We start from the raw sequence: 72,089 nt of genomic DNA on the forward strand, positions 1-72,089 counted from the left end.
GCCATGAAGACACCCCATTGCATACCTGTCCAAGAAGTTGGACCCAGTAGCCTCAGGATGGCCCCCTTGCTTAAAGATGATAGCTGTCATTGTGGTCCTGATCAAGGATGCTACTAAACTGACTCTGGGGCAGCCACTGACCATCCTGGCACCCCACGCCATTGAATCCCTAATTCGTCACCCTCCCCCCACCCCTGGCTATCAAATGCCCATCTAACCCACTATCAGTCCCTGCTTTTGGAGGCTGACCGAATCCAGTTTGGGCCTACAGTCGCCCTCAACCCCGCAACACTACTGCCCCTACCTGAGGGGCCCACATCCCATGACTGCCAACAAATCCTTGCGGAAATGCACGGGACTCAACCTGATCTAAGCAATCAGCCCCTAAAGGATGCGGACTTCACCTGGTACACGGACCTCAACGGCCATCTGCTAAATGGAGAATGATGGGCAGGGGCCACAATGACAAATAACAACCAGGTAATCTGGGCCAATATGCTCCCTGAGGGTACTTCTGCCTAGCATGCGGAACTCATTGCTTTGACCCAAGCACTCCAGCTGACTGCAGGTAAGAAGCTTAATGTTTATACTGATAGCCGGTTTGCTTTTGCCACGGCCCATATTCATGGAGAATTATACAAAAGGAGAGGACTTTTGACTTCAAAAGAAAAGAAAATTAAAAAATAAGACTGAGATTTCGGCCTTACTAACAGTCACCATCCTGTTAGAGACTGAGAAAACTACCCAGATCCCCGATTGGGATTATAATTAAAAAACAAAACAAAAAAAAACAACAACAACAAAGAAAAAGGATTTGGACATTATTCAAAAACTGGGAGCAGATTATGATCCGAACCATGGCTGTTGAAATACCAAGAAAAGACTATGATGCCTGTTAAAATAATTAAGGAATTAATTGATTACCTTTATAAATTGACTTATTTAAATGCCAGAGAAATAAAAGCTTTTGGAAGAAATCTTCCCCAGATATGGGATGCCTCAGGTACTGGGGTCAGATAACGGGCCTGCCTTTGTCTCCCAGGTAAGTCAGTTGGTGGCCAAGCTCCTGGGGATTAATTGGAAATTACATTATGCATACAGACCCCAAGTACAAGACAGATAATAAGAATAAAATAGAACAATTAAGGAGGTTTCATCCAAATTTTCGCTTGAAACTGGCTCTGGAGACTGGGTACAGCTCCTACCCTTGGCCCTATATCGGGCTAGAAAATCACCAGGCCCACACAGCCTGACCCCTTTGAAATTCTGTATGGAAGCCCACCTCCAGCCATTGCTTTCTGTGATGCTGATATCTCTGATTTTGCCACCTCCCCTTCCATGCAAGCATTGTAGTTGGTGCAAGAAGAGGTCTGGAAACCATTGGCAGCGGCCTACCAGGAGGAACGAGAAACCCCCCTGAGGCCACACCCCTTCCAGATCGGTGACTCCGTTTGGGTCCACAGACATCAGACTAAGAACCTTGAACCCCACTGGAAAGGAACATACACTGAGCTCCTGACCACCCCCATGGCGCTGAAGGTTGATGGAATTGCTGCATGGATCCACGCATCACACGTCAAAGCAGCCCAGCCAGGACATTTCACCGATAAACAGGTCCCAGGGCCATCCTAAAAACTCCTACACTCTTAAAGCTAAAACTTAAGATTTGTTTACAATTGATTTTATTTTTATATTTTTTATTTGTCGTATGTCTAGGGACGGTTCCCCAATTCAAAAGAAATTATGTAATCAAACAATCTTTGTCCACACAGGGAACTATTATCTGATTGTCCCTAATGGGATTTACTGGGCTTGTAACACAGAATTAATACCATGCATACCTGCGGCAGTTCTTAACATGACTGCTGACTACTGAGTTCTAGTCCAACTCTGGCCCCATTTCACATACAACTCAGGGATTGTCCTAGAATTTTATGAGGAACACCACAGAATAGAAGGAGGTTTGCACGCGGCTCTTAAAGGAAAATGTTGTTTCTATGTAGATGAGACAGGAACAATGACTAAAATCCTTTATTAATATTAACCTTTGGGCCTTATATCCTAAACTGGTTGATCCAATTCATAAAGGATTGTCTGTTAGTTATACAGGCCCTTGTGCTCACCCAACAATATCAAGCACTAAAATAGAGCGACCCTCAAGCACGAGGCCAATGAGTATAAGATTAAACTCATGAAAAAGAAAAAGGGGAGAATGAAAGACCCCTGTTCCAGCCTGTAGCAAGGTTCAAATTAAGTCGCCTACATAAGCTTAGAAAAACAAATTTTAGAGAAACAGATAGGGCCCCGCTGAGCAGGATATCTGCAGTCAGCTAGCTCTGTAGAAACTGGGCCGACAGGAAGACAGCTAAACACTGCGACAGTCTGTCAAAATACCCAGAGAGCTGAACTTAGCTATATCTAGATTTTATGATTTTCCATAGAACTGCAAATGGATAAACAACCCTGTCCCATTCTCGACCCTAGCCCACCCAATATATAGGAACCATTGAAATGCTTGTTGCTACGCCATCTTTTATGTAACCTCTGAACCCCCTATAAATGCATGATGTATTCTCAGCCCGGCGCGCTCATTCAGCGGGCTGACCATTCTCAGCTGTGCTGACTGACGTGCCCATAGGCGCCTGTGTATTTAATAAACTTCCTCTTGCTTTTACATCCAGTGGCCTGGTTTCTGTCTTGGGTGAAGGATAATCCCTCAGACAAGACGCCCATTTGGGGGGTCTTTCATAGGGAACCTGCAATAAACTGGAATAGGAGAAATTCCCAGGAATCCACAAGGATGATCCCAGTGAAGATCCTAACCAATAATGGATTGGGTGCTTGAGCAATGCTTGCCTTGTAATCAGATATATACCTATCCTTTTTTTTTTTACATTTTAATTGATTTTCATTGATCTCTACATTTTTATCTGCTCCCCTCCCTGCCTCTTCCTTTCCTTATTCAACCGTCTCCCAAAATCCTCATGCTTCCAATTTACACAGGAGATCTAGATATCTTAAATTTCAATAGAGCCAAAATTCAGCAACTGATGGAAGCAGATGCAGAGATCCACAGACAATCACAGGGCTGAGCTCCCAATGTCCAGATGAAGACTGGGATGAGTGAGAATATATCCAAAGAGATCAAGGCTGTACTGTGAGTATACACTGAAACAGCTTATATGAGCTAATGGGAGTCTAACAACTCTGGCCTGACAGTGAGAGAACCAGCAAAGTATCAAAATAGGCACTCAGAATGGATGACAGTTGTATGGCTTAGGCAGACAGTGGGGTCACTGGCAGTGTGAGCAGAATATATCCCTTATGCTTCTTCTGGCTTTAGGGACCCATTTTATGAAAGGCTACCTAGTTCAACCTAGATATAGTGAGAAAAAATAAAAATAAAATTAAATAGTGGAACTGCCAAAATATGAAAAGATAGATAAGTAAGATGGTTTTAAAATTTTTCCTTCCTCTGAAAATGGTCTGTCAGTTACTCTAAGCTTTAGCCAAATTGGTTGCTCCAAAGTTGCAAATGAGACTGGGTGATTAGCCAGGTAACCACACGTCTCTGTCATTTATTACACATTTTGGAAGATGCTTGATCACCTTTTCTATTTTTTCAAGTAATATTATTTCCCGTCTCAGGTCTTCCATGGAATTGAAGACTAGATAGTCATGGTTACTTCCCTTTCATGACTAGGCCAAGCCATTTTTAATATAAGACTTAGACATCATAGGATAGGATAATTATTGAAACATTTAGCATATATTTCTTGCTTGACATTGTTTATGCTGTTTGTTACTCTAAATTTTATATGTGGTATCTGCTATGATTGTATATAATTTTACTTTGTGTTTAAAATTCTCTTGTTTAGATAAAAGGGAGAGGTGCTCTGGGAACTGATGAAGACAATGATTTTGAGATCTTGGGCCACTTTGGTGTGGTCTTGGGGTACTATAAAAATAGATGGAGAAATGTGCTCTTTCTCCCTCTTGGATCCTGGATTATTTTCCTGTTTCCTGCTCATGCAGAAGACTGATAATCTGAGAGTATACCCCTAATTAAAGAACTCTTTATTATACTCAATTCTGAGTAATGTGGGAGTACTTTATGGCTGTGCTCTACAAAATATTTCTATTCCTCTACTGCAGTATTCATTTAATCCAATAAGAACTTTGCTTCTTTGCAAAATCACAATTGTTGTGAAACTATATTATTTACAATACTGTTTGGCCAATAACTTAAAAGTATTGAAGTTAGTTCTTATATCCTAAACTAATCTATCTCCACTATTCTGTGCATCCCCATGAGGTCTTGACCTACTAGCAAGTATTGGTAGGTTCCGGTGAAGGCATCTGTCTCTGACTGGAGTTACATGACTTCTCCATGACTCCACCTGTATTTTCATATATCTCTTTCAGCCTGGCTTTACTCTGTTAAACCATTAGTTGAAAGCAGCTTCCTTATTAAAGCATGGCAATAAAATATATTCACAGCGTACATCACCTCCCACAGCACCTCCCCATTTCTTTCTAAATAAAAAGGAACAGTATAACTTTTTATCATAATTAAGGAAAACTATAATTATTACTTTATTCTTCAACTACATCAAAGTATCCAGAAATATAATATTGCCTAGTTTTAAAAAAAAGTACATTGTAAGCAACTTCAAAAACTCTAGATTTGAGAGAGACATCTCACTGCGTGGACAGTCACACAAAGATCTTCTGTAACTTTGTGGGTACTCATTTCAGCTTACTGAACCACAGTTTCTGGCAAACTTTTCCAGGAAATTTCAAAGACAGTTCCACCTGTACTGGCAGATTTTCAGTTACTTTCTTCTGTATCCTACAGAATGCCTTGCAGACTGTTTCATGAATTAGGAACACTGAAGAACTGTCTCACCTTCTTTAGGCAGCTACAGCTGTCATTTTTCTGTGGGTCCTATATGTCTAGTTCATACAGCATATCATCAAGCAGTCCAGGCAAGAGCAGTTTCTTGCCCAAATGGCTAGCAAACTCCATAAGGAGCCTCCTCGATGCCCATCTTCTTTTGAAGTAATTGGTGCTGCCAGGAGCAGATGGGTATGTGTCTCATTGTCACAAACAGTCCTACATTTTAAAAACATTTTGAATATCATATTCTATTAGTTTTTGAGAGGTCTGAAGAATAACTATCCATCAGAAATATATCTCTGTACATCAAGAAAACCTAAATAACATGACTACAAATGTGACTATTATAGATGACTCCCATTAACCTATGTTTCTTAATCATACATTCTATTTTAAACTAGCTGAACAACACAATACCTTAATCAATAGCATATATTCCTATCACACAAGAGCATATATTAATCAAGAGCATATATTCTTGTCACACAATTAATCTTAAATTTGTATCTTATATGTACGCAGATGAAAAATCCAGGTCCGTCAGTTTTTTCCTTCCCCTTGCTCCCTTTCCGTCAGCTGCTCTTTTGAATCATGTGATTCAGCCAGTCAGGCGGAGGATTCTGATTTGTGAGTTTACCCCTAAATAAATAACTATCTATTCCTCAATTCTGAGCTAGTGTGAGATTTCTCTTAAGCGTCTGTTCACCATTTCAATTAAGGACCCACTATTCTGAAAATGTTATTAGCTCACCTTTCCGCTGACTGAAGGAGTGTGTGCATTCAAACTGTTCCCTGAATATAAACCTCCTAGGAGAATGATACCAATTCCTCCAATAGAAACAAATCCTGTGGTAACCATGGAGATTTCTATCAGAGCCACTGACACATTTCTCCCTCCCATCTAAATGTGTGGTCCGGCAGAAAAAAAAAATGAAAGTGAAAATGGATGACAGAAAAAAAAATCAGTTTGACTCGGAACTGAATGCAATTATCAAAAGAGGAAAGCATTGCGAGATAAATAAGAGGTGATCATATATCCCATGTCTTGGGTCTGTATCCTGCTGCCTACCTGAAATTTTCCATTTGTGCCTGCTGATGGCTGATTGTAATAGAGTGCTGCCGATTACAGCTTACTGGTATCATATTCAGAAATGCCGTGTCAAAGTCCCTAAACACACTGATTAGGGAATCAGACACTTGAAAAATTTCAGATTCCCAGGTGCTTGAGGCATAGCAATTATCTCACTGGGGCCTCAAATGGCGCATAAGATCAGTACATCGCAGTTGTTGTCAGTTATTGATTCTCTAAATAAATTTTCATTTCAGAAAATGCAGAATCCAATTCTAACCAAGGAATCACAGACATTAACACTGAAGTCGTGGCTTCAGAGACTCAAGCACATATTCTGCACTGAAAACAGGAACAGGGGACTCTTAGCAGGAACATGGAGATTTTCAACAAACCTTGCTTTCCTATGTTTGTATTGCTTCTGTCTCCTGCAGATCCCTTGGACAGATTTTATTCTCTGGGGTTGTTTACAGTGAGGCTTTGACTAAAGTCCAGCTTTTAGCAGGACTTTAGTCAAAGCCTCACTGGCAAAACCCCCTCACTGCAGATCTTTTTATGCCATCTAGGAACCAATAAGGAGAGAGCTCGCAAAACAAGGACCAGAAAGCACAGGACTGCAATTAACGTGGTGATCTCATCCAGAGCTGATGAGTCATCCATCCGTGACTCCCTCTGCCCTGCATGTTGTGAAAAGAAGCAGGGCAACTGACAGAACATGGGATAAAATGCAATTTACCCTGTTTTTTGCCTACAGTTAACAGCAGACAAAACTGGCTATGTATGACATGCTGTCTGAGCGCGCTTGCAGCTGTTTTGTCTCCAATCTTACCTGTATACATGGAAGCCTCCATTCCTGTCTGGAGATTTCTGAATGTGATTCTGTGCAGTCAAGTGTATCTGCCTTCTGATTTTTTGTAATCTGTTTTTGTCTATTTTTTAATTATGTTTTTTATGCAGTAAAATTATAATTAAATATGTTACATATAATACAATAGTATGTGTTATATACAAATGTAATATACAATTACAATTTTCAATGTAGCTGAATTTTAATACATAATATATAAATAAGTTGATTAGAGTGTTGTACAAGGGAATGGGTCAATTTAAGAAAGAAATATAGACTTGAAATCCAATTCCAAATAGACTTGACTGTAATATAGTATCCCACATTGTCTTAATGAAAAAGAAATGAATCTAGTTTAATTGATTTCAGGAAAAAATATATTTATATTGTTAACATTGGTTTTTGCTTGTTTTAAGGCCTTATAGGTGTTTGCACACTTAACTTTGTAAGAAGTAGCCTTCATATTTTTGTTTCTTACAAGCAATCAATATATATAAAATAGCCTCTAAATAATAATTTATAAGAATTTATTTTAAAAATCTACTAGATTCTAAATAGTAGCATGTCTCTCCCAATTACATAATCACTATTAAATCTGAAGTCATTTTTTTCTATATTTAATAAAAACACAATTTATTTAAGGAAATTGCTTGTCCACCAATTTAAATCGTTTCATGGCAAGATACCCTGAAAATAATTGTAAGTTTCCTTCTCAATTAATTCAATACAACAAATAGTCACTTTAATAAGGGTTTGGTTTTGTTTGTCCTGCCACTATGCATAGCGGAATTTTTGAGCACTATAAGGATTATGTATTTAGTTACAATTTTTGAAAATTCATTCACTCAAATGTGTTTACATATTATTCAAATACTGATTTAACGCAGATATTTATTAAAACTATCAGATTTGAGACAGGTCATCTCCTTGAACTGAAACATACCATTCTATCATAAATACTCAGAAAACTTCCTTTTACCACACTTCTTGAATGTCCTGGAATTTTATAATACCAGCATGCCTTCTTTAGATTAGAAAATGTGCCTTCTAAAAATGTCTTCTAGGTTTGCAAATTTACAAATACACAAGTTGCTGAGAGAGACTCTTACCTGACTGTCTCAGGTTACAATGTAATCATAAAAACAAAAACGTATGATAATGACTATAACTGATAGACTGCACAGTAAACCGTTCTAAAGATCATTGTAATCTACTTATTCACCAAATATGATATGGTCCTCCATAAAGTCCACTGCTACATTATCTTTTCTGAATAGTAGGTGATAATGTGAACAAAATGGGCAAATGTCTGGGTTTTTCCTCTATCATCCGCATGCATATGTAATAAGAACAGTATGGAAGAAAATCTATCCCCCTCGACCAAAAAATGGATAAAAAATGAAGAATCAATTATACAATGGAGTACATTTCAGCTTTAAAAAGCAATGACATCTTGAAATTTGCTGGCAGATGAGTGAAATTAGAAAAATCCATCCTGGGTGAGGTAGACACAAAAAACAAAACAAACAAACAAAAAATAGCAAAGGAAAAAGACAGGATCTCTGGAGAAATTGGGAAAGTATGGTTGCAGGGAGAAAGTAATGCAGAAGGGGAGGAGGGGGAGTGACAAGGAGATGGGAGGAGAGCTTGAAGGAACAGGATTGTCAAGTGGAATATGGACAGAGACAACGAGCAAGGAAATAGGAATCTTGATGGAGGGAATAATTATGGGACCAGTAAAAATCTGGAATTGGAGAAATTCACAGGAATTCACAAGGATGACCCCGGCTACAGCCTAAGCAATGGTGGAAAGGGTGCTTGAAGAGCCCTTGCCTTGTAGTCAGATTGGTGGTTTTTTAAAATGTCATCATAGAACCTACATCCAGCAACTGATGGTAGCAGATGCAGAGATCCACAGTTGATCACAGGGCTGAGCTCCCAAACTCCAGATGAAGAATGGGAGAACTGAGAATACAGTCAAAGAGTTTAAGGCCATGATGGGAATACCCACTGAAACAGCTTACCTGAGCTAATGGTAACCTAAGACCACTGACCCGACAGTGAGGGGCACTAGCATACTGACAAACTAGGGCCTCTGATTTTGGGGGACAGTTGCACGGCTGGGACTGAGTGTGGGGATAGAAGCAGTGGGACCAGGATTAATCCATCCTGATTTTTCTGACTTTAGGGAGCCCATTCACTGGAAGGCTACCTAGCTCAGCTAAGATATAGTGGAAACAAAATAAAAATAAAATTAAAAAATGGAACGATGATAGACTTATATGAAATAAAATAAATACCTAAAGAAATTATCTGTGTAATTTATGTGTCTTTTTTGTTTTGTTTTTTCAAAGCAGGGTTTCTCTGCAGCTTTTGGAGCCTCTCCTGGAACTAGCTCTTGTAGACAAGGCTGGCCTCAAACTCATAGAGATCCTCCTGCCTCTGCCTCCTGGGTGCTGGAATTAAGGTGTGTGCCACCACCACCCAGCATTATGTCACTTTTTAAGGTACCAGGTAAACCTACATAAAGCAAAAGAGAACTTTTACATATAATATATAGTGTTATTTATCTCTGACTTTGCTTTTGAGTCATATACAGAAAGAAAAGAATACTGGAATTTTCCCTTTACTATATTTTCTTTATCCCTATAGGAGCCAGCCACGATGATCTGAATATGAATAGATCACCCAAAGGAAGTTCTTTACTTCCAACCATTATCACTTGACAGTGTAGGACTCAGCTATCAATAAATTTAATAGAGGCCTAACTCTCAGTAGTTTACCCTGAAGCAACACCTGGTTGCAGGAAGGACCATAAACTAAGATTACCTGAGCACAACCAAAGAACTTATCATCCAAAGGAAATGCCTAAGATGCCAACTGCTATAGATATGATCACCTACCAGCACACAGTCACCAGGAAACCCCTAAACAAATGTCATGCAATCAGGGGTCTGAAACCTCAGAAACCCCTTACCCATAACTTTACTACAATAAAAACCCAACTCTAACTGAGCTCTGGGCTCTCCGTTTACTCCAATACATTGGTCATGCGGAGAGACTAAGTTTGCAAACTTACAAAAAATAAAGCTCTTGGCTTTTAAATTTGGGACTCGCTCTCCTTGTTGGCTTTTGGGGGACATTGCAGATTTGGGCATAACAATCTCATAGGATATAATTAGAGTCACAGTACTTTTACTGTTTGATATTGTGTTATGTGCTTACTTCTTGTCACAGAATGGGAGGTGCAGCCTGACCAAGAAAATGGGCCTGTTCATTAATTCCACATTTTAATTTAGTTGTAGACCACAGCCCAATCTGTGGTAAGATATTAAGCATCAGCTGGGCAGGTTCAACTTCCATGTTCATGTAATTCTTTTTCCTTTTCTAGACATGAACATTGAGGATGAAATCACTACTGAGTAAGTGAAATATGTAAGGAATAAACATAGATATTTTAGAGTAAATATACATATAAAATAATATATACCAACATTTTTATGAGTAGATTTTAATCACAAAACCTGTTAAGAAGATAGTAAGGATGAATATTTATGTTTCCAACTCCATATAAATAAAATGTGATAATAAGGGTGTATGTATAAAACATCAAGAACAGGGCATGGAATATTCTTTTATGCTGTATGTATATATGTCATTTTGATTGATTTAGTAAAGATCCTTATTGGATTATATCTAGACAGTAGAAGGTTAGGCTGAATAACCCCACAAAAAAGTAGTTGGGAAAAATAAATGAAGGAGTCTCAGTATCGTGAGAAGCAGTGAGAAGGAGAGATTTTTGCTATACTAAGAAAACATACCAGTCCACATGAAAGAGAAGACATAAGAAATAAAATTAATATAATATTTACAAGTTAGCCAGTAATAAGCTGTGCTTTTACTGAAAGTTTATAATAAATGTTTAAATAAATAAATAAATATTTTGTGTGTGACTTTTTCAAGAACTGTCATGTGAGACACAAACTCTGCCTACTACTGGCATTCTGACATGGATTACTAATTACTACATAACAACTAAAATATATATTTAAAAGGTTCTAAGCAATCAAAAAGTTGAATCAAACGTGTCTTTTGAATAAATTCCTTTTTTCATCTAAGATCAATGCTAGTGGGAAACAGAGGAATGACAATTTACGAGATGGCTCATGGGCTGCTTGGTGGTGACAAATAGGCATATGGCAAGTTTATAATATCCATTAAAGGACAATGTCTTGTTTAGCAGTATAAATGAAGTAAGTTTGTTTGAATTATATGGTCAGCTTCAGCAGAGTCCTGTCCTTGCAGGGTTCATTCTTGCCCCAGAGAAAGTACAAAGACAGCCACCTTTCAAATATTTGGGATACACGCTGTATCGTAAAGAAATTATTCCTCAGAAATTGGAAGTTACGAGAGAAAAATGGCAAACTTTGAATGAATTTCAGAATTCCTGGGGGATACACCAACCACCACTGTGGCTCCATGGGACCCACCTAGTTCCTCTGCTTATTTGTAACAGTTGTGAGGCTTGATCTGTTTGTGGGACACCTCGCAGTGGTAGAATGATTTGTCCCTGTGGTTTTTGCTGATACTTTAAAAACTTTTCCTCATAGTGGATTGCATTTCCCTGCCTAAATAAAGGGAGAGGTGTGTGGTGTTATAACAACTTGTTATGCCAAATTGGCCGGAATTCATGAGAAAATTGCTTCATATCGTGAGAATACTGTGTAGGAGCAGTGTGAGAGCAAGTCCTAAGTGAGAGACTGGGAGGGGAGATGAAATGGATGCTGCAGTCATGTTAGAAAATTAAAAGGAAATTAATTAAATTGAAATTAAAAATTAGTGAAATCCATACATGGAAGAGACACTATTCAGAAACATTATTCTATTTAAAAAGATAGTAAAAATAGAAAAATAAGAAAAAATAGTCTTTCAGGCTAATAATTAGCCTTAGATTGCTTCTTTATTACCCAGTATTTATAATTATTAGCTTGTGATAAAATTCTGAAGAAAACTTGTAAAATATCCTAAAATTTCTATTTATCAACCTTTGTGTTTTATCTCTGTGTTCGTAACTGTGAAAATGTTTCTTCTTGTTGTCATTCATTCATACCCTGGAATCAGTACCTGCTCAGAAATTGTACTTGGCACTCTCAAAGTATTCTGACAGAATTTGGTGCAATCTTTCTAATGTCATAATTTCATTGTAACTTAGTTAATGTTGCATTAACTCGACTATGTTAAAGTTTCTTTTTTATAGGCAAAAATCAGTCTTCCACTGAGGGTGAAACTCTGTAACTGAAATTTCTCTTTTCCATTCCTGGTTCATAAAAAGCTCAAAATCTAGTTTCTTCGTAACATGGTAAAGGTTTTATAAGCTTAACAGTCTTGGAGATACTTTTTTCAGTAGAAAAGTATTTTTTGCCAAAATTATCCAAACTATTTCGGAAAGGGCTACATCTTCCTCAGTCTGCACAGAATGCAATAATTTCTGATTTCTCCCCATGCATTGCAATTTACAAAAGTGTTGTCTTCCTTCTAGATACCTACTCTTTGTTACACTAGACTTCCCAGTAAGGTGTTCGGTATCCTGGTTGCAGTCATCTGACTTTGTGAGTATATGCTCACTGTCTACCAGAAATGCATAGGAAATATGTTACATCCTATACGCTTATACAGATAGGGGTTTAGCATATAGCTGTATACAGTTGGTGCTCAGGTTTCAGAAGTGATCTTGCTGCTTTTGTTTGGGATTTTTACTTTTAAAACATCAAACAGGTTTTACGCAAAAGGAGGAATATAAAGTAGGAAAGCAAAAACCAACTACTAAGGAAAAAGACAAGAAATAAAATATGGCCGGGCGGTGGTGGCGCACGCCTTTAATCCCAGCACTTGGGAGGCAGAGGCAGGCGGATCTCTGTGAGTTCGAGACCAGCCTGGTCTACAAGAGCTAGTTCCAGGACAGGCTCCAAAACCACAGAGAAATGTTGTAATATGAGCAGCAGGGCTGCGTCCCCAGCATCCGGCCGCCCACATGGCTAGCTTATGCCCCGAAATAATTACATGGAAACTGTATTTTTTTAAACATTGCCTGGCCCATTAGTTTTAGCCTCTTATTGGCTAGCTCTTACATATTGATCTAACCCATTTTTAATATTTTGTGTAGTATCACGAGCTGGCTTACCAGGAAAGATCTTAACCTGTGTCTGTCTGGAGAGGGAGAATAATGGCGACTTAGTGACTCGGCTTTTTTTTTTTTTAACATTTTGTTTTGTTTACTCCGTCTATCTAATTTTTTGTCCTATCAGGGCCAAACAGTTTCTTTATTACTTAACCAATAAAACAACAGATAAAAAGATGACCCACCTCCATCAGAGAAACACTGTCTCAAAAAACCAAAAAAAAAAAAAAAAGAAATAAAATATGACCAAAACAAAACCAATTTTAAAAATAAGATGGTATATGTTTACATGGTTTAAATCCTCTAGTAAATATTGAATTTAAATACCTGACTTTGCTAAATTCCAAGAGTTCTGTCACATACAGATGTCAGGAACAATCCTCCTTGCCTGAAAAATGAACATTCGGGTTTGGATTATAATTGTGAGCAGTTGAGAACTGGATTATAACCAAAGCCTGACTGGTAGGAAGATGCTCTGCTGAAAACTGTATTAGCTTTCCTTGTACCTGACTGACAGAGTGTGTGCATTCAGGTTGTACTTGGAATATGAACCAATGAAGAGACTGATCTCAATTCCACCAATGGAAAAAAGTTCCGGTGATAACTTTGGTGATCTCCTTCAGAGTTGCTAACTCGTGTTCTCATGTGGGAATCCCTCTGTGCAGAGTGAATTTGTTTTAAAACGAGTGGTTAATAAATAACCTGTTTTGGCTTATGGTGGTACAGATTGTAGCCAGTCTGGAAATCCAAAAAGAGAAATAGAGAAAGAGTAAGCATAGTCAAGGTGACACCAGGTAGCTACTGAACGAGAAATATGCCAGTAATCCATAATCATGTGGCTATACACAGGTTATCAGATATGGGTTAATTAAAATGCAAGAGCTAGCTAAAAATATACCTGAACCATTAACTGAACAGTCTTGTAATGATTATAGATTCTGTGTGATTATTTGGATTGGGTGCGTGGGAAACAAAAAGAGTCTCTCCTTATCTTAGGGTGACCAACATTTGGCAATGTGCATCAACATAATTCCTAAGAAAACTTTACAAAGCACTGATAGGCCCACATAAAGGGGAGTCAATTGCAGCTTCTTGGTAGTCACATTTTTTTCAGAAAGGCTTTATTTGTTTAGCAGTGAGTAGAGGTATGTCTTAAAGAGACAGCTTTCTGGTTCATACTGGAAGCCAAAACTGCTCTGGATCTTTTGGATGGTCTTCTTGCAATGCATGTAAATGGTGTTTGTGAGGAGCAGGTTGCAAATTGCTTTATGGAGATATAGGCCAACAATGTCCCTAGTTCTGGGGCAATATCATTGTTTTTTTTTTTGTTTTTTTTTCTTTTTATTAATTTTTTATTTTTTTTTAATTAAAATTTCCACCTGCTCCCCGTTTCCCATTTCCCTCCCCTCCTCCCAAATATTGCCCCCTCCCCCCACTCCCCTCCCCCTATTCCCACTCCTCTTCTCCTCCCCCCACACCATTCCCGCTCCCTCTCGATACTGAAGAGCAGTCCAAATTCTCTGCCCTGCGGGAAGACGAAGGTCTTCTATCTACGTCCAGGAAGGTGAGCGTCTAAACAGGCTAAGCTCCCACAAAGCCAGTTCATGTATTAGGATCGAAACCTAGTGCCATTGTCCTTGGCTTCTCTTCTGCCTTCATTGTCCGCCATGCTCAGAGAGTCCAGAATCAACCCATGCTTATTCAGTCCCAGACCAGCTGGCCTTGGTGGGCTCCCAATAAATCAGTATCCTGAGTGAGGTATCCCAGACCCAAAAAGAGGAACATGGGATGTACTCACTCATAATCGGTTTCTAGCCATAAATAAAAGACATTAAGCATATAATTTGTGATCCTAGAGAAGTTAAATAAGAAAGTGAACCCAAAGAAAATCATATAGTCATCCGCATGGAGAGGGGAAGTAGACAAGATTGCAGGGCAAAAACTGGGAACTTGCGGGTGAGGTGGCATGGGGCAAAGGGGAAATGGGATGAGAAATATGAGAAGGGGAGGATGGGAGGAGCTCGGGGGATTGGGATGGTTGGGATATAGGAAGGGAGGATACGGGAGCAGCGAAGTATATATCCTATCTAAGGGAGCCATCTTAGGGTTGGCAAGAGACTTGACTCTTGAGGGGTTCGCAGGTGTCCAGGAATATGTTCCCAGCTGGTACCTTGGGCAACTAAGGAGAGGGAACCTGAAATGACCCTATCCTATACTGATGAATATCTTGCATATCACCTTAGAACCTTCATCTGGCGATGGATCGAGGTAGAGACAGAGTCTCAATTTGGAGCAACGGTCTGAGCTCTTAAGGTCCAAATGAGGAGCAGAAGGAGGGAGAACATGAGCAAAAAATCAGGACCACGAGGGATGCACCCACCCACTGTGACAGTGGAACTGATTTATTGGGCAATATCATTGTTTAAAGTGGTGATGAACATACCTCTCCAGTGTTGGATGGGGTTAATTCAACAGGCAAAGGCACAGCGATAATCTCTGTCATACCTGATAAACATTAAGAATAAAAAACTGTACTGTCAAAAATGATTAAACATATGCAATAAAGATAGATTCATTCAAAAATAAACCTCTGAACAAGTCATGGCTGTTTAAAAAAATGTTCTTGTCTTAAGAATAAAATGGTTATAGGCAGTAATAGAATGAAATAGTTTTACAAAATAAAACAAAGTCTTTAAAATTAAAGTAAAAATAACATAAAATACAGACACTCATAAATTGAAGGAGTAAAGATAATATATTAATGATAAAGTAATACAGCAAAAAATTATAAGCCATGTAAAGATGGAACATATACAGAGTATCTGGATTATGTATATTATTGTGATTTCTTTGAAGTTTTTGATGGCAGAGAGAAATTTGATTTTGATGACTGCTTAGTTAAACAAAAACATATATGTTAAAGGTTTCAAAATTAAAGTCTAAGGACATTTCTATTTTTTTCTTTTTTCTTTTTGTTTTTTGTTTTTCAACACAGGGTTTCTCTGTAGCTTTGCAGCCTTTCCTGGAACTAGCTCTAGTAGAAATCTGTCTTTCTCTGCCTTCTGAGAGCTAGGATTAAATATGTGTACCACCATCACACGATGGATATGTTACTTTGCAAAAGAAATCCTGCTTTTGTTTCCACAGAAGATGAGAACTATTGGATTATTTCCAGGATATTGTGGGTTAATGGAGCAAGATACCCCTAAAGGTCTCTATGAACCTTAAAAAATTGATCAACAAACTGCAGGAAGAAGTTTAGAGAAAACTACACCCAATTTTTAAAATTACTTTTTGTTTGTTTGTTTTCATTTAAAGTGGGGTATGTCCTTCTTTGAAAATTTATAGAATTCTGAATTGAAACCATCTGCTCCTGGCTTTTTTTTTTTTTTTTTTGGTTGGGAGATTTTGATGATAGTCTCTATTTCTTCAGCAGTTATAGTTCTGTTTAATTTGCTTATCTAATATTGATTTAATTTTGGTAAGTGATATTTATCAGAAAATTGTCCATTTCCTTTTAGTTTTCCATTTTTGTGGGGTCCAGGTTTTTGAAATATGACCTGATGATTCTCCATGTCTGTTGTTATGTACCCCTTTTCATTTCTTATTTCGTTAATTTGGATATTCTTTCTCTGCCTTTTGGTTATTTTGGATATTGATTCCTTGAAGAACTAACTCTTTGTCTCATTGATTCTTTATATTGTTTTCTTTGTTTCTATTTTGTTGATTTTAAGGATCAATTTGATTATTTCCTGCCATCTAGTTCTCTTGTGTGAGTTTGCTTCTTTTCCTTCTAAACTTCTCAAATGTTCTGTTAATTCACAAGTGTGGGATTATTCCAGCTTCTTTATGTAGGCATGTAGTGCTATAACTTTCCTCTTAACACTTTGCATTGGATAGGACCAAAGTCTACTTATACAAATTTAAGTTTAATTTTATTACACTGTATATGGGTACGTCTGTTGTTGTTTAAATATTGTGTATTAGGAGCTAATTTAAATGTAATATAAAGTTAAGGAATATAGATTAAAAGATATCATCTGTAATGATCAAAATTGTAGTCATGTTATGTAGGTTCTCTAGATTAGCAGAGATATAGTTCACTTAGATAAATAATCTTCAATACTTCAAAGACATACAAGATATAGCATTTAAAAGATTTTGAGAAGTTAGACTTTAATCAACAGTGGGACATGTCTGCTTCTGGAAGCACCAATTACTACAAGAAGATGATATGCATTGAAGAAACTCATGGAATTTCCTACAATGTAACAAGGCTAGCCATAATGCAAGAAACTGATCTTCTATTGAGTGCTTAATGGTATGCTGTATAAATTATACATGTACAATCCACAGAGAAATGATTGCTCAACTTGCCAAATGAAGGAGAAACAATACTTCAGGGTTCCTGCTTCATGAGGCCTCCAGATATTCTGCAGGACACAGAAGAAAGTGACTGGCAAACTGCCAGTGTAAGTGAAAAAGTCTTTCAAATTTTCTGCTTCATGGAAGTCTATCATATACTATGGGCCTGTAGATTGGGAGGAGGTAGCAGCTGGGCACCCCTTGTCAAAATTGACTAATTGTGTAGGTCCTATAAGAAAGTTGGCAGCTTCTTTTGAATAGAATCTATTTATCTATTATAAATCCTCCATTTATATCAGGACATTTATCATTTATGATTGTGACTCTGGTCTGCAAAGTAAATCTTGAGGCTAAATCTTTGGCATCAGTTTATATCAGTTGATTCTTGTAGCTTTTAAATGAAACTAAATTAATATTATGTTATATAAAATACTAATTTATATTTTATAAATTTGTAACATTTAATCATAAACATTCATATAGTTGAAATATAAAATATAATAAACTTATATCCATTATATTCTGCTACCAAAGTGCTATTTGAATTGAAGAAAGGAATGTGGGATTCAAGCCCTCTTCCAAATTGATCCAAAGGAAATATAAAATCTCAGAGTGTGTTATTTATAAAGAAATGAATTAAGGTCAATTGATCTCAAGAAAAAATGTTAAATATATGTATAATGTTAGAAATTAATATTGACATTTTTATGGAATTATTTCTCATTGCACAGATAACTTTGAATGTGGTCATTACACTTTTGGTTTCTCACATGGAATTAATATCCATAGTATATCTTCTTTATATTAATATAAACATACATTGTTTTGAAAAATTCCACTATATTCTCAACACTAAATTTTACTCCAGTTTCAAATACCACTCTAGAATCTGAAATAAATATTTTTTCACCCTCTAATAACGCTGAGTTCATTTAAGGTATTTTTTGTCCATGAGTATGGAGCCATTTGCTGGAACAAAAATAATTTCTCATGACAGAAATTCCTAAAAGAATAGCCTAGTTTTCCTTCTGAATTAGCTCATTAAATCAAATAGTGACTCTCGTGAGTGTAGGGATTCATTAGTTCTCCCACTAGGAATACTGGGATTTTTTAGCACTAGATATACTGCAAGAATTATGCATTAGTTCTAATTGTTGGAAGTTCAAGAGTACAAATATGCTACATATCAATCAAATACTGGTGTAGATGTTTATTAAAATTAGCTGATTTGAGATAGGTTTTCTCTTTGGATATGAAACTTGCCAGGCTAGCCTAGGTGTCCAAATTTATTCAGATGCCATCCTTTTCCAACACTTCTCAAATATTCTGGAAATATATAATATCATTACATGAGCAACTGAATATGAATATTCTAAAAATATATTCTGGGTTTACACCTTCTCCCTATCAGTTCACAGAATAGCCATCAAACAACAACAAAATAAATCAGCAAAGTGAATATAACTCAAAGGACACACTTCTGACCACTATATAGGTCAACATGTTCTACTTGATTCCTAGTCATCATTTAGTGCCCTGGTTTCTTTCATGTTTGAACTCTATTTTCTGAATAGTGAATATTAATGTCAGGAAATCAGCAAGTCCCTGGCCCATATCCTTATTATCTCCACACATACAATAAATAAAGAACAGCATAGAAGATATTCTTGAACATTCCATGAAAAAGTGAGAAAGAATTACAGATTAAAACAATATGCCTACTCTGCACATGTCTGAAATAAAATTAATGTATGATAAAATTACATGTGTCAATCTTCCCACCCTTTTATGGTAAAAGGCAACAATACATCAAACAAAAGAGAACATTTAAATATAACTAAGTGTTTTAAATGTGATTTTACTTTTGAGTAATTGCAAGTAGTAAGACAGAAGAAAATGTGTCCTAGAATAGTTCCCTTCGTGAGGTTTTCTTTTTTTTTTAATTATTAGGTTTTTAAAAATACCAATCCAAGTTCCAACTCCCTGCCCTCCTCCCATTCTCTCCACCTATGCTCCCACCCCACCCACATCCAATCCTCAGAGAGGGTAAGGCACATTGCTTTATGGAAGGTCCAAGGCCCTCCATAACTGTATCTAGGCTGAGCAAGGTATACATCCAAACAGAATAGGATTCTTAAAAGCCAGTGTGTGCAGTAGGGATGATTCCTGCTGCCACTATCAGTGGCCCCTCAGTGTGGCCATCCAGAAAACTGTCAACCACATTCAGATGTACTAGTTTGGTCCTATTCTTGTTCCTTCCCATTCTGGCTAAAGTTGTTAAGTTCCCATTAGCACAGGTAGACTGTTTCAGTGGGTGAACACACCATGGTCTTGACCTCTTTGTTCATATTCTCATTCTTCCCAATCTTCACCTAAACTTTGCAGCTCAGTACAGTGCTCCAATGTGAGTCTCCGCCTTTGTTTTCATCAGTTGCTGGAAGAAGGTTCTATAGTAGTATTTAAGATATGCATCTGTTTGACTACAGCACAAGTGAAAATCAGGGACCCCTCTCCTGTATTGCTTAGGGTCTTAGATGGGGTCATCCTTATAGATTCCTGAGAGTTTTCTTAGAGCCTGATTTCTGCTAGCCCTATAATTGCTCCCTCAATCAAGATATCTCTTTCATTGCTCTCATCTCTGTCCTTTTTCCATCTAGTCTATCCCATTCCCTCAAGTTCTCTTTATGCCTCTCTTTCTCCTCTCCTCTTCCCCTTTCAACCTACTTTCCCTCATCCTCATGCTCCCAATTTTATCAGTTGTTCTTGTCTGGTTCCAATATGCAGGTGGATATATGTTTTTCTTTGGGTTCACCTTATTACCTAGCTTCTCTAGGATTATGAACTATTGGTTCAATGTCCTTTGTTTATAGATAGTATCCACTTATGAGTTAGTAATACCATATTCATTTTTTGGGTCTGGGTTACCTCACTCAGATTAGTGTTTACTAATTCCATCCATTTGCAAGCAAAATTCAAGATGTCATTGTTTTTTTTTTTGTTGTTGTTGTTTTTGTTTTTTAAACACTGAATAGTACTCTAATGTGTAAATGTGCTACTTTTCTATATCCATTCTTCAGTTGAGGAGCATCTAGGTTGTTTCCAGGTTTTTGCTATGACAAATAATGCTGCTATTGTCGCGCACCGCACCCCCATGTCTGTGCTCTGTGTGCTGGCACCCAGTTTGCGAGCTTCCGGCAAGGAGGCTGGAGGTTATAGCCCCGTGGCACATTCATTCTTGTCAGCTGAGTGCAGGGAAGACACCTTCTCGCTCATGCACCTCTTTGGCATCCCTAGCAGCCCAGCTGATCCTGCTTCTGCTAAGGAACCCTTTGGCTAAAACAGTTACAATCCAGTGTGCTAATTGTAACATTTCAAAGGTTATTCAAGTAACCATTGAGTTGTTTCACCACATAAGAGGCAATATTAACAGATGTCATACAAATGGAATAATGAACAAGACATTTGTTGTACTAGGCATAAGTCCACCTGTTTCTACAATAGGGCAGTGTCTTGATTTAAATTCGCTCTGCTGCAGACTCTTCAGCATGCAGAGCCTGGAATTGCCACTACCTTTTCCTTGCACCGCTGCTGCATTCTCGGGCAGCCCAGTGGGGCCTGTGCTCCAGCTTGTCTCAGCTCCAGCATTTGTTGCATCCTCCTGGCACTGCTGTGGCATCCGCCAGGCTAGGCACCCATCACAGCCACCTAGCAAAGCTCTGCTCCCAGCTGCCTTCTAGCCCCAGCTGCATTCGTTCTGGGTCCAAACTGGTGCATGAAGTGGAGGGGAACTCAGGAAAGTAGGCTTGCTGCTCTGCAACCATTGAAGGGGCCCCACTTAAACTTTCTTTTAGGGAATTTGGGCATTGTCAATCTGTCTGGCTACTTCCTGCTGAGTGGGGACGCTGCATTCTTAGGGGTATTTACTACAATTTACTGCCATTTTCCAGTCATGCTCAGTCGTGGGTCCTGGCGGTGGGGGAGAGGCTGAGCGGGAGAGCGCGGCCCCGGCCAGCCCTGCATTGTTTACTCCCCTACCACTGGTGGCTCTTGGCAGTGGTCAAGTCGAATGGCTGCCCCTTGGCCTGACACCACTACCACCGCCGCCCAGCAGGGAGCACGTCGCAGCTTAATGCTGTCATCCGCCTTCACGCCGCCTCGCTGGCCGCCACTCTCCACTGCAACATTTCAGGAGGTCTTGGTAATTCATACCACATGAATCTCGAATAAATTCTTAGGCTCTCATCGGCTGTGGAGACAAAAACAGGACCTTCTTTCCAAAACATCAAATTCTTAAGCCCATATTTTAAAGTCAAAACACCTTTCTTAGCAGTTCCTAGAATCAAATGTCTTTCTCTAGTCCAGAACACAAAAGACAACACAATCAATATATCATACATCTGTATACATTTATCTTTTTAGCCATATACATTCTATCTTTTCCCAATACATACATCCCCTCCGGACAGGGACAACCCTGTTTGTTTACCCCTCTTTCTCGGTTGGACTTTCATTTGCTGCCAAACCGAGCGAAGGACGTCAGGATTAACCATATACCCCAATCCACCCTCACCTTCTGAGGGGGACCTCTCAGCGTTCCCTAGTTCCAGATATCTCGGCTGGGACCTTCAATTGCCGCACACTGCGCCCCCGGTTCTGCGCTCTGTGCACTTGAACCCTGTTCGCGAGCTTTGGGCAAGGGACTGGAGGTTAAAATACACAGACACACACAGACAGAGAGACAACGACACGGGTCATCCTTGAATTCCCCAAGAATGCCCCCTTTATTGTGTTCAGGGGCAGATTATATAGAGATAGCCACACCCCAGCCAAACCCACCAGAAACCACTCTGCTGCCATCAGGAACTCCTGAAGGTCTCCTGCTCAGAGCAGCTGTAGGCACTCAGATCAGGGGATTACAAGAAATTTAGGATCTGGGGTCTCACTGCTCCCAACAGCTATGAACATAGTTCAACAATTTTTTTTAGTATTGTTGAGGATCTTTTGGGTATACGTCCAAGAGTGGTATTGCTGGATCCTGATGTAGTTTGATTCCAAATTTTCTGAGAAACAACCATACTGATTTCCAAACTGGTTGTATAAGTTTACATTCCTACCAGCAATAGATGAGTGTTCCCCTTACCCCATATCCTGTCCAGCATATATAACAAATATATTTACCAAAAAAAGCTAAAAAACTAACAAAAATAGTGCCATTTCTGTAGTACACTAACATCGAAAGACTACTCAATTTCAAAAATGTCATTGCTAAAAGTGATTATATAATCATCACATTCTGTACATAGCTTGAGTTGTTTATTTATACATTTGTTCATGTAGAATAAAATAAAATAAAATAATTTTAGTATTTACTTGTATTTATTTTGACTTTGTAGTGCCAATATTTTATTTAAGGAGTAAACAAAAACTGTGAAATCATACAAATATACTGTTCATGTATGAAATTCTATCCTATGTCAAGAAAGTGAACACCTGCATTTTATGTATGTTTCTATATGTGTATGTATATGGAAACTCATACAGATATACATAATCTTATATAAATATTTGAAAGCATGTGAAATGTATCATGGTATCTTTGAAGAGATATTGTGTAAACTGATAAAGTGTTATCAGAACTTTCTCGCTCAGGTACTACTAGTAATGTACTATTTGACTGGCTTCTTGGTCAAAGGCATGCTTATAGTGCCACAGTGGAGCTTCACAGACTATGTTAAAATATTCTTACACCTCCCAATTTGATAGAAAGAACATGTTTTTAAGGTAATTATGAATTTCTTACATAATTATGTCATCATAGACTAGAAATCAATTTGTTCCTATTTAGAAACCTTACTGGGATTGATGACAAGTGGTATAACATAATGGTAATCTAATAAAAATAATGATCTTGTTGATGGAGTAAAATTTGCAGTAAAAATAATTCCCCACTCTCATGAGCTACATGACCTAAAAGAAAAAATAGTGAGCAGTCTTCTGATATATTTTTGTAATAGCATCCAAAAAAATATCAATGGAAAAAATCAACTAATTTTAAGAAATATGATTAAGACCATTACTGGGAAGGAAATTTCCAAATTTACTCTAATGGCCAGGAACATGATACTAATATGTGAATAGACTTATACAAAAGCAATTTCTTTCAACTTTCTCTAGTCAAATACAAAAAACTGAGTCCTAATTACATGCTGTTATATGCATATACAGTGCATCATTTGACCCTTATCAGAGATACATCTTCAGGCAATAATTAGCACGTAACACAAGGATATGCAGGAAAGGTGTTGTTTTGGGGGACTATTTTCTGATATTGCAATCTTCATCAAAACCCTACCCCAAAGAGGTGCATTTTAGTACTGAAAAGATGCAGAAAGATCACATCAGATTAAAAGGTGGCAGATGATTCCAAAGTACCAATATTTTCCAGTATCAAATTTATTATCAGACATATGAATACAGAATCTGAGAAAATAAGCAGGGGATAATATGTAATATAATTAAATATGCATTGAACTCTTTAATTCTTTCCATCTCCTTATTGCCTAAGAGTCCCTGATATATGGAGGGAGGGGCATAAATGCCTGATTCATCCGCCTCAAGCATGTTAATGAACTCTGAGGCTATTGTTCATATTCTATTGCTGGAACACCTTATACCCACAGGCATCATTAACTACAAATGCCATTGTGTTCCACTAAGCAGGACAAGTGAGGAAAGGGATGAAAATTAACAATGGAAAACTTTATTAGTGTACCTTGAATGGAGCAATAACCTATGGTAGTGAACTGGACATTTTTATGTCAACTTGGAAAAAGCTGAAGTTATCTGAGATCAGGAGAACATATTAAGAAAATATCTTCATGTTATCAGAAGACTCTGGAGAAAAGTTTTAGTATTTTCTTAGTCAGTGTATGATATTTGAAGTAACTGAAATGTGTCATGGTACATTTGGGGAGAGATTATGAAAACTGAAGCCCTTGTATTATGAAAGGATATGAGAATATTATAACAAGGGGGCCAATACACTGTAATCTAATTTCCTTCTTGGACAAGGGCATTCCTATATTGCTACACTGAAGCAAAAAGACCATTTCAAAAATATGTCTGCATCTCCAGTATGAAGCAAAACATCTGTCTTTAAAGTTCCTACAAATTATTTTCCCATAGAATAGAAATACCTCCATTGCTATTAGAAGCTTCACAGGAATGGACTACTTGAGAAATGACTAAAATTGACTCTACATGACAGTGACTTAAATTAGCAGAAAAAATTCCTCACTCTCATGAGATACATGGCATAAAAGTGAAAATCATAAAAAATCTTCAGATATCTTTTGGTCAATCTGGTCCTAAAACCATTGGAGAAATTAAGTAATTATGAGGATTATGACTAAGAGCAGTATTTTTAAAGGATAACACACACTTCTTTCTTTCTTTCTTTCTTTCTTTCTTTCTTTCTTTCTTTCTTTCCTTCCTTCCTCCCTTCTTTCCTTTTTTCCTTCTTCCTTCCTTCCTTCCTTCCTTCCTTCCTTCCTTCCTTCCTTCCTCCCTCCCTCCCTCCCTCCCTCCCTCCCTCCCTCCCTCCCTCCTTCTTTCTTTCTTTCTTTCTTTCTTTCTTTCTTTCTTTCTTTTTGGTTTTTTTGAAACAGGGTATCTCTGTGGTTTTTGGAGCCTGTCCTGGAACTAGCTCTTATAGGCCAGCCTGGCCTTGAACTCACAGAGATCCACCTGCCTCCCAAGTGCTGGGATTAAATGTGTGAGCCACCACCACCAGGCAGGATAACCCCACACTTCTTTAATGCACTGAAGACAGAGACTAAAATGATGACAATTATACCGAAAGTTTTCTTATTTCTGAAAAATCATATAGAAATAAACTGACTCCTAATGATATATTCATATACATATATTTCTCTCCATATCCTGACACACATCATAAATGTTAATTCTGGCACAAGTTTGGAAATAACTCAATGAGGTGAAGGGAAGGTCACCCATGGTAAAAAAAAAAAACAATGCACATAAAATTTTATAAAACTTTAAAAATAAGTCTGCAGTGATACAAAAGAAGGTGAATATTTGTGAATTTCATTGTCACCTGTTCCGAGACAGTGTCAGAATATTCAAAATTAATGATAAACTAAGTAATATATTGGCATGGTCTTCTGGAGTATGTTAGTTCATATGTATTAGTACCATTTATTATTTAAGACATATAACCTTTATATACAAATGAAAAATATGATGAAATAAATTTTTTGGAAGTGCAAAATTCATATTAATTTTCCCTGAGTCTAGCAACTTCCATCACCTAGATCTCACCATTGTAACTTTTGTTTTCCTCACCAATGCATGAGTTGAGAGATTTGGATCCTGCTACTCTTCTCTTGCTTTAACTACATTTGCACATCAGGCTTAGATTCCTCAACTTACCTCTCGTCTGTTTTATCTATTTTGAATTCTGTAAATCTTAAACATAATATTTATTCTATTAGAGGGTAACCTTGAGAATGCCGATAGCTCTGCTATAAACCTGTCTACTTGAATGACCCATAAAAGTACAACTATTCTCTCTTGCTTTAAAATACTCAATCCACACTAGGGGTGACTTTAGGTCTCACATTATTAAAATCTACCACTTTTTTACATTAGTCCTACTTGTTTAAAACGTTAGTTCATTGTCTCTTGGTTTTTCACATAAAGGAATAAAAATTGCTAGGCTGTTCATGATAAAATGGGCAGCATAATGAAAAGATACAAAGGCTATTTGCCCACCCAAAGCATAAACTTGTCTTCTCATAGAATGCTTTATAAAGTTTTCCTTATATTTCCTGGAAGTCTTCAAATCCTGTTACAATAGCATTAACAGTAAAGCTGTCTTTCTCTCAAAAATTTACCTGGAATGACTGAGGCTTCACTCCAACCTACCAGCATTGCTTTCTAGTAACTCGTTTTCACCACTTTCTTTTCTTATACTCTCTCTTATCTCCAAAACATAGCATGTTCCAGTATAGACTAATTATAATTAGTAAATTATGTCTTCCAAAAGATTCCCAACTGTATAAACATACTGTTCAAAGAAATCTCAGCAAAACTATGTATTCTCCAAGGCATTCTAAAGATCCAGAAAGTATTAGGGTCTTTCGTAAATCTCTGCTTATTGTATACTATAATCCCAAGTGACCCAGGCATTGCAAATATTTCTTCTCACACTTCCTTCGCTTACACAAACCAGTTCGCATATCAGTGACTCCTCCCACACATGTCTAATGGTTGATGTGTAATATTTGAACATTGACTGATTCTTATTCTTGTACCCAAGGAAATTCAATATTTCTAACACAGTGACTACTGTGGATTGATTGCTCAGTTTCTCTGTTTCAACAGCATTCATGCTGGAGTTAATGATATAGGAATGAGAGCATAAAGGGTTAGAATATTTAGTCTTAACATAAACTATGAAGAGATACTCATCAGAAATATTTTACATTGCTATAAATTGTGGTTTATTGATAAAGATTCAATGTTATTTTTGCAACATACCATACATAGATTTCTATTCTTGTTTGGGTTATTTTTTCCATGCACTCATTGTAAAATGCAACACAAAATGCTACACCATGAGAGCTATTATGAACTGTTTAGAAAAACTAACAGTTATAGGTAGTAGTTAATCACTGCTAACAATAAAAAAATGCCATAACCTCAGGTATGTTTTCTAAGAAAATCAGTGATGAATTTTCATAGATAGGTAATCTTCAAACACATCAGAGATCAAAGAATATAGAATGTTAGATATGTTAATAGTACAAGAATTTTTATGACAGCTATGCACGTCTGCTCCTGTAAGCATCAATCTACTAAAGAGAAGCTAATGGCCTTCAATTAATCTCCATATGGAGTATGATTTCAAAGTAGCAAAGTTAGACACCAGACAAGAAACTGCCTTAGTCTCAACTACAGACAGTATGGTGTCCATATTTGCGAAGAAAAACACAAAAGATATGGGCTGCTGAAATTTGTCAAGATGAAATAGGTCTGTCATGCAATATAATGCCTTTTAGCAACATCTGAGATATATTTTAGGCCAGTAATCTAAAGACAGATTCCTCAGTGTTGCAGAAGAAACTAGTGTGTCTGTTTTTGCAACCCACAATCTTTAAAAAACCATATGATCATTTCATTAGATGCTGAAAAAGCATTCGACAAAATTCAACACCCCTTTATGATGAAGGTCTTGGAGAGATTAGGGATAAAAGGATCATACCTAAATATAATAAAAGCTATTTACAGCAAGCCGACAGCCAACATTAAATTAAACGGAGAAAAACTCAAAGCCATCCCACTAAAATCAGGAACACGACAAGGATGTCCACTCTCTCCATACCTCTTCAATATAGTGCTTGAAGTTTTTTTTTTTTTTTTTTTTTTTTTTTGGTTTTTTCGAGACAGGGTTTCTCTGTGGCTTTGGAGCCTGTCCTGGAACTAGCTCTTGTAGACCAGGCTGGTCTCGAACTCACAGAGATCCACCTGCCTCTGCCTCCCGAGTGCTGGGATTAAAGGCGTGCGCCACCACCGCCCGGCAGTGCTTGAAGTTTTAGCAATAGCAATAAGAAAACATAAGGGGATCATGGGGATTCGTATTGGAAAGGAAGAAGTTAAGCTTTCGTTATTTGCAGATGATATGATGGTATACACAAGCGACCCAAAAAACTCTACCAAAGAACTCCTACAGCTGATAAACACCTTTGGGAATGTGGCAGGACACAACATCAACTCCAAAAAATCAGTTGCCTTCCTATACACAAAGGATAAGGAAGCAGAGAGGGAAATCAGAGAAGCATCACCTTTCACGATAGCCACAAATAGCATAAAATATCTTGGGGTAACTCTAACCAAGGAAGTGAAAGATCTATTTGACAAGAACTTTAAGTCTTTGAAGAAAGAAATCGATGAGGACACCAGAAAATGGAAGGATCTCCCTTGCTCTTGGATTGGGAGGATCAACATAGTAAAAATGGCAATTCTACCAAAAGTAATCTATAGATTCAACGTAATCCCCATCAAAATCCCATCAAAATTCTTCACAGATCTGGAAAAGACAATAATCAACTTTATATGGAAAAACAAAAAAAACAGGATAGCCAAAACAATCTTATAAAATAAAGGATTGTCTGGGGGCATTACCATCCCTGACTTCAAACTCTATTACAGAGCTACAGTAATGATATCAGCTTGGTATTGGTATAGAAACAGAGAAGTCGACCAATGGAATCGAATAGAAGACCCTCGCTTTAACCCACAAACCTATGAACACCTGATTTTTGATAAAGGAGCTAAAAGTATTCAATGGAAGAAAGAAAGCATCTTTAACAAATGGTGCTGGCAAAATTATTTGTTTTGCACTTGCTGTTTACTCAGGTAATATATTCTTCTGTTCAGTACTTTAACATGTTTGAAGACTAGATAGTTATGATTTTACAGATTAGATGCTAACAAAAAATTTTCATAAGAGAGATGTAATGCTTAAAAAGCTTGAGAGATATGGAACACTACTATGTTAAACTGAGAAAATAAATTCATGACAGAGATAATACTTTTAGATTTGCAATACAAGTTAACATAGAGGGTGATTTTGGCACAAAACTTTGTAAGCACCGAGATAGGGTAGATAATAGAATTCATACTCCAAAATTTTCAAAACAGTTGGAATAGTACTGTGAAAGTACTTTCTGATTTTGCTAATTTCTATGAACTCTGACTCCTGTACAAGCCAGGAGAAGCCTGCATTGTCTAAATAAATAAACAGTAGGGGTTTGGTTATACACAGGTCCAAATGAGACCTGGCATATAGGCAGAGCCTCACTTGTAAGAACCAGCACAGCTAGCAGTTTTATAAGTATTCCTGTTTTCTGATTGAAGGAGTGTGTGCATTCAAACTGAGCATGAAATAACACCCAAAATGGAAGGCAATCACAACTCCAACAGTGGAGGTAAATCTTGTGTTTATCTGAGAGAGTTCAATCATAGCTGATAATTTACTTCTCACACATTCTTAAATATGTTTTGCAGTACTATCAAACAAATTAAAGGTGGACTAGAGGATAAAATATTTACTACTGACACTGTGACCACTTAGTGAAAGAAAAAAAAAAGCACATGATAATTACTAGTGACGAAATCTTTACTATTTGGATATCTGGGATATCAACATGAAAGCCTCAATTCTGGCTTCAGATAAATGATGTAATACTGGGCTGCTCACTGAACCTTGTTGCTGGAATTTTCTAATAGATCATGTCAAATTTGATAAATACAACGAACAAGTACATGAATTATAGAATGTATTTCTAACATATGTGTTTTTACAGAAAATAATTCTGGAATGTTACTTTTAAATCTATTTCTGAGCATATTCAAATTGCTTCTGGTATCTAACAACGTCATGATAATTTAATAATAGTTGGAGGGTTTCATTTCAAAAAAATATTATAGAGACGCACATCAGAGCACTGGACTGAGCTCCAAATGTCCAGTTGAAGAGTAGAAGGAGGGAGAAAATGAGCAAAGGGGTCAAGATCATGAACGGTTCATGAAACAGTTTACCTGAGCTAATGGGAGCTCAGCAACACTAGCTGGACTGGGAAAGAACAAGCATAGGACCAAACTAGATCCTCTGAATGTGGGTGACAGTTGGGACACACCGAGGGGCCACTGGCAGTGGCACTGGAATTTATCTCTAGTGCATGTACTGGCTTTTTGGCATACTTTTCTGTTTGGATGTATACCTTGTTCAGCCTAGATGTAGTAGGGAGGACCTTGAACATTCCATAAAGCAAATTGCCTTGCCATATTTTAGAATTAGATGGGGGTGGGGTTGGAGGATGTGTGGAAGGAATGGGAGGATGAGAGGGAGTGGAAATTTGGAATATTTTTTTTTTTAAAAATATCTAATTAAAAAAGAAGTATGTTTCCTCTTCTATACCTTATTCTACCTTCAGGGTCTTTGGTGACAGATAGGGTAGTGACTTCATTATGTTACTGCATGAATTTAATGAGTCTAATTTTTCTTTTTTCTTTTTTTGGTTTTTCGAGACAGGGTTTCTCTGTGGTTTTGGAGCCTGTCCTGGAACTAACTCTTATAGACCAGGCTGGTCTCAAACTCACAGAGATCCGCCTGCCTCTGCCTCCCGAGTGCTGGGATTAAAGGCGTGCGCCACCATCGCCCGGCTATGAGTCTAATTATTCATGAAAATAAAACTACAATGTCATATTTATATGCACAAAAGAATTCAGTGCACAGAGGAAAGGGCACAAGTCCCCTTGGCTTTGTCAGATGCTAAAACCCGAAATGAAATATTTTCTTTTAGTGCTGAAGATGAGACAGTGGTGCCACAAGTTTAGAGAGAAGCAGAGTTTTCAGAAGCAAGAATCAACTTGCTGCACAGGAGACCATGGCAGGTGACTCAGAAGTGTAATACTGAAAATAAACCAGTACCTTATTTTGCTAATTTCCCTGGGCTTAGTCTCATTTAGAAGAAGGCAATAGCAGTCTGCCTTGTCTGTGTCTATGTAAATTAGGGTTTTTGTTATAAACATGTGCAGCTGAGAGATTGCATATACCCAAAGCTTGACTAGTAAGCACCCGCTATTCTGAAAACGTAACTAGCTCTTACTGTCGCTTACTGAAGGAGTGTGTGCATTCAAATGTTCCCGCAACAATGAGAAGAATGATCTCAATTCCACCAATAGGAACAAATCCTGTGGTTACCTTGGAGACCTCGATCGGAACTGCTGACTCATTTCTCCCTCCTATCTAACTGTGTGGTCCAGCAAGGAAAAAAAAAAATGAAAGTGAAAGTGGATGACAGGAAAAAATGTAGTTTACCTAGGACCAGAATCCAATTTTCAAAAAAGGAAAACATTGCAGATAACTAAGAGATGATCATACATCCCTCTCTTTTGGTCTGTATCCCTGCCTATCTACCTGAAATGTCGCATTTCTGCCTGCTGGCGGCTGATTGTGATTCTGTACTGCAGATTGCAGCTTCCTGGTATCACATTCAGAAATGCTATGTCAGAGTCCCTAAAACACTGATTGGGGAATCCGGAACTAAAAAATTTCAGGTTCCCGGGTGTCTGGGGACACTTTCCAGCATCGCAATTATTTTACAGGTTCGTCCGGTGGCGCATATAATCAGTACATCTATGGGTGCTGTCAGGTATTGACTTCCAAATTAAGCCTTCATTATATGAGCTTCAGAATTCTAGACTAATCGTAGAATCACAGATATTAAGGCTGAAGCGTTTGCTTCAGAGACTCAAGCACATTTCCTGCACTATAAACAGAAACAGGTGACTCTTGGCAGGAGCATGGGAATCACGCTGCATCCTTGTTTTCCTAGGTTAGGATTGCCTCTGTCTCCTGTAGTTCTCTGAGACAGATTTTCTTCTTTGGTTGTTCACCATCAGGAGCCTGACTAAAGTCCAGCTGGACTTTAGTCAGGAACCTGACTGGTAAAATCCCTCAGTGCAGACATTTTTATGCAATCTATCAACCAATAAGGAGAGAGATCTCATATAAGGATTGAAAGGCAAGGACTGCATTAATTTGATGATGTCATCAAGAGCTGATGATTCATCTGTGTCTCTCTCTTCCCTGTGTGGTAAAAGAAGCAGAGCAATTCAAATGGGAACTCAGGATAAAATTTATTTTTTCCTGTGTTTTGCCTCTAGTTAATAGCAGACAAAACTGACTAAGTATGACAGGTTGTCTGAGCGAGCGACATTGCTTTTGCTTTTTCCTCCAATCTACCAGTATACACAGAAGTCTCCATTTCTGTCTGGAGTTTCCTGATTTTGACTCTGCAGCAAAGTGCATCTGTCTTCTGATTCTATCTATGTGATCTATTTTTGTCTGTTTGTATGTGTGTGTGTGTGTTTTATGCAGTCAAATCATAAATATTACACACAATACATATATATGTATTATATATAAATATAATACATGATTAAAATATCCATTTTGTTGAATTATTATACATAATTTACTTAAGTCCATTGGAGTGTTGTACACGGAGATGGGTGTATTATAGGAAGAAATGTTGATTTTTAAGCCCTGTTACAAATAGACCCAAGTATAACACAGTATCCCACAGTGTCTTAATGATAAAGAAGTGCATTCAGATTAATTTTTTCAGAAAAGGTTTAAATATTTATATTCCAATCATTTCTGTTTTCTATTTAAGGCCTTATAGGTGTTTGTACAATTACATGCGAGAAACAAAAATATGAATGTCATTTCTTGCAAAGGTAATTGTACAAACACCTATAAGGCCTTAAATATACATAAAGTACCACGTAAATATTAAAGTATTTACTTTAAAAATCCACTAGATTCCAAATACAGAAATTTCTCTTCAAATTCCGTAATCACTATTAACTCTGAAATACATTTTTTCTATCTTTAGTAAAATCAGAATTCAGTTAAGTAAGTTGCAATCTCATCAATTTGAAACCATCTGCTGGTAGAGTGCACTTTATGTCAAGCTACTCTGAAAATAATTCTACATTTCCTTCTCAATTAGTTCAATACAACAAACTGCATTCTAATAAGAGGTTAGGGTTGGCAAGAGACTTGACTCTAGAGGAGTTCCCAGGTGTCCAGGGAGATGTCCCCAGCTAGTTCCTTGGGCAGGTAAGGAGAGGGAGCCTGAAATGGCCCCATCCTATAGCCATACTGATGAATATCTTGCATATCACCATCGAACCTTCATCTGGCAATGGATGGAGATAGAGACAGAGACCCACATTGGAGCACTGGACTGAGCTCCCAGGATCCAAATGAGGAGTAGAAGGAGGGAGAATATGAGCAAGGAAGTCAGGACTTTGAGGGGTGCACCCACTCACTGAGACAGTGGGGCTGATCTATTGGGAGCTCACCAAGGCCAGCTGAACTGGGACTGAAAAAGCATGGGATAAAACCGGACTCTCTGAACATGGCAGACAATGAGGACTGATGAGAAGCCAAGGACAATGGCACTGGGGTTTGATCCTACTGCATGTACTGGCTTTGTGGGAGCCTAGCCAGCTTGGATGCTCACCTTTCTAGACCTGGATGGAGTGGGGAGGACTTTGGACTTCCCACAGGGCAGGGAACCCTGACTGCTCCTTGGACTGGAGAGGGATGGGGAGAGGAGTAGGGGAACGGGGAGGGAAATGGGAGGCAGGGAGGAGCGGAAATTTTTAATTAAATAAATAAATAAATATATAAAAAATAGAGTTCCGATTCATTTGTTCTGACATTAGGCATACTGTGATTTTTGAGCTGTTGGTCCTGAATGTCCAGGTCATACAGCATATTATCAAGCAGTCCAGGAAAGAGCAGTTTCTTGCCCAAATGACTAGCAAACTCCTTAAGGGGCATCTTCAATGTGCATCTTCTTTTGAAGTAATTTGGCTCTCAGAAGAAGATGTGTACTTGTCTCATTGTCACAAGAAATATAAAATCCATCTGAAATATCTCTGTATATCAAGAAAACCTAAATAACATGAGTACCAAGTTGACTATTATATATGACTCACTATTAACCTATGTTTCTTAATTATCTCTTATATTTTAAACTAGATGTACAAATATAATACCTTAATCAAGAGCAGAAATATAAAATTATGATATATATATATAATTCAAAATAATTTTAAATTTGTATTAATAAATAAAAATCCATACCAATTCAAATCTCTACAGCATTTCCCCCATTAAATGTAAACAAACATTTATAAACAATATTTGGGAATTTGGCTGTAGTTCTCTCCAAACTGCTTCCTACTGTTTCTTGGGCAAAGTAATTTTGAAAATCCTTTATTGAGAACATTCAGGGCATCTTTTTCCATTGAACCACGTTAGACTGGAAGGAATCCACAGGTTCTCATCCTTTGTTGAAACAAAAGTATAATCTCTTTTCCAAAGCGACATATCCTTAGACCCAAATTTTGTAGTTAAGATAACTTTAAACATATATGATGGTTTAGATTGGCAGCACATACTATGAAATATCTCTCTATATTTTGATCATTCACTAAAAATTAAAAGAAAACATAATAATATGCATATGATATAGAGATTTATATTGGTATGGATCTTGGTTTATTGATACTAATTTAAGGTGAATTTTGTCATTCTTTGTGTAATAATTTCTGCTCATGATTCAGACATTATATTTGTGGAGCTCATTTATAAATATAATGTATAATAAATAAATATAGGTAAATAGTCATCTATAATAATCAAGATTATAGACAGGTGAGTTAGATTTTCTAGATGGACAGAGAGGTATATTAGATGGATAGGCATTCTTCAATTTGAAATGTTTGAAGGCCTTTTAGTATTTCATAACAATAAGACACATATGCTTCTGACAGCACTGAGCTACTTCAAGAGGAAGATGGGAGCTGGGCGGTGGTGGCGCACACCTTTAATCCCAGCACTTGGGAGGCAGAGGCAGGAGGATCTCTGTGAGTTTGAGGCCAGCCTGGTCTAGAAGAGTTAGTTCCAGGACAGGAACCAAAAAGCTACAGAGAAACCCTGTCTCGAAAATAAAAAAAAGAAAAAAAGAAAAGAAAAAGAGGAAGATGAGCACCAAAGAGCCTCCTCATGGAGTCTGTTAGCTATTTGGGCAAGAAACTTTTCTTGCTTGGACTGCTTGATGAACTGGACATGCAGAACCCACAGAGAAATGATTCCTGAACTTGCCTAAAGATGAGAATGTCCTTTGGTATTCCTGCTTCATGAAAGAGTGTGCTACACATTCTACACGACACAGAAGAAAAAATTTCCTGCTTCATGAAAAAGTCTGCTGGATACTATGGGCATGTAGGCTGGAGATGGATGCCCCAACAATACAAAGAACTTTGGGTGACTGTCCAGGCAGTGAGATGTCTTGTCATTCCCAAAGTTCTGAAAGTTGCTTACAGTATACTTCCTGTTTACTTAGTTAAGATTATATCCTTCTGGAGTCTTTGATGGTGTTGAAGAATTTATAGTTATATATATTTCCTTAGTTATAATAAAAGATAATAAGAGATAAAGTAGATATAAGTATTGTAACTTTAATTATTGCTTGATACCTGTTTTGTTATATGTAATTATACCATGTTAAAGTTAAAACCTTCCTTTTTATTTAAACAAAAATGGCAGGTGATGTGGAATTTCTCTCTGTATGCTGTAAATGCCATTGATAAATAAAAATCTGTCTTGGCCTGTTGATAGTGTAGACGTTAGGTAGGTGGGGAAATCTAAACTAAATGCTGAGGGCAGAGTAAGAGAAGCTAAGTAGCCCTGCCAGAGACAGACACTGCAAATTTACCTAGTAAGCCACAGCCACGTGGCAATACACAGATTAATAGAAATGGGTTAAGATGTAATAGTTAGACACAAAAAAGCTAGAGCTAATGTGCCAAGCAGTGTTTTAATAAATATAGTTTCTGTGTGATTATTTTGGTGAGTGACTGTGTATACTCTGTTTCTTTAAAGACTTTGTTTTATCTTTTAAAACCATTTGTTTATTATACAAACATATAAATTCTTTTTCTGCTCTCTTCAAAGCCTATGTGTATTTTTAAAATACTTCATGACACTGTATCACGTTGAGATGTTTATTTCTGCCTGAATTTGTCTTTATTGCATATCTTTAACTGTTTTCTGATCAGAAGCAATTTTAAAATGTTAATGATAGTACTAATTATGGCATCTTGCCTGTTGGTTCCACCCAGTCCAGTATCAGGAAGGCTTGGTCCCTGCTTCTGAGAGCCTTTTTCTCAGTCCCAAATATAGGTTGGGTCTCACTAGGTCTGTGCTGCCATTAAGTAAGTTTTAGTATTCTACTCACAAACCACATTCAAATGTTCCATAGCCAGACCATCAGAAACAATCAAATATGTTCATGCATATAGCATGTACCAAAAATCCTTCTTAAAGGAGTCTAGCAGTTGTTGCTGCTACCACTGAGTCAGGAAGCCTTCTATTGAAAGAATCATGCCTCTGCTTACTTCTAGCAAATAGAGCTCACCGGAGAAAATGCTGTTTCCAAGAGCCATGGTTAACTCTTTCCCCTTGTGTCTAGAATTCCTTTGTAAGCTTTTTCAGGGTTTTCATGGACATAGCTGAACATGCTGCTAGTCTGTTCACACCTTCTCTGACATGAAATAATAACAAAGAAATTATATAATTTGCAATGAAGTTTTTCCAATAGCTTAAGCATATTGCTAGCTAGCTCTTATATCCTAAACTAACTAGCCTCTAATAATCTGTGTATCACTATGAGATTATAGCCTACAGACAAAGTTCTGTAGACTCCAGTGGAGTTGTCTGTCTCTGTTGGCAGCTACTTGGCTTCTTACCAACTCTGCCTACTCTATATATCTCTTTCATTCTGGCTGTACTCTGTTAAGACACTTGTTGAAAACATCTTCTTTATTGGCCAATGGCAATAAAACCTACTCCCACTAGCCACATCAGGACAGCATGTGAAAAAAATAAGTTTAGGAAAGGAGAACTCCAAAAAAATTTAACAAAAGCAATCAAAAATCAAAAATAGAGTAATCACAATGACATCAGAAATTGTAATGCCAACACAGATTGGAAACTCTCTCAAATTCCCACACACAACAGAAAAGTCATGGGAAAAACATACATGCTAAGATGGAAAAGATCTGCTTCTACTGAGCAGTAATATTGAAAATTCTTTATTTTAAATGGATAAGCTAAACTGGTTACATATAATCACCCAATTATTTATATAGTGCATTACAGTTTTGTATACATTTGGTTTTTTTTGTTTTTTTTTTTTTGTTTTGTTTTGTTTTTGGTTTTTTGAGACAGGGTTTCTCTGTAGCTTTGGTGCCCATCCTGGAACTAGCTCTTGTAGACCAGGCTGGCCTCGAACTCCCAGAGATCCGCCTGCCTCTGCCTCCCGAGTGCTGGGATTAAAGGCGTATATACACAAAAATGTAAAATAACTTTACTAATTAGATGTATTTATTTTAATATTTCCTATGCAGATATTGAGCTGAAGGGAACAGAAAGAATTATGAAGTAATATAAATAATGCACCAACATATGAAATTTTAAATTATACAAAGCAATTGTACCAATTCATATATATATGCATACATAGACTTATATAAATATTTGAAAGTTTCTGAAATGCATCAGAGTAAACTTGGTGAGATATTATGAAAAGTGAATCATTATACTATGAATGGATATGAAAATATTCAAACAGGGTGCCAATATATTGCTATCTGATTTGCTTCTTAATCAAGTGCATCCCCATAATTCCACAAAGACCATTTCAAAAATATGTTTACACATCCAAATATAAGGTAATGCAAAAATTTTAGATGATCCTACACACTTATGTGTCCATAGAACAGAAATCCCTTATTGCTATTAGAAGCTTCACAGGGATTGACTATATGATATATGATTGAATTTAAATCTGCCTGATATGGCTTAAATTGTAGGAATAAAATTCCTCACTCTCATGTGCTACATGGAACTAAAGAGAAAATCATGAACAATCTACAGATATATTTTCCTCAATGTAGACCAAAAATCATGGGAGAAATGAAATAATTATGAAGATTATGATTAAGAGCTTTATTTTAAAATTGATATCCCACACATCTTTAGTGTCTGGGATACTGAGATTAAAATAATGACAAACATATACCAAAACTATCTTTCTTTTAGTCAGAGTCATATAGAAATAAACTGATTCCTAATGTATATATGAATATACAGATACATATATCTGTGTAACATATGACACTCATCAGAAATGTTTCTTCTGGAACTAGTTGGAAATAACTCAGTGTTGTGAAGGGTAAATCACCCATGGTAAAATGCCAATGCACATAAAATTAAAATAAAATGCTGTCTTTCTTTCAATAATTTTCCTGCAATGACTGAGGCTCCACTCCAATCTTGCCACCATTGCTTTCTAGTAGCTCAGTTTCACCACTTGCTTTTTTTGTCTTTCTCTTTTCTCTTCAACATTGCATGTCCACATCATAGACAGTTTTTGCATTATAGTTAATCAATTAGATCTTCCAAAAGTTTTCCTTCTGTATAAATACACTGTTCTAAGAAATTTCAGCAAACCCATAAATTTTCCATACCAGTCTAAAGATCCAGGAACTCCTTGAGTCTTTCTTATATCTCTGCTTATTGTATGTTATAATGCCAAGTGACACAGACATTGTATATATTTTTTCTCACACCTCACTCTTTTACACATCCAGGCCCCATATCTGTGACATCCAAGGAGACCATCTCTGGTGATATCTACACATGTCTATTAGCTGATATGTAATAGCCGAACATTGTCAGCAGCAGTTTGCCTGGTCTAAAACAATGTACAGTGAGGCTTTGGGTATACGCAGGTCAACCTGAGACCTAGAATATAGACAGAACCTGATTGGTAAAAACCAGCACTGCTAACATTTTTGTAAGCTCCCCTGTCCACTGATTGAAGGAGTGTGTACATTCAAATTGAGCATGAAATCAGAACCAACAAGGAGAGTAATCTCAGTTTCAACAGTGGAGGCAAATCCTGTGGTAATCTTGGAGAACTCAATCACAGGTATGGATTCATTTCTCCCTCCAACTTAAATGTGTTTTGAAGCACTGTCAGACAAACTGAAGGTGGAATGAAAATTTTAAATTAAATTAAATTTAAAATTTTAATTTAATTAAAATTAAAATTTTAATTAACTCCTAAAAATGGGTCGACTTAGAGAGAGGGAAAAAAGAGCCCTTGATAAGTATTTACTCATTGGGTCTACAACTTGGCTATTGACATGAAAACCTCTGTTTCTAGTTGCAGATTTTTGATTGTGATTCTGGGATGCTCAGTGAAGCTTGTTGTTGTCATTTTCTAATAGGCCAAGACAGATTTTACAATCCAATTAATAAATACATGAATTATAAATTCATATATATTATAATATGTATGTGTTTTTACATAAAAATATAAAATAATAAGCTTATATTCTAAATAGCAAGGTTATTTTAAAGCCCAGTTCTAAACATGTACAAATTGCATATGTTATCTAACAATATCATGATAATTTAGAAATAATTTGATGTTTTCATTTAGGAAAAGTACACAATATACATATTATTTTAACAATTTCACCTTTCCATGTATGCTCTTATTAGTGTTGCTTTTATTATTGGCAGTAGTTGGAAAATGACATAATGATGTACAAGGAAGGTCTTTCTATAGAAAATAAGAGTCTTTGTGGTACTATATCCTGATGTTTCATGTCTTTAAAAACCAACTTGAAAGTCATATATATTTATATTGAAAAGGTGGCAGAAGTATTGCAACAGATTCAAATGGATGCTGTTAATTCCAGTGTACCAAGATTTTCCAGTCTCAACATTAGTATCAGACAGAGGAATTCAGAGTCCAAGATGAAGGATACAAGATAAGATATTCACTTGTTCAAAGCGTTCAGACACAACACACACAATAACAATGAAATCTGGTGAGTTAGTTATTTTAAAGGGTAGTATGTAACACCTTGCTGCCATCATCAAGAAATAGTTGATTTCCAACAAAGCACATGCTGTCTGATTTCCTAATTAGGAATGGGCATACAAGTGAGAAAGACTCATGTACAATAGATTTATATGCCAAAACACAAAGATGATACCAAATGAGAAAGCAATGTAGAACCTGTGAGAATGAAAAAAAGCAATAGGATGATATGAAGTATGTTTACTCTTCTATACCATAGAACCATCACCTAACAAAAGATCGAACAGAGACAGAGAACCACATTGGAGTGCTGGACCGAGCTCCCAGGTCCAGTTGAAGAGTGGAAAAAATGAGAATATGAGCAAAGCAGTCAAGACCATGAAGGATTCATCTACTGAAACACTTTACCTGAGCTAATGGGAACTCACCAACACTTGTTGCACTGGGAAGGAACAAGCATAGGACCAAACTCGACCCTCTGAATGTGGTTGACAGTGTGCTAGGTCACACTGTGGAGCCACTGGCAGTGGCACTGGGATTCATCTCTAGTGCATGAACCGGCTTTTTGTTATCCTGTTCTGTTTGAATGTATACTTTGTTCAGCCTAGATGTAGTAGTTAGGGCCTTGGACCTTCCATAAAGCAAACTGCCTTACTATGTCTTAAGATTAGATAGGGAGGATGTGCAGAGTGAATGGGAGAGGGAGAGGGAGTGGACATTTGGATTGGTAATTTTTAAAAAATCTAATAAAAAAGAAGTATGTTTCCCCTTCCATACCTTATTCTACTTCAGAGTCTTTGGTGACAGGTAGGGTAGTGCTTTCATATGTTACTGCATAATATTTAATGAAAATAAAAACTACAATGTCATAACCATACGTACAAAGGAACTCAGTGCACAGAGGAAAGGGCCTGAGTCTCCTTGGCTTTGTCAGATACTAAAACCTGAAGTGAATTATTTTCTTGAAGGTACTGTAGTGCTCAAGATGAGACAGTGGTGCCACAAGTTTAGAGAGAAGCAAAGGTTTCAGATTCAAGTGTAATACTGGGAATAAATCAATACCTGACTTTGATCATTTCCCTGGGCTTAATCTTATATAGAAATCAATAGCAGTCTGCATTGTCTGCGTCTGTGTACATTCGGGTTTTGGGTATAAACATGAGGAGCTGAGAGATGGCATACAGCCAGAGCCTGCCTAGTAAGGACCCATTATGCTGAAAGTGAAATTAGCTCATATATTGTCTCTGACTGAAGGAGTGTGTGCACTCAAATAGTTAAACGGAACAATGAGAAGAATGATCTCAATTCCACCAATAGGAACAAATCCTGTGGTTACCCTGGAGATCTCGATTGGAACTGCTGACTCATTTCTCCATCCCATCTAACTGCCCGTTTGATCCAGCAGAAAAAAATGAAAGTGAAAGGGGATGACAGGAAAAAGAAAATGTAGTTTACCTAGGACCAGAATCAAATTATCCAAAAAGAAAAGCATCGCAGGTAACTAGGAGATAAGCATACATCCCACACTTTGGGTCTGTATCTTGCCTATCTACCTGAAATTTCTCATTTCTGCCTGCTGACGGCTGATTGTGATTCTGTGCTGCCGATTTCAGCTTACTGGTATCACATTCAGAAATGCCGTGTCAGAGTCCCTAAACACACTAATTGGGGAATCTACCACTTGAAATATTGAGATTCCCAGGTGCCTGAGGGTATTTCCCGAGATCGCAATTATCTTACTGGGACGTCCAGTGACACATAGAACCAGTACATCCCCGTGTGTTGTCAGGTAATGACTCTTACAGTAAATCTGCCGTACAGAAAATGCAGAATCCAAGACTAACCCAGGAATCACAGATATTAAGGCTGAAGCAGTGACTTCAGAGACTCAAGCACATTTTCTACACAGCAAACAGGAACAGGTGACTCATAGCAGGAGTATGGGAAATCTCACCAAATCCTTGATTTCCTAGGTTCCTATTGCTTTGGTCTCCTGTAGGTCTCTGGGACAGATTTTCTTCTCTGTGGTTTTTACTGTCAGGAGCCTGACTAAAGTCTAGCTGGACTTTAGTCAGGAACCTGACTGGTAAAATCCCACAGTGCAGATATTTTTATAACATCTAGGAACCAATAAGGAGAGAGATTGGAAAGTAAGGACTGCATCTAACTTGATGATGTCATCCAGAGCTGATGATTCATCCATCTCTCCCTCCTCCCTGTGTGTTGTAAAAAGAAGCAGAGAAACTGAAGTGGGTACTAAAGATAAAATTTAATTTTTCGTGTGTTTTGCCTCCTATTAACAGAAGACAAAACTGGCTAAGTATGACAGGTTGTCAGTGCGACCTTGCATCTGCTTTTGCCTCGAATATACCAATATACACGGAAGCCTCCATTTCTGTTTGGAGGTTTATAATTGTGATTCTGTGTAGACAAGTGCATCTGGACTCTGATTCAATTTGAAACCATTTGTTGGTACGTGCAGTGCACTTCATGGCAAGCTACCCTGAAAATAATTCTAAATTTTCTTCTCAATTAGTTCAATATAACAAATAGATACTCTGATAAGGGTTGGCTTCAGTTGTCCTTAATATAAGGCATACTTAGATTTTTGAGCAGTAGATATTACAAGAATTATGCATTTATTTCCAGCATTTGAAAGATTATTAGGACAAATATGCTTACATATTAATCAAATACTGATTTGATGCAAATATTTATTAAATTAGCAGATTTGATCCTTGGAATGAAATGGGCCATTCTAACCTAGCTGGCCATGAATACTCAGAAAATTTCCTATGACCACACTTCTCTAATGTCCTGGAATTGTATAAGATGAGCATGCCTGCTTTAGAAAAGGAGTATTCTAAAATTGTCTTCTGGGTTTGCAAATTTCCAAATGGGCTTGTTGCTGACTGAGACTGCTACTTGACTCTCACAGGTTAAAATATAACCGTAAAAGGAAAAGAATAAGATAATGACTAAAAATCACAGACAACACTGTTAACCACTCTAAAGAACATTGTATTCTATTTACTCACCAAATATGATATGATCCTCTGTAAATAGCAATGTTAAATTAACTTTTCTGAATAGTAGATGATGTTGTCAAGAAATGGGCAAATGTCTGGATTCTTCTCTTATTGTCCTCATGCATATAATGTAATAAGAGCACCATAAATAAATCTTTTGTATAGTCCATCTCAGACACAGAGTTACCATGGTATTTAAACTTGTACAACAATCTTGAGTTCAGTATGGCGGTTTCTCAGAAAACTGGAAATCAACCAACTCTGAGATCCATCAATACCACTCTTAGAGTTATATACAAAGTTTTCTCAATCATGTTAAAAGGAAATTTGTTTCACTATGCTCAAAGCAACATTATCTGTAATTGCCAGAACCTAGAAACAACCTAGATGCCCATCGACCAAGAATGGATAAAGGATATGTGGTACATTTGCATAATTGGGTACTATTCAGTGGTAAAATACCATGGCATCTTGAAACGTGCAAGCAAATAGATGAAACTAGAAAAGAAAACATCCTGAGTGAGATAACTCAGACCCAGAATAATGAGGATGGTACGTACCCAATCATAGATGAGAATACCAGCTATAAAGCAATAAATAATGCAACTGTAGTCCATAACCTCAGAGAAGCTAAGTAACAAGGAGAACATTAAGGGAAACACACATTGATCCCTCTGCGAAAGTGAAATAGATCTCCCATGAGGAATGGTAAAGTATGGGTACGGAAGAAAAAAAGGCAGAAAGGGAGGAGGTGTGTGGAAAAGGAGAGGGAAGAAAACTTGAAAGAACAGGATTGTTCAGATGAAGAATGAACCGAAATGGAAAGTAAGGGAAAAGGTATTTTGATTGTGGGAACCATTAGGGAACCTGCAAAAACCTGAAATAGGAGAAATTCCCAGAAATCAAGAAGACTGACCCCAGTTAAGATCCTAAGCAATAAAGAAGTGGGTGTTTGAACAGCCATTGCCTTGTAGTCAGATTGATGTCTATCTTATATGTCATCATAGAACCAACATTCAGCAACTGCTGGAAACAGATGCAGAGATCCAGTCAATCCATAGGCCTGAGTGCCCAAAGTCCAGTTGAATACTGGGAAGAGTGAGAATACATGCAAAGAGTTTAAGGCTGTAATAAGAATACCCACTGAAACAGCTTGCCTGAGATAATGGGAGCCTAACAACTCTGGCCTGACTCTGAGAGAACCAGGAATATATCAAATTAGGTGCTCAGAATATGGGTGACAGTTTTATCGCTAGGACAGACAGTAAAGCCACTGGCAATGGAAGCAGGATTTATTCCTACTGCTTGTTCTGGCTTTAGGAACCCATCCCTGAAAGGGTACCTAGTTCAGCCTAGATATAGTGGGAACAAAATAAGCATTAAATAAAATAATGGAACTACAGTATGCTCATGTGACATAAAAACTTACCAAATAAAATTACCTGTGTTAGTGATGTTTCTTTTTAAGGTACCAGGTGAACCTTACATAAACAATAGAGAATCTTTACATATAAACTAGTGGTAGTTAAGGGTGATTTTGCTTTTGAATAATTTCAAGTCGTAGTCACAAAAAACTGAGGACTGGAATATTTCTTTTTACTAGGTTTTCTTTATTTCATGGGAAATGGTTAAAATCACAGTGTTTTTACTCTTTAAAATTCTGTTGCTGCAATTACTACATGTCACAGAATGGGAGGAGCAGCCTGACAAAGAAAGTGGGCCTGGTCATTAATCCCATACTTTAAGGCAGTTTTAGATCGCAACGCAGCCTGTGGTAAGATACTGAGCATCAGCTGGGAACTTTCATGTCCATATGGTTGTTCTTCAGTTTCTAGACATGAGCATTCAGGATGAAATCACTGCTCACCAAATGAAATATGTAAGGAATAAACATAGATAACTTAGACTAAAGATACATTTGAAATAATATATGCCAATTTTTTTCTGAATAGATTTTAATCATAAGTCTTGTCAAGCAAAGAGGAAGGATGGAAATTTATGTCTCCATCAGCAAATCAAGTAAATGTAATAAAAAGGTGTGTGTATTAAATAATTAAGAACAGGATATAGAATACTCTTTATATTGTGTGAATATATGTCATTGTGATTAATTTAATAAAATTTCTGGCTTGATTATATCTAGGAGGAATAAGTTAAGCTTAAAAACCAGAGAAAGAAGAAGCTAGGAAAATGGGAGACATCTCAGAATCATGAGAAACAGTGGGAAGAAACTGTACTTGCTATTCTGAGAAAAGTTATCAATCCACATGAGAGCACACATAAGAAATATGATTAATTCAAAATGTACAAGTTAGCTAGTAATAAGCCTGAGTTATTGGCTAATTGTTTAAAATTTATAATAATTTTTTTCTGTGGTTATTAGGGAACTGTCTGGTATGACAGAAAAGTCTGCCTACTAATGGTATTCTTACTTGGGACACTAATTACTTCATAACAATCAAAATATTTATCTAAAAAATTCTAAGGAATCAAAACTGGAGTCAAACAGGGCTTTTGAATAGCTGTCATTGCTCAGCTAAGATCAGTGCTAGTAGCAAAGAAGAATAGATTTTAAAAGAAGGCTTCTGGGCTGGTTGTTGGTGAGTACAGGCGTATGGCTCTATTAAGTGGCCCTCCGTCTAAATGTTTTTTTTTCCTTTTTTTTAAATTCTTTTGTAATTAAAATTTCCACCTTCTCCCCGTTTCCCATTTCCCTCCCCTCCTCCCAAATATTGCCCCCTCCCCAAACTCCCCTCCCCCTATCCCCACTCCTCTTCTCCTCCCCCCACACCATTCCCCCTCCCTCTCGATACTGAAGAGCAGTCCAAATTCTCTGCCTGCGGGAAGACGAAGGTCTTCTATCTATGTCCAGGAAGGTGAGCATCTAAACAGGCTAAGCACCCACAAAGCCAGTTCATGTATTAGGATCGAAACCTAGTGCCATTGTCCTTGGCTTCTCATCAGCCTTCATTGTTCGCCATGCTCAGAGAGTCCAGTTTCAACCCATGCTTATTCAGACCCAGACCAGTTGGCCTTGGTGGGCTCCCAATAAATCAGTTCCACTGTCACAGTGGGTGGGTGCATCCCTCGTGGTCCTGGTTTCCTTGCTCATGTTCTCCCTCCTTCTGCTCCTCATTTGGACCTTAAGAGCTCAGACCATTGCTCCAAATTGAGTCTCTGTCTCTACCTCGATCCATCGCCAGATGAAGGTTCAAAGGTGATATGCAAGATATTCATCAGTATAGGATAGGGTCATTTCAGGTTCCCTCTCCTTAGTTGCCCAAGGTACCAGCTGGGGACATCTCCCTGGACACCTGCTAACCCCTCTAGAGTCAAGTTTCTTGCCAACCCTAAGATGGCTCATACAGTTTATTAACAATGGGCTGTATGCTAATCAGTGTAAGCATGGGCCCAATAATGTCCCATAGGTGCAGTGGTAATTATGGCTCCCTGAGACCTCAACCATAAAGCTAGTCTCTGAGGGAACCAATAGTGAGGTGCCAGCCACAAATGCCATGCAACAACACATGCTGTGCTCTGAGAAGTGTTAAAGTGCAACTAACATAGTAGTTTAAGATTTTTCTCATCTGCTAAAAGAACCATGCAGATATTTCTAAAGGATCAGGACAAAAAACTCTAGTTAGACTGCTGTATGTTTATAAATATGCACATACCAGTGTCTCTGCAACCTTTTTTGGGGTTTTTATAAGTTTATTATGAAATTAAAAGAGATAATATTTTTTGTCACTGATAAGTTGGGATTTATGCAATTCCTTTCTTTTTATTTATTTTTTATTATCTTTATATTCTAAACACAGTTTTTTACCCTACTCCTCTTACCACATGCTTGCCTCCCTATATCTCATCCTCTATCAATTCCTCCCAAAGGCAAGGCCTCCCATGGAAAGTCAACATAGCCTAGCACATTAATCTGAGGAAGATCCAAAACCCTACCAAATCAATGTTGAGTTAGACATCCCAAGTTATGGAATTTGCTCCAAAAAGTTAGAACTTGTACCAGAAATAAATCCTTGTCCATCCGCCATAGGCCCCTCAATTAAACCAAGATACACAGATGTCTCCCACAGGAAGATGGCCTAGATCAGGGGAATACAGACTTCACAGGTGTTGGTGAAGAGTTTATGATTTTCCGCAATCTTGGTACTATTCTCTGTAGGTTTGCCTCTCAGGATCTTGAACCTCCCTTGCTCATAAAATCCCTCCTCATTTTGCATTTTGGTGTCACCTCATACTATTGAAGATTGCTTCTCCTACCTTAGCATCAGTACTATATTCAAATGTCTCGAAATTCATTATTTAAAAGATTCATTCATCTATTGGTGCTGCTCTGACATTTAGAGGCACACGTATCTTTTGGAATTCTATGTTGGCATTTTCAAAAGCCAGAGATTCTAAGAGTACACTTCTGTCTTCTGGGTCTGTTACTCCTACTTGTACAGCCTTAGTTAGTCTTTGTCAAAAGTCACTAAATTATTCTCTCTTGCCCTGTTCAACACTGGTATTTGATTCAAGTCTCTTGACTAGTTCCTAAATCCTGTCCCTAACAAATAATGTGTGTAATCCATAAGATACTATTGCTTACTTAATTTTCTTAAGATTACTCATACCTATAGGTAGGCATCCATATTATTTGGCTACCTTAAACTACCTTGGACCAGAATGCTGTTAAAAGAGATAACCAGATAAGCAGTTAATACTCAGCGTAAGTTTTCCGTGAATTTGTCTAATACTGGTTTGTCTAAATCCTGTTATTGTACCGTGGCTTCCTGCCCATTAGTTCCAATTATTTCCTCAATCATTTCAAATCTTTTGACCACTGACTTTTGCAAAGTCTGAATCTCCAGTCTTTTGTGCTGTTCTAGTGCCCCCATTGATTCATTTAGCTACTGGTCATTATTCTGCCATATGATTCCAAAGTGTGAAATTTTTGGAGTAAAGATACTGCCTCATTCTTTGATATCATTTTGATGCAGTGCATGTTGCCTTGTGGAGAGATAGTTTATCTGATAACCTATCATAATTTTCTAACAGATTCTAACTGATAAATTCAACAGTATGAATACTTTCAGATAATTTATAAGTACCCTTCAGCTTAGATTGGATTTTGTATGTTAAACTAATGTTAGCCTTTTCAATAGTATTAATATTTTCAGCTATCTGTTCATAATTAGTCTGTAAAGACTGTGTTATTCCTAAAAGTGACTTATGCTTAGCCCTGTTATCAAAACATTTTCTTAAGATATCATTTAAAGAACTTAGCTAGCCTTGGTGCTCACCAAGGCCAGCTGGACTGAGACTGAAAAAACATGGGATAAAACCGGACTCTCTGAACATGGCGGACAATGAGGGCTGCTGAGAAGCCAAAGACAATGGCACTGGGTTTTGATCCTACTGCATGTACTGGCTTTGTGGGAGCCTAGCCAGTTTGGATGCTCACCTTCCTCTACCTGGATGGAGGGGGAGGACCTTGGACTTCCCTTAGGGCAGGGAACCTTGACTGCTCCCTCTTGGAAAGGGAGGGGGAAGGGAGGGCGGGGAAGGAGTGGGGGAAGGGGGAGGGAAAAGGGAGGTGGGGAGGAAACAGAAATTTTGAATAAAAAGAAAAAAAAATAAAGAACATAGCTAATTCCGCAAAACAAGTAAATGTCTGTATAAGAAAATTCACACAAACCTTGCAGAATACCACCTATAGCATAAGCATACTGGCTATTAAATTCTAGAATGTTAATATTTTCAGTGTTCATATAATTCAAATTTTACAATTTACTTACCTGTTCTGGACAATTACAGTGAATTGGAGTATGTGTAATAACTGCATTAGCCTGCAGATGTCAGTGGTTACGTCTGCCTGGCAGAAAGACTGAGCAGCAAAGGCTCATGTCACGTCATCACATCTCCTTCAAAGCTGCTCATTCATTTCTCCCTCCCATCTATTTTGTCTTGTGGCAGAAAAAACAAAATTGTAAGTAGATTGCAGGAAAACATTATATAATTTAGGCACTTATTTCTATTACTAAAAGAGAGAATCATCCTGTGGAAACTAGGGGGCGATCCTATATACAGCTACATATCGCTCTATCTTGGTTATTTACATATTTACATAAAATTATCTCTCTATGCCTGCTATGGCTGAGTGTGTCTGTGAGTACAGTTGTGGTTTGTTCTTATGACTTTCAGAAATCTCATACCAGATTCCATAACAAACTGATTAGGGAATATAGCACTTGAAATTTTCAATAAGTCCCAGGTGGTGGCTATGTTAGACTACTAATCGACATAACCATTATCTTAAGGGGACCTCCAATTGTGCATTTGATCAATACATCTGTGGATTCTGTCAGGTATTGATTCCCAAAGTTAATCTTCATTGCCTTTATTGTAGAATCAAGATTGAACCAGAAATCACTGCTATAAAGCCTGAAGCAGTTTTAGAGACAAAAATATGTATCCTGTAGCCAAAACAATCTTATACAATAAAGAATCGTCTGGAGGCATTACCATCCCTGACTTCAAACTCTATTACAGAGCTACAGTATTGAAAACAGCTTGGTACTGGCATAAAAACAGAGAAGTCGACCAATGGAATCGAATAGAAGACCCTGACTTTAGCCCACAAACCTATGAACACCTGATTTTCGATAAAGGAGCTAAAAGTATACAATGGAAAAAAGAGAGCATCTTCAACAAATTGTGCTGGCAAAACTGGATGTCAATCTGTAGAAGAATGAAAATAGATCCATATCTATCACCATGCACAAAACTCAAGTCCAAAAGGATTAAAGACCTCAAAATCTTCCTTTTTAATTAGACAGAAAAGGGGAGATAATGGGAGATGTCCTTCTGTATATGTGTTGCTTTTATTGGTTAATGAATAGAGCTGCTTTGGCTTATAGCAGGACAGAATATAATCAGGCTGGAAGAGATAGGGAGAAAGTAGACACAGTCATGCAGCTACTGAATAAGACAAACACTGAAACATTGCTTGGTAAGCCACAGCCTCATGGTGATACACAGATGAATAGAAATGGGTTAATTTAAGATATAACAGCTAACTAGAAATACACCTAAGCTATTAACCAAACAGTGCTGCAATTAATATAGTTTCTGTATGATTATTCGGGTTTGGATGCCTGGAAAATGAGAGGGCAGTCTCTATCTACATACTTCTCAATTAATATCATGAACTCAAAAACAAAATAACACAATGAATATAACTTAAGGACGACACTGCCCCCCAAAGTGTAGAACCATTTATTTTATTTTCCCTTTTTTTCTGATGCTGTTCTCTATGCTCTTCCACTTTCAAATTTTGTTTTATGAATACTAGGTGAATTCTCTGAAAATTGGCAAATATATGTAATATCCTCATTTGATCTCACACCTAATGGAACAAGAGTAGAACAGAAATCTCCTTTATATACTCTTCCACAAGCTTCAGTTAAAATTCTTAAATTTGCTCACCTGCTTTACATTGACCTTGATTTAAGAATTTCTTAAATTACTAATACAGTACGGAGTCTCTTTTATGTCTCCTCTATATGATCATAGTATGTTAATTTAATGCTGCTAACACTTCCACAAAAATTCTAGGTAAGCTTCATGTTTTGCTATCTTTTATTTCAAATGTTAAAATTTTCCCTGTCTTTGACCTTAGAAGGGTATTAGTGAAAAGAGGCTCAAAGTCACATCTGAATTTTTCACAATATCTCTGTTGAATGATATAGACATATGTCATGGCTAGTGAAAGATTTTGTGCCAGATATTTACCAATGGCTGGTGAAATTTTTGACCTGAAGAAAAACCTTTTTCCACCTATTTGCTGAAACAGTAGAATTTCTATCTCTATTTAAAATTTCAATACTTATACAGACAGAAAAGTTTAGAACTTACTTTTAGGAGAGAAGCTTCATTTTGCAACAAACAGAGATTATTACACAATTATAAAGCCTGTCAATATAAAAATAATAACAGATTATGGCATGTCAAACCACAATTAATATTCTTGAATTTTACTACATAGCCAAAAGTCAGAGATCAATATAAAAAGTAGCAGAAAAAATGATAAGATACAGAGAAATAGAATATCTTCAACGAGGAAAGCATCTTTTATAAAAGATAGGGAAGCTGCACACATGAGATCTCAACATCATGTATATCTAAATAAAATTAGTGTGATTAACACACAATTACTATACCAATGCTTATAGAAAACTTCTCATGAGGCCAGACCAAGAAACAATTAATGAATAACATCTGAGTAAGAATCAGTTTTCTCTGTAGAAGCCCTTTGAGAGATTATTTAATACTAAGTGGTTTTTTCTGAACAAACACATGCACATATACAAACACACAAAAACAAACACATACACACATCACAAAGAGGTCATTGCTATACAAACAAAAATGCAAACATACACACGTGTACACACATACATAAACATGTAACAATTAATGTACATAGCACAGAGTAGTTATGCATATATATATATATATATATATATATATATATATATATATATATATATATATGTGTGTGTGTGTGTGTAGGAACCAATGACTATTTTATATACTGTGTGCATTTTTCTGGAGAGACATTTAGAAGGAACTTTTTGGTAATGACAAGACAGATATTAAAAAGTCACATAAAGTCCTTGTGGAATTTCATTTCTAAGCTCTGAAAGTGCCAGTTTAAGCTATAATATGGATGATGTATTTATAATGACTAAGAGAAGGATCTTAAGTATGTATTGGAATATCTAAGCATATTTACATTATGACTACATTCTACCTAATATATTATCTATATCTAAAAGTATAGTGACATAAGTAGACTAAAATATTTTGTTTAAAATCTGTCAAATTTTATATGTAGAACAAAGATGGATCAGATATATAAACTTCTGTAGAAAAAAACATTTCAAATATTTCATTAAAGTAAAAACTTGATTTGATCCCTATCTAGTGATTGGTGGATTAAAGCAAAATCAGACAATCACAGTAACTATGTTAATGACATGATGAATTCTTATTGCTTTTACATTGACTGGGAATGCATTTAATTATATGTAAATAGTTATAAAGGAAGAACAGAACAGTAAACTGGACTGCTTCTAGGTCTCTGATTCCTGCAACTTACTTGAAGATGCCTATAAGCAATTTTGGTTACTCAGCCGTGACTTCTGGCTTAGTTTTCTAGGGAAAGATGAAATAGAGCATCTGAGTTACTTCTTTTATCACACGTCTTCAAAAAGAAATGCACATTGACCAGCATTTACTAGTTACAATTTGACTTCTGGAACCTTCTACATTTACTTAAAACCATTTTCAAAGGACAGGCCAAGGCACTCTCAGCAAAGTCTTTGGCATTTGAGTCTTGCATACTTATTCTCTCCCTGTATTTTTCTTTCATTAATTTTCATGCATATTTTCTGCTGCTCTGATAAGACACTGACCTACAAAATGTTGTGAGCAGTAGAATTGATTCTTTTTACAATATAGAGGCCATCATCATGTAAATTCAATTTGGGGGACAATGCATGTATCTGGAGGCAAGGACAAAAGCAGATAGCATGATAATACTTCCACCCTATAGTTTGACTTTATATGAATCTCCGAAACATCTCTCCAATGCTTTAACTTTGCACATTGGAATGACCTAGCAACATCAATTATCAACCAAGAAATGTCAATCAGACGTGCCCATAGAAAAGTCAGAAAGGGAAAATTAATGTTGGTGATGTTGCTGTACAGAGACCCCAGAGGTGTTGGTTTTATATAACTAAGCATTCTGCAACATTCCTCTCTTTCTAATGCTGTCCTTTACATTCCCTACTTGCAATATTTGTTGTCTGAGACCCGGATGAATACCTTGGCATCAAACTATTATATCTGCTCTACCTTTGTAATAGATACATATAGGCAAAGTACACAAGAAATAAAAATCGACATTGGAGATTTGAACCTGTAACCATAAGGGGTAACACGGCCATAACAAGTAAATTTTCTGTACTATATTTCTATGTATACCCATGACTTTGGTGATCGGAATGGCAGCATCTACAAAGGTTAATGCTTGATATTTTCATAGAATATAAGGGTGGCTGATGAACACTGACAATGTTAGAGCAATTCACACACTGGATCTCCCAGGGGGTAGAAAGGAGCCTGGCTCTCCTAGTGTATTTCAGATACTAATGTCTGAATTGGAATTTCTTTCTTACGGGGGATGCAACACTTCAAGACAAAGACAGGGGATTCACATCTTAATAGAGAAGCATTAGCTTCAGAAGCAGGTTGCTTATTCTTGCAGAGGAGACAGGAGCAGATGACTCTGAGCTATAATGTTGGAAATCATAAAATCTCTGAATTTGTTGATTTTCACAGACTCTGCCTTCACAGACAAGTGAAGCAGTCTGTCTAGTCTGGGCAATTGTACAGTCAGGCTCTGGTTATATCCAGGTCTCAACTGAGACCTGGATATAACCAGAGCCTGACTGGCAAGAACCCACACTGCTGACACTTTTATTAGTGTTCCTGGGCTCTGATTGAAGGAGAGTGTGCATTCAAATTGACTAGGAAAAAGGAACCAATAAGGAGAGTGATGCCATTTCCAGCAACCGACGCAAATTCTGTGGTAACCTAGCAATACCATTCACAGATGCTGATTCATTCCTGTCTCCCACATGATTGTGTGCTGCAGCAGATGTGGGGAAACTGGATATGGATGTGAGAGAAAAACGTAATTTTCCCTGCGAACTGAATTCAATTATCAAGAGAAAAAAATGTCACAAGTAAGGGAAGATCCTATATGCATCTATCAGGGCCTACAACCTGGCTATCTACATGAAAGCTTCTATTTCTGCCAGAAGGTGGGTTATTATGAATCTTTATTGCAAATTGTTTCTTTGTGCTGTCATTTTCTGTAGTGCCATGTCCGATTCCACACATACAGTGTTTAAATGCCTAAACTTCATCTAATATCCAATATATGGGAGAGCCCGAAATAGCATGCTTCTGTTGTAAGTGAAAAGGTTACATTCATCCCTTCTCTGAACATCTCCAAATTGTATATTGTATCCAACAGTGTCCACGGATCAAGCAATAACTTGAGGCATTCATTTCAGAAAGAAGTATTCATAATACTTTTATAGGCTCAGAAATTACACATTAGTTCATCTGATTATATGTGTGGTTTCACAAATGTCTGCAGGCATTTGTCATTAATTTCAATTTTACCTAGCCACATCATATTAGTAAAATATTCTTTTTAATATTTATGAGAGTATTGAAATTTATAAAAAAAATTCACATCTTAAAAAAGAAGTAGTACCTTAAGAAGCAGGACCGTACTTGCTACATAGGATTCAGGATCAGGTGATATGGAGCTATAATGCTGGGAATCAAGCAATCCCTGCCTTTGCTGCATTTCACCTGCTACGACTCCTGAATATGTGAGGAGCATTCTGCCCAGTCTGGGTGCTTGATCAGTGGGGCTCTGGTTATAGCCCAGGTCCTACTGAGACCTGGACTATAGCCAGAGCCCCACTGGAAAGAAGCTGCACTGCTGACGCTTTTATAAGCACTCCTGGGCTATGATTGAAGGAATATGGGCATTCAAATTGAGCATGGTTTAAGGACCAATAAGGAGAGTGATCTCAATTCTAGCAAAGAGGGCAATTACTGTGGTAATCTTTGATACCTCCATCTGAGTTGCTGATTCATTCTTGTGCCAGCCTGAAAGTATTTTGGAGCTGAAGCTGAGCAATTGAAATTTTATATGAGGGAAAAATGTGATTTCCCTAGGTAAGGTCTCAAATATCAACAAAACAAAACAACAACAAACAAAACAAAATGAAACGAAACATCCGTGACAAGTATGGAGAGATTCTATATTTGTCTACCAGCATCTGCATCCTGGCTATATACTCAAAAGCTTAAATTTCTGCCTTTAAGAGGGTGATTATAAATCTGTATTGCCAATTGATTTTTGTTTCTGTCATTTTATGATATGCTGTATCTGAGTTCACATATAATATTTAAATGCTTTAATTTCAGCTTAAATTTAACCATTTATTCAATATATTCCAGTGCCTGAAATTACATGCTTTTTTGTAAGTGGAAATGTTATTTTTGCCCATTCTCTGAACATCCCCAATTTGCATACTGTATGCAATAGTGTCCTGATGATTATGCAATAATCTGAGGCATTACTTTTAAAAGGAAATAGTCATAAGACTTGTATATTTGAAGAAATTGCTCTTTTGTTCATATAATATTATTTGTGGTTCCACAATGTATGCATGCATTTGACATCAATTTTGATTTTACAGAGCCACATCATGCTCTTAAAATATACAGTTTAATATTAATGTAAGAATATAGAAATTTAGAAAAAAACTCACATCTTGAAAGAGAAGCAGTACCTTCAGTAGCAGGATCCTACTTGCTGCATAGAACACAGAATCAGGTTCCTCGGAGGTACAATGCTGGGAATCAAACAATCCCTGTCTTTGCTGCTTTCCACAGCTCTGACTCCTGCAAAACTGAGGAGCAGTCTGCCTAGTCTGGGCAATTGTACAGCCGGGCTTTTTTTCACCTACTGTGAGACCTGAACTACAGCCAGAGCCCAGCTGGAAAGAACCCACACTGCTGACGCTTTTATTAGCACTCCTGGGCTCTAAGTGAAGGAGTGTGTGCATTCAAAGTGAGCAGAAAATAAGGACTAATGAATAGAGCAATTTCAAATTCAGCAACGAAGGCAAATTCTGGGGTAACCTTGGAGATCTCTGTATTAGATGTTTATTGATTTTTTTTCCACTCCCACCCAAGTTCATGCTGCAGCAGAAGAAGGGAAATTGAAAGGGAAAGAGAGGAAAAATTGTCATTTTTCCTGTGCTCTGACTCAAATTGATAAATGGAAAAAGAGCAACTTCTGGCAAATAGCAATTCATTCTGTATTCGGTTGCTGGGACATAGTACCTGTCTATCTACCTGAAAGTCAAATCTGCCTTTCTGTGATTCTGGGCTACAAATAACTGCTTGTTAATCTCATTTTCTAATTTCCCATGTCAAATTCTCCAACTGCAATGATTAAATGCTTGACTGTTAGCTTTCTTCATATATATATATATATATATATATATATATACTCTGTCTACACATGTATACATATTTTTATAGATATGTATATGAAGGCATATTCGACCCCGGTATGCTAAAAATAACAAGACCAGCTCAAAACAACAGATATAATTTAATAATTGAAAACAGGGGAAACTCACATGACTGGAGTAAAAGTTCCGATGTCCAAACGGGTCAGGCGAACACCTAGCTCAGAGAGCGAGTGCACCTAGATCTCCAGGTTTTCTTCCCTGGGGACCAGGTCTCCACACCCAAGCAGGATGTGATTGAATGAGCTTCCCCATCATCTCCCCCTTTTGTATAAACAAGATCGAACCAAATCCAATACAACTACATACAATAGGAACAGATACCAAATATAAAATTACAAGCAATAAACAATATTAAGCAAGAAACACATAACAAAAGTTTTACTGGGCATTTTATTTTTATTTATTTATTTTTTTTTCACAGACAGATCCTTTATTAAGTGGGAAAAAAAAGTTAAGTGGCTGGTTTCTAACTCAGGCTGAAAACATCAGCAAATGACCTTGGGTGTATGATTTTTTTTCTTGCTGATTTTTTTTATTAATTAATTAATTTAATTATTAAAGATTTCTGCCTCTTCCCTGCCACCACCTCCCATTCCCTCCCCCTCCCCCAATCAAGTCTTCCTTCCTCCTCAGCCCAAAGAGTAAGCAGGTTTCTCTGCCCTGTGGGAGGTCCAAGGACCACCCACCTCCATCCAGGTCTATTAAGGTGAGCATCCAAACTATCTGGGCTCCCACAAAGCCATTACATGCAATAGGATCAAGAACCCATTGCCATTGTTCTTCAGTTCTCAGTAGTCCTCATTGTCCATTATGTTCAGCGAGACCGGTTTTGTCCCATGCTTTTTCAGTCCCCGGCCAGCTGGCCTTGGTGACTATCCTGAGTGAGGTAAGCCAGACCCAAAAAGAGGAACATGGGATGTACTCACTCATATTTGGTTTCTAGCCATAAATAAAGGACATTGAGACTATAATTCGTGACTCTAGAGAAGCTAAATAAGAAGGTGAACCCAAAGAAAAACATATAAGCATCCCCCTGAATATTAACCTTCATCAGGCGATGAAAGAAGACAGAGACAGAGACCAACAATGGAGCACTGGACTGAAGTCTCACGATCCAAAGGAGGAGCAGAAGGAGAGTGAGCACGAGCAAGGAACTCAGGACCGCGAGGGGTGCACCCACACACTGAGGCAATGGGGATGATCTATTGGGCATTTTATTTTAAGGAGTCTAAATAATGTATTGAAATTGAGTTTAGCTAAACCATGAGGAGGGTAACTACAATTATCTAATCTTCAACTTCATCAAAGATCTGAGAAGGGAAGTAATATTATTTGAGTAAACAGGAAGTACAATTGAGAATCTTTCAAAATGTGCATCAAATGACAGAGACAACTTTGGGCAATCACCCAAAGTCTCATTTGCAATGTTGAGGCAACCAATTTTGGCTAAGGCCTAATGTAACTGACATACCATTTTCAAAGGCAAGAAACTTTTCAAAACTATCTTACCCTGACTTGGCAAGATAGGACAGTCCTTTTTAATCCATTTACGGATACTCTGTATCACTGTCAGTGGTTGATGTATGGGCATTTCTTTGCCCAAAGACCAGTTCTGCCAAGAAGAAAGGCTCCAGGTGGAGTGTCTTTGGTGCTCAACATTCTCTCAGGTGTAGAGCGGTGTTGCCAGGAATGATTGTGTCTCACTGCCACGGAACTCTAGGTTTTATTAAAGGCCATTTTCTACAGATCTTTGAAGAGGTTGAAAATTATACTATCTATACTGAATATAATCTCTACATATCTAAAGAACCTGATCAGCCTAAATATAAGTATGACAAACATAGATGAATATTGATCTATAATTCTCAATACCTATCTAACTTAAAGACTAATAGAATATTTTGAAGAGGTATGGAGAGAGTGGACAGCCTTGTCTTGGTCCTGATTTTAGTGGGATAGCTTTGAGTTTCTCTCCATTTAATTTAATGTTAGCTGTCGGCTTGCTGTTTATTGCTTTTATTATATTTAGGATTGAACCTTGTATCCCTAGTCTCTCCAAGACCTTTATCATAAAGAGGTATTGAATTTTGTCAAATGCTTTTTCAGCATCTAAAGAAATGATCATATACTTTTTATTCCTTCAGTTTATTTTTATGATGGATTACATTGATAGATTTTTATATGTTGAACCAGTCCTGCCTCTCTGGGATGAAGCCTCCTTGATCATAATGCATGACTTTCTTGGATGTGTTCTTGGATTTGGTTTGCCAGTATTTTATTGAGAATTTTTGCATCGATGTTCATGAGTGAGATTGGTCTGTATTTCTCTTTCTTGGTTAAGTCTTTGTGTGGTTTTGGTATCAGGGTGACTGTAGCTTCGTAAAAGGAGTTTGGCAATGACTCTTTTATTTCTATTTTGTAAAACACATTAAGGAGTATAGGTATTAGCTTTTCTTGGAAGTTCTGGTAGAATTCTGCATTGAAACCATCTGGTCCAGGGCTTTTTTTGGTAGTGTGGTTTCTGATGACAGCTTCCAGTTCCTCTGGACTTACAGGTCTATTTCAACTGTGCAATTAATGAGGACAATGACCTCTAAAATGACCTCTAAAGGTAACAATGTATATCATTATATAAACAATATATATGTATCTTAATCAGAGGTAGAAATGTACACTGCAATATGGTAAATATATATATCAATACTATATATATATATAAATGTTTTAACAGAGGTAGAAGCATACTCACATACAATATTCAATATAATTTATCTTTATATCAATATACAAAAATCTATACCGATATACTTGTCTAAAAACAATAACTCACAAATACCAATCTATTATCCCATCACCAATTATCCCTTTTTTTTTCAAGAACAACCCTGAGCCTATAAAATACCTCCCCCATCCGTCAACCACATACCAATTATAACCAACCCCTAAATGATGTCCCTAAACCTGAGGGCAAACTCTGCTTGGAGAGGGGACATTGTGCCCTAAAATTGCTTCCAGCTGTCATGGGGAGACGTTCTTCCTATGGGTTCCTGTGAAAGTAAATGATGGTTAAATTACAAGATCAATATTTGTTCTGGTAAAATTGCAAATAGTCTCTGAGTGTTTTGTAGAGATCTGGCCAGAATGTTGTAAAAGATGTGCACCATTTTTGCTACGCAAGTTGGAACTGTCTTGTGCAGTTAGTACCAAAAAACAGGTCTTGTAGTAGTGCTATCAGCATCATGAAGTCATTTTAACCAGGTGGAGCCGATGATGGGGCCCCATCTTCTTCCTGGAAACTTCAAAGATTCCTGCAGGAAAATTTATTGTTTCTTATGGGAAACTTAAGTATCATCTCTATAGACATATACAGACAATATATTCAATGAAAGGTATTATAAAGACAGAAACAGATATGAGGAAAGGCAAAAAAGTTTATAAATTATTATTATTATTATTATTATTATTATTATTATTATTTTGTCCCATATCATGGCTATTGACATGAGACAGAAACTCTGGGATTTCTCTTACGAAAGGGCTTGGAATTAGAGAGAGACTTAGCCAGAGTTCAACTTCAAAACCAGCTCTATATATTTATAAATAAATGTACATTAATATATGTTTAAATATATGTTTAGAATAATTCTACTTTTGGAACTACTTAGTTTTCCTGATGATCCTTATTGGGTTGTAAATAGTTTACATCCATCAGTATTTAAACATCCAGGGTCCCTTGATTTTTTTTTAAAAATGAGTGTATATATGTATATACATTTGTACCTCACAAACATACATGTTTGTGTGTTCCAGAAATGAGATGCTTGTCTTGTGAGAAACAACAAAGGACTTTCAAGCCCTGCTCTGAATATCTCCAATTTTCAAGCTGTATACAACAATGAGAATTAAAAAATAATGTGAGGTATTAATTTTAGAAAGAAATATTCAATTATATATATATATATAAACTCAACAATTGCCTATTTGCTTTTAAGATTTTTCTTTGTGGCTCCACACATGTCTGTATGCATTTGGCATTAACTGTGGTTTCAAAGAGCCAATTTATACTCATAACATATTCTCTTCAGTATTAACGTGTGAAAAATACATATTAAAATATTGACTACATTTCTTTCACAACAATCACAAGAATTCCCCTCCAATCAATACTCTATCCTTAGTTCATATGTTTACTCTCTATTTTATGACATGTGTTCATGTAAATAGTCTGTGTGCATGGCTATGAAATCTAATACCAGCACATTGACAGACTCTCAGGACTATGTGGAAATCTGTCCTTTCCCTTTCATCATCTGATAAAATAACATAAACCACCCTTTTAATGTTTAAGCTTTAAGAATCTTACACAGGATATTAGAATGTTATATTTAATACTGATGGAATTATGCACCCAAAATTATTGATGATAATTAGTTGATGATAAGTGTAAAAGTTTTCTGATATACGTATCATCACCACCTAGTTGCATGCAGTGGTATATTAGCAATGTCAGAATGGCACAGTGTTTCTCAAAGGTATTGAAGCTGCCAATCAAAACAAGCAATCTCATACTTTGTAAGAACTCAAATTTCTTAATTCAATGATTCTTAGCCTGAGATAAAATGGTAATGATTGTTTTCCTGATTTTTAATATATGAATTCCAATGACAGGCAACAGTGGTTATTATTTCCTCTCTCGCAGTTTGCTGATACAGCCATACAAGACACTGTGTAGTATCTAAACCATAAAGCAATAATAACAGGAGATATTAAGCAGAGAACCACAGATATTCCTTTTATGCAGCCAAAGATTCTACTACTCTCCTATTTCTGAGTCTATCCTTTGTATTTCCCCAATTTCAGCCTTCTTGCCACAGAAGTCTAAATTCATAGATGTAATTCCCTACATTTGAGAATATTGTTTTGTGTTTCAAGTTATTTTTTGTACTTTAAAAATAATACCAATAAAAATTCCCACTTCCTCCCCTCCTCCTACTTCCCTCCCATTCCCCCAGACACTCTCCCTCCAACCCCTCTCTAGTCCTAAAAGAGGACAAGGCACCCTGTCCCGTGGTAAGTCCAAGGCCCTCCCCACTTCACCCAGGCCGAGCAAAGTATTCATCCAAAGTGAATAGGATCCCAAAAATCTAGTACATGCAGTAGTGACAAATTCCATCTCCATTGTCATTGGCTCCTCAATCTGCCCCAACTGTAAACCCATTCAGAGGGAAACGTTTGATTCAATGCTCCTTCATTCCCAGTCCAGTTGGAGTGGGCACACTGTCTCAGTGGGTGAACCCCTAAGGATTCTGACTTCTTTGCTCATATTCTCCATTTCCTGCTCTTCAACTCCAATGTGGGTCTCTGTCTCTATCTCTTCCGTTGCTCGATGAAGATTCTAAGGTGATATTCAAGCTAGTCATCATTCTGACTATGGGACAAGGCCAGTTCAGGCACCCTTTCCTCCACTGCCCAGGGTCCTAGCTGGGGTCATCCCCGTGGACTCCTGGGAATGCGTCTAGAATCAAGCCTCTTGCCAACCCCAAAATGACTCCCTCATTAAGGTATCTCCTTCCCTGCATCCATATCTGTCCTTCTTACATCTCAACCATCCCACTCCCCCAAGCTCTCCCAAACCCTCCCCTTCTCCCATCTCCCTCCTCCTCTCATTTTTCCTCTACTCCCAACCCCCATGCTCCCAAATTTGGCCAGGCTATCTTGTCTGCTTCCAATTTCCATGTGGATCTATATACGTTTTTCTTTGGGTTCACCTTATTACTTAGCTTCTCTGGGATCATGAACTATAGGATCAATGTTCTTTTTTATAACTAGAATACACTAATGAGTGAGTACATACCATATTCGTATATTTGGGTCTGGGTTATCTCACTCAGGATAGTGTTTTCTACTTCTAACAACTTGTATGCAAAATTCAAGATGTCATATTTGAGTACTACTCTAATGTGTAGATGTGCCGCACTTTCTTTATCCATTCTTCTGTTGAGGGGCAGCTAGGTTGTTTTTGGCTTCTGGCTATTACAAATAATGCTGCTATGAACATAGTTGAACAAATGCTTTTGTAGTATGGATGGGCATCTTTTGGGTATATTCCCAAAAGTGGTATTGCTGGATCCTGAGGTAGGTTGACTGCCAATATTCTGAGAAACTGCCACACTAATTTCCAAAGTGGTTGCACAAGTTTGATTTCCAACTAGCATTGGATGAGTGTTCTGAGTGTGTTTCATAATCTTCATAACTAGTAAGATACTAATATCAAATGAAAGGAAAGTGTACAGGAACTATTTCTATTATTTATTTTACCTAATTTTTGGATATGTTGGAAAGTATGTAATGCAGTAAATTGAGTACGAATGTAACCTTGAGCTATTCCACTTCCATCCCCTAGAACTCATTAGTGAAACTCTCCTTCATGATCCCACACTGATAACATTGACTGATCATGCTCCCACTGCATTCCTGTTATGCACACACCGCTTTTGCCTTTGGAAATTTCTCCTTCATGTACTTCCAGTCAGGTTGATATAGTGTGGCTATTCAAACGTGATAAGTCTTTGATATCCTAGTGCAGGGTGGCCTTGTAAATGCCTACATGCTGTGTCATAAATCTGTCTGTCTACATAGTAGATAAACTGCTACTACCTTCTGTAACAATTTCATGTAATCTCCTGCTAAAAATGCCTTAAAGCCTCTCCACTTTGAAGATCCCACCTGTTTTCCCTGCAGGTTTCTCTTCTTCAAAACTTGATCTCATTTTTAAGTAATATAATTTGATAAGGAATGTGGCTATTATTTGGCAGTTCATCTTGAAAAATTGCTAGCACAGTGAGCAAATAGCATTGGATAAATTACATTAGTGATAGACATGTGTTCAACTTTAGTTATATATCATAGATGTCTTCTACAAACTTCTTGACAGGCTTTTTATCCTCATTGTAAGCCATGAGCACAGATTCTATTTCTTCTGGAGGAAATCAGACTCAGCACAGATTGTGTCAAATTTCCCTTCTGGCACCTTAGGTGCACTTTTTCTTATTGTGGTGCATTCTGTTATCTTCCCTAAAATATTCATATATCACCATTATGAGGAAAATTTATAAATTAGGGTTTTATATAAAAAATACAAGGGGAAAAAAAAAAAGCCGGGCGGTGGTGGCGCACGCCTTTAATCCCAGCACTCGGGAGGCAGAGGCAGGCGGATCTCTGTGAGTTCGAGACCAGCCTGGTCTACAGAACTAGTTCCAGGACAGGCTCCAAAAAACCACAGAGAAACCCTGTCTCGAAAAACCAAAAAAAAAAAAAAAAAAAATACAAGGGGGGAATTTGGTACTCAGGCATAGGTATTGTGAGTCTGCTTGCTCTTCTGTATGGTTATGGACAGACTTCAAGAATAGCTGAGAGGAGCTTTCATTTGTTGGCCCAGCTAAACTCTCCAAGATGTGAGTTGTAGGGCAGAGATGTAGTCCTGTATAAGTCACCTGCTCAAATCTGTGGGGAACAATTCAAATTATCAGACAAACTAAGAGTAAGGTTTGTCACTCCCACACAGGTTTGTATTTGGTGATTGTTTCATTTCTGTTGCAGCTGCTAGGAGGACTTCCTGAGAAAAAGTGGCCTGTTAATGGTGTTACTTGGCATGGTGTGCAGGATTAGCCAACAGAATATAGTTGCATACAACTCACAGGTGTTGTAAAATATTACCTTAAGTTGTGTTACATTATTTTATGATATTGAATATTTAAGACACAAAGATGTGTTGCATTCTTTATGTGGCATTTGTTGAATGTTATAAAGTAGTGTTACCTCAACTGCCAAAAATAACATGATTTGTCTAAAACAAGAGCTAAACAGACAAAGCCTAGGCTGGTAAGGAAAATTGGCAGGTTGTCAGACAGAGATAATAAATGAGAATAGAAATCTAGGGAAGAGGAGAGGAGCCACTTATTCTCATGTAAGAATCACTATACATGTCTTTATTTGAGAGCTGTGTTATAGGAACCCAAAGCAGGAAAAAAAAAAAAAACACTACACACTGGAATTTGAAACAAAGTCATCAAGTTAAAATGATTTTTTGGTGTGCATTCATGATTCTAATGTTAGTGGAATGTTCAGCTTGTCTATGTCACAGAATATAGAACAGGAAGCGAAAGTGTATATCTCCAGGGTGTAATGGGGCAGATAAACAAAGCTTTCAGCATGAAGAAAAATAATAAAACATGTCCTTATGAGTTTAAAATTTGAGGTGGTCAGGTTTCTTACACAAAAGCATAAGCTATGAGCAACAGTGATGTCCTAAAATTTTCAAACCCCTAAAAAAGCAGACAAGATATCTAATGTGATAATTTTGTATAATAAGACACTTGGAATCATAAAAACAGTGTTTGAGAATCTCCAGTGGCCATGTGAATACTATCACTGTTTTTTCACAGTGGAGCAAAGGAACAACCCATACCTGGTTGCTGTAGGAAAATTATTCCCATAGTATATCATCTTCCTAGCAGATGATGCAGGACTCTGAGACTGAGACAGGAAAGATTAACCTTAGAGAAGAAATGATTTAAGAGGCAGGAATATATTCTGTGCACGGTAACCAGGAGCAGGTAGCTCGGAGCAGAATCAGGATGTTTCGCAGCACGTTCCTGTCTGTGCTAAGTCTCCACTGACTCTGCCTCCCGTGGGTGTCAGCAGCAGGCTTCCTTCTCCAGAGCAGTTTACTGTCAGGCTGTGGCTAGATCAGCTACCGGCTATTAGCTGGACTCTAGCCAGGAGCCTGACTGCTCAAATGCCCAGCTGAGGAAATCTTTATTCGCTGTGTTTGCCTCTGATTGGAGGAGTGTGTGCCTGCTAAGTGAGAATTAATTAATTTAGAACCAATCAGAGGAGAGACCTCAAACGTCAGCATAGAAAGCAGAAAAGCCTGCAGTAACCTAGGTGATTTCCACCAGAGCTACTGAATCATCTGTCTCTCCCTCTTCATTGTACACTGTAACAGGAATAGGGAGGGTGAGAGGCAAAGTTAGGAAAAAGACGTATTTACCCTGAGCTCTAGCTAAAGTTAACAATGGGATCAGGAAGAAGACTATGAGTTTTGAAGGATGGCATCACTTGAGACAGACCCCGGGCTGCCCTGCTGTGCTTGCTGAAGCCCTTGGAAGGCTTGCCCCTTTGTGAGCAAATACAAAAGAGGGGTGGATGGAGAGTGGAAAGGAGGTGGGATAAGATTCTGGGAGCAGAGGAAGGAGGGAAGGCTACAGTCGCCATGTAAAATAAATAAGTACACATTAAAAAGAGAACAATAGTCAAATTCAGCCGGTAGTGATATTTGGGAATAGATATTCTCTATCCAGAGGAAACCCTTGATTTCTGTCAACATTTTCTGATTGTGACTCTTTGCTGCCAAGTGCAACTTGTACTTCTGCTCTGTTTTACCCTGTTGCTGAGGACATCCTTGCTTATGTCATCAGAAGTGAATGAATTGGTCTTGTCCTTAAAGAAACATTACACTTATTGACAACTGTGCGTGATGCTGGAAGGTTCACTGCATATTTCTGAGGGAGAAATAACTCTTGAACATCATTAGCAATATACGTTAGTGTCCTATCTTCTAGATACCCTGGTGCAACATGGAATTTTGAAACATAGTCATCAATTTAAAAAGATGTTTGGTAAGCATTAAAAACAGTGCTATTTGCCCACAACAATCGAAATTTCAAAATGAATTGCCTATTAATATCTGCATCACTCATGATATTTAATAAAAATCAATAGTTAAAGTGTATGAGTTATTCTTTTTTTTTTTTTTTATTTTTCGAGACAGGGTTTCTCCATAGCTTTTTGGTTCCTGTCCTGGAACTAGCTCTTGTAGACCAGGCTGGCCTCGAACTCACAGAGATCCTTCTGCCTCTGCCCCCCCCCCCCGAGTGCTGGGATTAAAGGCGTGCACCACCACCGCCTGACCTGAGCTATTCTTAAAGAGCACCTGGAAAGAAAGCAGTCAAAGAGAGTGTAAGTTTCACATAGAGAAGTCTAATGCTGTAGTTAGAGAGGGTATTGAAGTTTGTTAAAGGAGGTGCTAGTCTAAACATTCACATGATATCAGGTATCTATTGAAGGAGACGTGAGCATCTGCAAGGACAATATATATCATTTTGATTTTCTGTACAGGCAGGAAAGTGCTGAGATACCTTCTACTTCTACCTTCCAGGTGCATCAACAAGCACAGCAGGGCTGCCAGGCATCTGTCTCAAGTGGTGCCATCTTTCAAAAATCATTGGAGTTTTCCTTACATTAGTCTTCTTCCTGATATCATGGTTAATTGTAGCTAGAGCTCAGGGTATAAATTCATCTTTTTCCTATCTTTCCCTTTCACTTTCCTTGTTCTGTTGCATCAGACAGTGAGGAGGGAGGGACAGATGATTCAGTAGCTCTGGTGGAAATCACCTAGGTTACTGCAGGCTTTTTTTCCTGCTTTCTATGCTGACATTTGAGGTCTCTCCTCTGATTGGTTCTAAATTAATTAATTCTCACTTAGCAGGCACACACTCCTCCAATCAGAGGCAAACACAGCGAATAGAAATTTCTATAGCTGAGGGTTTTAGCAGTCAGGCTCCTGGCTAGAGTCCAGCTATCAGCTGGTAGCTGATCTAGCCACAGCCTGACAGTAAACTGCTCCGGAGAAGGAAGCCTGCTGCTGACACCCGCGGGAGGAGATTAGCACAGTGGAGACTTAGCACAGACAGGAAAGCACTGTGAAACATCCTACTTCTGCTCTGAGCCACCTGCTCCTGGTTACTGTGCACAGAATATATTCCTGCCTCTTAAGCCATTTCTCCTTTAAGTTTAATCTTCTCTGTCTCAGACTCAGAGTCCTGCATTATCTGCTGGAAGGACTAGGATATACTGTGGAGAAGAGGAGTGGGTATGGGAGGGGAGTGGGGGGAGGGGGCAATATGTGGGAGGAGGGGGAGGGAAATGGGAAACGGGGAGCAGTTGGAAATTTTAATTAAAAAAGAATAAAAATAAATAAATAAATAAAATACTGTGGAAATAATTATCAAACAGCGAACAATATGGGCTGTACCTTCACTCCACTGTGAAAAACTGCTCTGCAGTGATAGTATTCACATGGCCGCTGGAGATTCTCAGACACTACTTTCCCTGTTTCCCAGTGTCTTTTTTGTATAAAATTATCAGATTGGCTATCTTACTCATTCCCATTCTTCTGCTTTTAGGGGTTCCATAAATTCAACTTTGCAATCTGGGTTCTATATTAAAGTTTAAACTGCTTTAAATTCAGTCATCCACTGCATGGAATTTATTAATAGCTGGTGTGATAGCGTTAGACAGCATGGTACTGTAGCTGTGTAAGAGATATTATAGGGGTGGTAGAACTGAAAGGATTTAATTTTTCCACAACTATCATGGCTACTAGTAAGTATTTTTTTCCTTTAATTGACATCTTATGAATAAGACCTGAACATGTTTCTCAAAATATTATCACCAAAGTTCTGATGCACATTTTTTGTCTTAGTTTCAAGTGTTCTCCATATAGGATATGATGTATGACCTCTGAGGAGGGTATATGGTACAGGGGATGTAGGGACTCTTAATTTGAATTATGTAGTAGATGACAAGTTCTAGCCTGCAATTTTCCACACTATGTCTGTGTCCCTTCTCTACTGCTGGATCCTTCCATCCACATTATGTGTGGAAAAACACTGCTGCCCACACCACAGACAGTAGTGTCTACATTTCTATGAGGATGTGGGCAGAAGGGTAAAATAGTTATAAATATAACAAGAAATGTCAATACAAAGGTAAAATACAGTTATTGTGTTCAAACATGACTTATAAGGTTCCACATTTAAAAGCTCATATACTTGAAGCAGCTCGGGGGCAGGTACCTGATAATCTATGGGTAGTAACATATAGAATACGTATGAATCACTCTGCCTGTGTTTCAAATTTTTAGGAGATCACTGTATCTTAGGGCTTATGCTTTCTGTATAACAAACCTGATCACCACAATTTTTAAACTCATAAAGGCATGTGCTATTCTTTTTCTTGATGATGACAGCTTTGTTTTTCTGCCACTTTACACACTGGGAATATACATTTTTGCATCAAGTTTTATATCCTGTGACATAATCAAACTGAATATTCCATGAATAGTAGAATCTAGGTACATGTGAAAATTTGTTGACTCCTCACTTATTTGCTTATTTTCAGATGATGAATTTGAGAAAAATAATTTCAAAAGAATACTGATTCCTACAACTTTTTTTTCTGTAACACAGAGACGTAAATTTGACGTTTTTGAAAGACACAAGAAATGAGTAAACAGACATGTTTTTAGAGCATTCTTCACTAGCAACTAGGAGATAAATTTGGTCTGGGTACAACTACTCAGTCACACAGGGGCATAGGAACAAGGAAATTTTCAATCACTTTGGATCTGAAATCACATTGCTTTGTTCTTAGCACCTGTACAGATTTTCCTTGTAGATTATTACTTGCCATAGTTAATAGTTATGCATAATATCAATTTTCACTACGTTTCTTTTTCTCCTAATATATTACCAACCTAAATTCCATGCCTTGGCTTAACTTTTGTTCTCTTTCTGTAGTAATAGTTATTTTAACAACATTGATAAGTCACTACTTTTAAAATGATAAATAATGTTTTTGGAGATGCTCACATGTCTCTCAATGGATCCCTGATACCATGTGATTATTAAGACTAGCACTGTTTTTAATAAATTTCAATACCATTTCCTGGTACAGCATTAGAATTCTCAATGTGAACCTTCATACACTCTTTGTCTGCTTTCTTTACAAGTGCTCCTTAAGGATAGCTTGAACACTTGAACCAATGGTTTTGTATTCAATATCATGAATGATGTAGCTATTAACAGGTAATTCATTTTGAAAGTCCAATTGTCATGGACAAATAGCAGTGTATTTCATGCATACCAAAAGTAATTTTAAATGATGACTATGTTTCAAAATTCCATTTTCTAGTTTGATTTTATTCCTTTGGTTTCCTATCACCTAGCTTTCAAATAAACACATGGAGACTGATCCTTACTGTGAATATGTGTCTCCCCTCCTCTTCCCTAGATTTCTCCTTCTCTGTATAGACTCTGTCCCCCAACCCTGCCAGTTTCTCTCACCAGCTTAGCTGTTGAATGTACAGCTCTTTTTTTAAACCAACCATTTATTTATTTATTTATTTTGCTGGGGAAGAAACACTGATTTACAACATTAATCAAACTGAACATAAAAGAATGTACACAGCATAAATTAATGTAACACACCTTAACTTAATATTCCACAACAATAGTGACGTGTATGTAACTAGGTTCTGTTGACTGATCCCGTGCTTGGCACCGAGTAACACAAGTAACTGGTCTAAGTATGAAGAGTTAGTAATGATCTCCATGGAAGATCTACCTGTTTCATTGGGAATGTGACAATAACTAAAGGTAAACCTGTAAGGCAGGGGAAAACTTTGCTCTCAGTTTGTCTGATAATTTGAATTGTTCCCCAAAGATATGAGCAGGTGACTTACACAGGACTATCATCTCATCCATACACTCACACCTTGGAGAGTTTAGCTAGGCGAACTGATGACAGCTCCTCTCAGCTATTCTTGAAGAGTCTGTCCATTCCCACATAGAAGAGCAAGCAGACTCACAATAACCTTACCTGAGTATCAAACTTCTTCCTCCTCTTAATGATATGCAACTCTACTTTTATAAATTGTCCTCCCCGGGGTGATATGAGTATTTCGGGGAAAGTAGAGGGTACCACAAGAGGAAGAAATGCACCTCCGGTGCTAGAAGGCCAAGGTGACACATCGTTGCTGAGTCTGATTTCCTCTTGAAGAAAAAGAATCTGTGCTCATGGCTTATGATGAGGATGAAAAGCCTGGCAAGAAATTTGTAGAAGACATTTATGATAAATAACTGCAGTCCAAGACATGCCTACCAATAAGGTGGTAATTTATCCAATGTTATTTTCTCACTGTGCTTTTAATTTTTCAAGATGAACTGTCAAATAATAGCCACATTCCTTATCAAATTATATGACTTAAACATGAGATCAAGTTTTGAAGAAGAGAAACATTCAGAGAAAGCAGATGGTGTCTTCAAAGAGGAGAGGCTTTAAGGAATTTTTAGTGGGAGATTACATGAAATTGTTACTGAAGGTGGCAGAAATTTTATCTACTATGGAGATAGACAGATCCTTTATACAATGTATAGGCATTTGCAAGGCCACCCTGACCTAGGATAACAATGACTTATCACCTTTGAGATGCCAAATTTTATGAACTGGACTGGAGGTACATGAAGATGAAGTTGTCAAAGGAAAAGTGGTGTGTTCCTAATATGAGTGCAGTGCGAGCATGATCAATCAGTTTTATCAGTGTGGGATCATGAAGGAGAGTTTCACTAACAAGCTCTAGGGGATAGAAATAGAATGGCTCAAGGTTCCATTCCTAATGAATTTAATTCTTTACATACATTCTAACATATCAAAAAATGATAAGAAGGTAAAATAAATAATAGAAATGTTTCTTGTATATTTTGCTTCGACTTGGAGTTAGCATCTTACTAGTTATGAAGTTCTGAAACATGCTAAGAACACATAATAATAGACTTTCAAAATGCTTCATCACCTTTATTTTCTCTGAAATTCTACCACAAATATTAATGTTGTGTAAGAAATTTTAACTATTGTTCTGCCAATCATCTAAATTTTTAATTATGTGTACTGTAATACTAAACCTCCAGAACTATAAATAATTCTACAACAAAAACAGAGTTACTTTAAAAATTTCTATGCACACACAGCTCATTTTCCTGAAAACATAAGTCATAGAAAAAAGAGTAAATTAATTTATTAATGATGGTAAATTAATTTATTAATGTTGATTGGAGAGAAATTATAGTGATAGGAATGAAGTGAATTGGTTCAAAATTTCAATAATAACATATTACCACTGTACAGAAGTTTAAATTGTAAAGTATGAATTGGCTCTGTGACACCAAATTTACCAAATGCATAATTTTCCAAAGGCATACAGACAGGTGTAGAAACACACTATATCGGAGAAATGTGCAGTTATTCAGAATATGCATCTATCGAGAATATTTCATGTTTATTAACCTCAGTTTTTTGGTTAATAAACATGACACTAGGTTAGCAAATATGGATGAGCAGTGCAGAGCCTATTAGTAACATTTAACTAGAGCACACGCATCTCATACAGGCAAGCGAGTATGTACACACACATACATACAAATATACATATATGCATGCAGAAAATATACCTGTATACATGCATATGTGCATACATACATACATAAAATATAAATAAATCCATACATTCATGCAAACATATGTAAATACATGTATACACAGATATAAATAAATATTTACATTCATGGAAATATGTTTATATACATACAAACAATGCATGCATGCATACATATATACATCCTTTAAAAAATACATACAGCAGAAAAGCTTGATTTCAGAATTTCATATTTATACTTGGGTAATATGATAAAGCATTACAGCAACTAGCAGAATTGATGACTAGAACCAAAATCACCCTGCTCCTAGAAGAGACTAAGGCTTTCATGTAGATTTTCAGGTTGTTAGTCTAGACAGAAAGTTAGAGGACTACCTCCATTTGCCAGAGGATGGTTTTTCGATTTGATAATTGAAGCCAGAGCCCTGGGCAAATTACATTTTCCCTCATTTCCACTCTACATTAGACGGCTTTAGCTGCAAAATACATTCATGTGAGGACAAGAATGAATCAGATGCTCTGATGGAGAGTTCCAAGAGCACAGCAGGATATGTCTCCATGACTAGGATTGAGATCCTTATTGGTTCTTATTTCATGCTCAATTGT

At 37.3% G+C, this 72,089-nt stretch overlaps 1 long non-coding RNA gene across 1 annotated transcript; it reads right to left on the reverse strand.

Annotated features, from left to right (window-relative positions):
- Positions 1-13,346: 13,346 nt before the first annotated feature.
- Positions 13,347-55,555, reverse strand: LOC130865076 (uncharacterized). Its single transcript, XR_009056076.1, has 5 exons — positions 55,379-55,555; positions 50,868-50,924; positions 48,749-48,916; positions 15,438-15,499; positions 13,347-13,382 (listed from the first exon to the last, which is right to left on the reverse strand). It is a non-coding gene; the product is annotated as an uncharacterized LOC130865076 (long non-coding RNA).
- Positions 55,556-72,089: the final 16,534 nt, after the last annotated feature.

The sequence above is a fragment of the Chionomys nivalis genome, chromosome 23 (genome assembly GCF_950005125.1).
Source record: "Chionomys nivalis chromosome 23, mChiNiv1.1, whole genome shotgun sequence".
Lineage (NCBI taxonomy): Eukaryota > Metazoa > Chordata > Mammalia > Rodentia > Cricetidae > Chionomys > Chionomys nivalis.